This window comes from Rhinoderma darwinii, unplaced genomic scaffold (genome assembly GCF_050947455.1).
Source record: "Rhinoderma darwinii isolate aRhiDar2 unplaced genomic scaffold, aRhiDar2.hap1 Scaffold_69, whole genome shotgun sequence".
In the NCBI taxonomy this organism is placed as follows: Eukaryota; Metazoa; Chordata; class Amphibia; order Anura; family Rhinodermatidae; genus Rhinoderma; species Rhinoderma darwinii.
In genome coordinates, this window is record NW_027464249.1 from 3,279,531 (window position 1) to 3,351,619 (window position 72,089).

The 72,089-nt window shown below is 45.1% G+C and overlaps 1 pseudogene; it reads left to right on the forward strand.

The window, feature by feature from the left end:
• Positions 1-8,995: 8,995 nt before the first annotated feature.
• On the forward strand, positions 8,996-46,424 carry LOC142728770 (EGF domain-specific O-linked N-acetylglucosamine transferase-like; annotated as a pseudogene).
• The last annotated feature ends 25,665 nt before the right edge of the window (positions 46,425-72,089 follow it).

Below are 72,089 nucleotides of genomic sequence, written 5' to 3' on the forward strand. Positions count from 1 at the left end.
ATTGCACCCGGCAGCTTTGGCAGAAGGGGTGTCCCCCCCCTTCACTTATGGGCCCTGGTCGAGGACAACTTATGAGGCTGTTGAGGGGTTCGGTGGTACCGGCGACTTGGAAGAGTCATTGCAGAGCGTGGGATCGGTGGTTGGAGATTGCGGGGAATAACTTCCCATCACAGGATGGTTGTCACCTGGACGTCACGTTAGCAAGTTTGGTACAAATACGTCAGGAAGGGGGTAGTGCGGCCACAGCGAGCAAGTTTTTAGCAGGGGTGGCCTTTATGTTAAAATTGTGGGGATGCAGAGATGTTACAAAAGAATTTGTAGTTCGGCAGTCTTTAAAAGGGTGGAAAAAAGAGGCGTGTTCCAGGGACACGAGGCGGCCAGTATCTTTTTCGCTTTTGGGTCGGCTTCTAGCCGTTTTATGTTTTGTGTGTCGGGATGAATATGAAGTGTCCTTGTTCGGCGCGGCGTTTTCTTTGGCTTTCTTTGCCGCATTACGGGTTAGTGAGCTGGTTCCGCACAGCGTAAGTGCAAGCGGTGGTCTTCTCGGATCGGATGTAGTAACGTTGGGAGATTCTCTCAGGGTCTGTGTGCGGCGGTCAAAGACTGATATGGTAGGGAGGGGGGCTTGGCTGTCGATTGGGAGGATTGGGGGGCAGTATTGCCCGGTAAAATGGGTCCAGGAATTCGTGTTGGTCCGAGTGCCCGGGGCTCAATTCTTGATCCATCAGGATGGATCCGCAATGTCGCGTTTTCAATTTGAGGCGATTTTTAAGGCCGGTTTGAAGTACCTAGGTTTGCCACCGGGCGAGTTTGGTACACATTCGTTTAGGATAGGGGCGGCAACTGAGGCGGATGCCTTGGGCTTGGATTCAGCGGCTATCATGAGTCTGGGTAGATGGCGTTCTAATAGCTATAGGTCATATGTGCGACCTGATTTGGTTTTAAAGAGTGTGTAAGCTGGAAGTTTTCATAGTAAAAAAAAAAAAAGTCGCCCCCTTCCCCCCCTCCCCCTCCCCCCCCCCCCCCATCCCTGTTTTCCTTCCTTGTTTTATATGGAGTGTTATGTTAATCCTGCCTGTATCTTCATTTGACCGGAATGTAGCTTAATTTCTTTGTTAGGGTCGCGGCGCCCCCAAGTGTGGATCTTGGGGCATTCGTATGTGCATTGGGCAGCGGTTCGAGCGGGTCGAAGGCCATTAGGTCCGAATTTGGGCCTCTCACAGGCCGACGTCCATTGGAGAGGTGTCCGGGGATTACGGTGGGTGCAGTTACTGCCAGAAGTAGTGGCAGTTACAAGGCACACGTATGGACCTGTTGTCCTGATCATACATGCGGGTGGAAATGACATCGGCCAAGTGAAAATGGCTGAGTTATTGTCATTTATACGGACTGATTTGGCGCGTTTTCAGGATCTGTTCGCCCGTTGCGTGGTAGTTTGGTCCGAAATAGTGGCGCGCACGGTGTGGCGAGGAGCGAGGAACATGGCAGCGTTGGAGAGAGTGCGCAGGCTAATTAATGTGCGGGTGTCGCGGTTCATTCGCTCTATAGGGGGGATCGGGTTGCGACACCAATCCCTGGAGGGGGATAATGCAGATTTGCTGGCGCCTGATGGAGTGCATCTGAATGATATCGGGCTCGATATCTTTTTATTGGATCTCTTGGATGGTGCCGAGAGAGGGTTGGCGTTGCTTGGTGGGGGTGGTCGGGGGACTGAGTAGGTTTCTCAGTTCCCCCTTCTTGGCGGAAAGTACGGCAGATGAAGACGGAGGTAGCACCCTACATGCCTGATGGAGACAGGGAGCATCGGCATTTCAGGAGGAGAGAAAAATAAATATATATATATGTCTTCAGGCCGATGTTTGTAAATAAGAATAAAGCTGTGGCCACTTCCACATTTCCATAAAGAAGGTGTTGGTGTGTTAATTCAAAGAAGGATGGTTAAGGTCCTGGGCAGGTAAAGTGGATAATGGGTCCTTGCAGTCTTGCAGACACTGAAGCGCCTAGGGAGAGTGTCAGGGACTGCAAGGGGTTAAGAAAGGATGGAACGGTTTAAAATAATGCCCAGGACCAGGATTGGTCAACAAGGGGTAAGAGGGGCGTGGTTAAGAAGATATAAGGCAGGGGTTTTGGATCAGGAAGCCCTCTTACCTTCAAGCTGCAGTGGAAGAAACACCCGCCCTCCCTCCCCTGGTGGTTTTGGTTTTGTTTTGGAGAATTTTTCTACGGTTATATATTCTTGTTCTGGCGTTTTTCTGGTTTTTTCGTAGATGTCACAGCTGGCGGAAAGTACGGCAGATGAAGACGGAGGTAGCACCCTACATGCCTGATGGAGACAGGGAGCATCGGCATTTCAGGAGGAGAGAAAAATAAATCTATATATATGTCTTCAGGCCGATGTTTGTAAATAAGAATAAAGCTGTGGCCACTTCCACATTTCCATAAAGAAGGTGTTGGTGTGTTAATTCAAAGAAGGATGGTTAAGGTCCTGGGCAGGTAAAGTGGATAATGGGTCCTTGCAGTCTCAGTTATCCGGTCTGTGACCAGGTCGACGCTGGTTGGTATGTGCTTGTTTTACATCCTAAGGCTCCATGCACACGACCGTACATTTCATCCGTAATTACGGACCCATTCATTTCTATGGCCGACGGACACCTTCCCATATATTTACGGGACAATGTCCGTGCCGTAGAAACCTTCCATAAAACATGTCCTATTTTTTTATTTTACGTACCGTGCTCCCATACTTTATAATGGACCACGGCCTGCAAATTTCAGACCGTGATAACGGGCACGGTCATGTACATGGGGCCCGAGACACTATTTTATAACTTTTGTTTCATGACTCAAATAAGTCGAGTCGCTTCTCCCCTTATGTAAATCTACCCTCCCAAAGCAGACACTGAAACAGAGTTGGATTTTAAAGGCCACAGCAGCCGTTTATTATTTAAATAACAATAAATTTAAATACCATAACTTTTGAATCCCCAAAAAAGGGGATTCATCATAACATTAAATAACCCACTGCGACCCTATCAGGGTCATAACATTATAAACCAACCAGAATGACAGGGGTAAGTCCTTGAAGCCACCGATACTTAATTTTGGCCATCTGCCCACAAATACCTTACCCCCAGCCGAAACCCGGCCCGGGGGCACCAATTACCTTTTGCAGATGACCACCATATATATATAACCCAGCTTTCAAAAGGGGTAACACCCTAAGAAGCCGACAAATTGGGGGTGCATCCCGTGATGCATTCCCCCCCACCACTTTTTACGACCTACTTCAAGGACTCCCCCCCGCAGCTGCAATGACAAAATTAACCACCCCCAAAGATAAATGTTAATAGGCAAATAAACTTTGACGAGAAAAACCACCACCCGCAGCAACCTCTTGCCGCCTCAACCGATCCACATCAGGGCGGGCGGGCGGGAACATGTTCCTGCTTCTGTGTCCTGGCGAAGAGAGGGAGAGCACAAACAGGAAACAGGTACATCCCCTTCAATCCCCACCCCTCCTCCCCCAAGCCCTCCTGCTGTCCCCATCCTTGGTCTCTCATAGGCCAGCTAACTCTGTGTCCCTCCCATCTATTTTAGTCATGGAGGCCTCCCCTTATTCCTTTCTTTTCTCTTCAGTACGGCCTCTTCTTGACTCAAATAAGTCGAGTCGCTTCTCCCCTTATGTAAATCTACCCTCCCAAAGCAGACACTGAAACAGAGTTGGATTTTAATGGCCACAGCAGCCGTTTATTATTTAAATAACAATAAATTTAAATACCATAACTTTTGAATCCCCAAAAAAGGGGATTCATCATAACATTAAATAACCCACTGCGACCCTATCAGGGTCATAACATTATAAACCAACCAGAATGACAGGGGCAAGTCCTTGAAGCCACCGATACTTAATTTTGGCCATCTGCCCACAAATACCTTACCCCCAGCCGTAACCCGGCCCGGGGGCACCAAATTACCTTTTTGCAGATGACCACCATATATATAACCCAGCTTTCAAAAGGGGTAACACCCTAAGAAGCCGACAAATTGGGGGTGCATCCCGTGATGCATTCCCCCCCACCACTTTTTACGACCTACTTCAAGGACTCCCCCCCCCGCCAAAGCGAAACAGGCCTTGACCACCTCACGCCTGCGAGCTCCTCCACACTCCCACCGCTCGCTCAATTCCATCAGTCAACGCCAGACTCTACATGTCCATCCCCACATCATTGAGATGCACACCATCCTCTCTCCAATACCTGCCTGTCCCAGCCTCCAGGTCCCAGTGGCGCACCGCAACTCCACCATTACCCGCCACAAAACTCGATATAGCCCTGTTAGCCTTAATGCGAGCCTTATTAATCTTTGCCATCGAACGAGCCATCCGCCAGCTCTTCCTAGGGACCATCTCAGACCACACCGTCACCAACTTCGGATAAGTTGCCCATAAACAAAGAAAATCATGCTTGACATCCCTTACTAACTCCCTGAAAGGGCGCAGGCCCAAATCGTTGCCTCCCACATGCAACACCAGCACCTCAGGTGCCCTATCAAGCAATACAAAATTATGAAACTCCGGCAACACCCTGTTCCATGTCATTCCCAGTATACCCATCCACCGCAAGACCGCCGCCTCCCGCGGAATCTTGAGCTGTCGACCGTCCGGCCGTACATCCGCGCGAAGGGCACCCCAGTACACAAAGGAGTGTCCCATAATCCACACCATACATGAGTCACGGCCTGCAAAACAAATGGAGAACATACACGCACCACCACTTGTTGCTGCGCAAAATTATTACTCAGGCGGAACGCACACACCCGGAACATGTTACACAATACCATATCACAACATGTGCAAGCGAACATAAGAACGGAAACGCGCAGACTCCCAGCGCCCTATCCGCCGCACGCCTGCCTCATCCAAACCCCATCTCACCGCCTCCGTCGCTGCCCCAATCCGGAAAGAATGAGACGAATACTGCTCCGCCTGCACCCCGCTAGCCACCAGACATTTTCTGAAAACCGAGATGAACTGATACCGCGACAAAAACTTGCCATCCACATGCCGCAGCAACGGCGCATCCGAGAGATCTAAGCCCTCTAAGTACTCCTTGAGACACAACACTGGACAAACCGGATTTTCGGTGACCGCAAACAAAACCACCCGACGTCCTACCCCCCCTCTGATCGGTTTTCGACCGTCGCAGCACTATCTCCACCCTGTCTTCATACAAATCGACATTATCCTGCAGCAACCCCCCCCCCCCCCGCTTTTACCGAACTAGGCGAAACCAATTCCCCCACCCGAAAAGCTCCGAAGAAGGCTAACGCGAAAGCCAACCGAAAAAGCTTGCTCTCGTACTCTGAATGAACCACCACCACCTCCAATGAGCACAACAATTGAAAAGACACGGGACGCCTCCTATCCCTCACCACTACACCCCGTCTCAACCCCCTCAATGCCTGGCCCACCAAAAAACGCTTCATGATGTCCACAAATCCCCGTAATTTACAACCGAAAGCAATGGCCGCCACGAAGCGATTAACCTTAGCGACCGTGCAACCCCGGGCAAACGCGTCTCCCAACCAAAACAACAAAGCCACCACCCTATCCTCATCAGAGCACACATCACCCAACGATCTCACCCACTCTTCCCATTGCCTCCATCCAGCAGAATAAGATGACCACGTAGCGCTGGCCAACGACCTCTTTATCAATGCACCTGCCGCCCGGATACCAGCTCCCACTGATGACTGGGACATTCCACCCCCGTTAACTCCGCGTCCGGGACCAGCTGACGGACACGATCCCACTGCGAGCGAGAAAGCGCATCAGCAATACAATTCTCCGCCCCAGGAACATGCACCACCACCACCCACGCATTTAAACTCCAAAAAGCAAGCACCAACTGACGCAACAAGCGAACCACTGGAGGGGACGACGTCGACGTATTATTTATAGCCATCACCACCCCCAGATTATCGCAATGAAAACGCACTTTCTTATCCCGGAACCTGTCTCCCCAAATGGTGACTGCCACCACGATGGGAAACAGTTCGAGTAGGGCCAAGTTACGTGTCAAACCCGTCTCTACCCACTCAACCGGCCATTTTCCTGCGCACCACTGCCCTTTGAAGAATGCTCCGAACCCCACCGCCCCGGACGCATCAGTGAACAATTTCAAATCGAAGCTATCCAGCGCCCGTGACATCCACAGCGAGCGACTGTTATACTGTGCCAGAAAATGGAGCCAGACCCGCAAATCCTCCCTGTGCTCCGCCGTCATACGAATGAAATGGTGGGGTTCCCCCACCCCCGCCGCTGCCAACCGCCGACAAAACACCCTCCCCATTGGCATGATGCGGCAAGCAAAATTAAACTTCCCCAATAAGGACTGCAATTCCCGTAGTGTAATTTTCTTAATCCGACACGCTCGCTCCACTACTAACCGCAGATCCCCCAACTTATCCTCAGGCAATCTGCACTCCATTGCCACAGAATCTATTGTAATTCCCAAAAAACAAATGGTCGTCACTGGACCTTCAGTTTTTTCCACAGCCAAGCGGACCCCGAACTCCCGCGACACCCAGTTGACCGCCTCAAGTAAATTCGCGCAAACCCCCGAATGCGCCGGGCGAACACACAAGAAATTGTCGAGGTAGTGAATAACCGATTCCACCCCAGCGACCTCCCTAACTACCCATTCCAAAAAAGAACTAAAAACCTCAAAGTACGCGCACGACAACGAGCAACCCATGGGAAGGCACCGATCGATGTAGTAACCTCCTTCCCAGTAACACCCCAGCAACCGCTGGCTGTCCGGGTGGACCGGCAATAAACGGAACGCCGTTTGAATATCGTTTTTTGCCATCAGAGCTCATCTTCCGTAACCTCGTACTAACGCTACCGCCGCATCAAACGACGTGTATACCACGGAACAGAGATCTGGGTCAATGCCATCATTAACCGACGCCCCTTTTGGGAAGGACAAATGCTGAATGAGCCTAAATTTGTAACCTTCCCGTTTCGGAACCACTCCTAACGGTGACACCACCAAACCCGGAACTGGGATCATGCTAAAAGGGCCCGCCATTCTGCCCAGATCAATCTCCTTCCTAAGTTTCTCCGAGACTACGGCCGCCTGCTGATATGCCAACTTAAGGTTGCGCTGAGTGAACGGGACCTCGTACGAAGGGGGCGGAATAACAAAACCAGAACTAAAACCTAAACTAATCAACCGTGCCCCCTCCTTGTTAGTGTATCTACTTAGAAAGGGGGTCATCTTTATGAGCTTCACCGGAGTCTCCCCCATGACCAGCCGCACCGCTAACTCCCCCCTGTCGTTTCCCCTTTTTAAAACATTTTGACGCTCCATGCGACTGCCCGCTGCAGTGTGAACACACATGCTTGAATTTACACGCTGCTCCAAATTTACACTGCCCCTCGTTGAACTGCCAACACGTTCCAAATTTGGAACCTGAGGCCGGACTATTCCCGCCGGAAGTTCCTGCTGCGTTCCCGCTCCCAGGAAAGGACTGCCCTTGCTTATAAAGTGCCGTCACCTTCAGCCATAAGGCTATGTCCTTATGATCCCACCGTATATTCGGCCGCACCGCCTTCCGCTGCCGAAACTGTTCGTCGTAACGAAGCCAAGCCTGTCCCCCATAAACCCGATGCACCTCCCCCACCGCGTCCAAGTAACAGAATAAGCCGGAACAATTTTCTGGCGCCTTTTCTCCAATAACACTCGCCAAAATTGCAGAAGCCTGCATTCAATTGACAAATGTTTTTGGAATCAACCTGTACCGTCTCATTTCCTCCTCATCCTTTTTGGTTTCATCCCGCTTCACCTTATCCAAATTAAACTTCTCCAGCGAAAGCAACGAAAAAATCTCCACGTACTCATCTTTCCAAATCTTTTCTTTAACTTCCTGCTTCAAATGCGCGCCTAACGGGCCCTCATAACATACGTACACCTCCCCGCGCGCGCGATCATCCAGCCGCACCCTATCTACCTCTTTTGGCGAGTCTGTTTGAACCGCCGCCGCCACTGCCACCGCTGCCCCCGTGGCTAGCCCCCCTCCGGATTGCATAACCGGGGCACTACCAACACTGCCCCCCCACACCGCGGCCGACGCCACGCCTGCCTGTTCCTGGGAAGGGAAACCTCCTAGCCGCCCCACCAACGCCTTTAAACAACCCACTAACTCCGTCAAACTATCCCCCCCTGCACCCGCCTGTAACCCCGGGGCCCTTGACTCCGCCGCGACGTTAGCCGACGTTACACCCTCTACACCGATACCCGACATCAATAAAGCTGGAAAAGGTAACGTAGGTGTCAACTCACCAGGCTGCCCAGGGGCTGTGAACCCGTCAGCCGGACCCCCATGTCCACGTGCAGAGGCCCGCCGCTCACCGTCCTCCAATGCTCCGGACTCCCTCTGGCGCTGTCCGCATTTGGCAGTGTGTGCACGGGGAATTCCAAGTTCCGTCCGAGAAAAGGGGGGGGGCGACATCGCATCATCCGTCTGGCCGAGCTCCAGCTCCTGCCGCAGCCGTCCTGCTGAACCAGCCTCCCGCTGTTCCGTCCCTGGCACTCTCACCACCGACCTCATCCTGCACCCTCCGCTCCTGTCCACATCCACCGCCCGCTCGTTGCTGCCATGAGCCGACCCTCCGGCTGGCACATCGCCGTGCAGGGTCGCCGTTGCCCTTCCGCCACGTACCGAAGAAGGAGGTGGTGTGGCCGGAAGTGAAGGCCTCGTCTTCCTCATCGCTGCCGCTGGGCGCTGCCGCGTTTTGGGATTTCTCCCAGGACCAGATGGGAGGGCAGCGGCAGGCCGCCCTGGTGTCTGGCCTGAAGGGTCCACCGAGGGGCTCCTCTTGCACCGCCGCACCCGCGGGATGTCCTCCGGACTCAGCCGTGCGGGCGGGCGCGAGCGCCTCGTGCTGCGTGACACTCCGGAAGTGCCGGCCCTGGCCTGAGTCACGGGGGAGATGGGGGCTCCTCTTCTCCTGCCCGTCCCTCTGGAACGCCGGTCCTGGACCTCTGCCTGCTCCAGTGGCCCCGAGACCGCCGGCATGGTGGACCGCGCCACGCCCGCTCCGGACGATTCTGCCCGATCCTGGTCCGGAGCGCCCGCTTGTCCCTGCAGCAGCGTCGCCACTCGTGCTCCGAGCCATCCCGGACCTTGAGAGGCCGCCGCGGCCCGCAGCAACTCCATCGCCTCCTCGTCAGACACAGCAGGGATGGTGAACATGTTCCTGCTTCTGTGTCCTGGCGAAGAGAGGGAGAGCACAAACAGGAAACAGGTACATCCCCTTCAATCCCCACCCCTCCTCCCCCAAGCCCTCCTGCTGTCCCCATCCTTGGTCTCTCATAGGCCAGCCAACTCTGTGTCCCTCCCATCTATTTTAGTCATGGAGGCCTCCCCTTATTCCTTTCTTTTCTCTTCAGTATGGCCTCTTCTTTAGTAACATGTAATAAAAATGATCTCTAGAATCTCTTCATTTTCAACTAAAGGTCTGGATACTGGAATCTTAAAGGGCAATACTACCCCAGTTCTACATGGATACAGTCAGCCTAAATATCTGTATCGGGGGTGTACACATGATTTTGTAAAGGAGGGGGGATTTTTACATGTTACGCGGAGCGCACAGACACTTGATAGACACAAGAAAATCCCAGTCACATGGTGCAGGATATATTTATCATATGACTCTATAATGATTGCCCCAAAGCCATAGGAAAACTGCATTTTGGCGACAGACGCACTTTAGAAATATATAATCTCGCTATACAGCACACAAATAAATCAGTAAGAGCTAGAGTGCCCATGATGGTAGCGCCATCAATGCCAGATTAGTGCCACCTGTACAATGTAGTACCATGCAGAGTGCCACTCATACACAATAGGGTCTGCAGAATATAGCCGTATAATCTGTGGTGGTCTTGGGCAGTAATGGCTACATTCCGGGTGATCTACGGTGGTGACGTAACTGTGTCACTACCATTTTGTGTTACATTTTACCCATGCACAGTAAGACCAAGTTCACATGGAGTTTTTTGGCGCGGTTTTTGACGCAGAAACCGCTTCGGAAAACGCCTCCCATTGATTTTAATGGGAGGAGAGCAGAAAAAAGCGCTCTCGGGAAAAAGAACCGTCATGCCCTTTCTTTAGGCGTTTCCATCTCTGACCTCCCATTGACATCATGGCGCTTAATGGCCGCGGCCGAAAAACGCAGCAAAAACTGCGGCAAGTGTTATGCCGGCACGTCAAAATCTGCCTCAAATTTTCAGTAGGAATTTTGAGGCAGATTTTTCCACCTGCAAAAAAAACTCTGTGTGAACAGGGCCTTCTAGGTAGAAATCTGTCAATCAGGCGCGAGTGGGCGGAGGTAGTGCAGCTCGTAAATAATGGTGTCTTTTCTATAGCGGTGGTGAAGTTCTTCAAAACAGCTTCACTTTAGCAAATAAGTGACAGACAGCAGAAATCAGTGTGTCTGTCAGTACATTATGATGCCCTAAGTGAGCAGCATAATGTAGATGACAGGTTCCCTTTAAATGATAACATTCTGGCTGCTTTCAGCTGCCACTAGAGGGAGCTCACGGTGTACAAATTTATAAAGCTCCTATTGAAGTCATTGGGAACTGTATGATTACAACTGCATCCAGCTCCCCCTGGTGGCAACTTCTGTAATCATTCAGGAGAGACTGAGACAGTGAAAGGTCTATATGGCAAGTTATTCTCCAGCCCTCTGGCCATCTTGTGGGCATTATTGCAGCCATTAGTACAGTGTTTATAGGGTCGCTAGAAGATGCTCAGTAGAGATGTTGGTGCAGATATCTTGGCATGTAAGAAATATGTATAACAAGTAATGACTCCAGTCGTTATTCCATGATTGATGTGATCTTGTTCCCCTAGGGCAAAGAACTTGGAAGGCGCTCAAGAAGTATTTTGGAGGCAGGCAGACTTTGGTTACGTTATGGAGCGTTTGGCTGAAGCACAAGTCTTCTGTCATCCACGTGAGCAGGTCGGTCTGTCTTGTGCGTTGCTTCTTCTGACTGGTAATCCAGATTGTCTGACATGTCTCTTTATTACAGGGAGACTCTCTCTTGGCCTGTTCCCGCCACCTCCTGCACTGCCGAGCCACCAACCTTTATTTGGACTTACGAAATCCTAGACGACCACAAGACAGGTCTGTAGTGCTTCATATTGAACTATTGGTCCAGTTGACAATAATATTAAAAATAATATTTAAACACATTGAAGGGGATGTCTGTTTTAAAAAATATATATATATATATTTTTAATTACTTTATTAGGGAATTCTGAGTTATTGGTGTAGTCCCTCATTCAGGATCCTAGTCTATTAGCCAGAGTGTTAAGCGGCTTCAAAGAGCGTCCCTCACTGGAGGACCCAGCACAACAACGCATTTCACGGACAGACCATTTATTTAATTGGGAACTGTGTAATGCTTCATTTCTCCTGTAGTGGCGCTGCAGGGAAATTGAACACTTTCCTCCAGGTTCCCTCTCGGATTACAGCTGATATCTGGGGGTGCTGCCACTGGACGCCCCGTAATCCGCTTATTCACTTTGGCCCTTGGCGTTCTCCAAAGCAACCCCTTTCTAAATAGGGTTTCCAGTTTTCTATAAAAATCTCATTCACTGTATAATTAAAAGTTATGTAACCTAACAATGTGTTCAGTGCCTCAATGTCTTACCATTTTTAAGATCTGTGATTGCTGTCACTGAATGGCAAACAAAGATACATAGCCCGTTAATGGTTTATTCACACACGGCAGATTTTTTGCAAGCCCCATTCAGATGAACGGGACATTGTCAGAAATTTCTACAACAAATCTGCCATGTGTGAATATATCCCCTCAGCCTATCCGTGCCCCCTCTATTAATGATCCATGAATGTGTGTGCAGGGCGTGATCAAGACAGATTCAGCCTCTGATTATAAGCAATATTTCCAATTACTTTAAGCAAGCAGAGATCTTAAATGGTAGGTGGTTAAAACATAAAGTATAATAGATTGTTTTTAACTTTTCATTATAAATGTAATTGCCCAATGATCTCTGTAGTATGGAGACTAAACATGCCGATCCTCTGTTCTCCTGGGGGATAAGCCGCTGTTAGAGAGATCTTGCCGCGGTTTCTTACCCCTCTCCCCATTTAAATAAACCGGCACAAAAAACATTTTATAGTGGGATCAGGTGAAATAGCTGTTGGCCAAACAAACACTCTGCCAACATCTATTGCATATGTATGGCCAGCTTTATGCCTCCATAACAGGTCAAGCTTCAGTTCCCCCATAACTGTTCCCGCAGCAGCGCCCATACACTTGCATTATTCACAAGTCTGAGCTGCTCTGTCTTCACATGACAATTAGCGATTACCACTGACGGATTAGGAACTGGTCCGCGCAACAGGATCGATTCTTCATCAGTTGTTTCTACCGGGACAGCAGTGTGGTATCTGGGAATGAAGGGCAGGGCCGATTCTAGCTTTTCTGCTGCCTGAGGCGAAAATGGAAATGGCGCCCCCTCCACAAAAAAAAAAAAAAAAATTGTAAGTAAGAAACAACTTGTAAAACGAAACAAGAAAATGAAAGCTGTGTGAACAAAAAAATACATTAGGGCCTGTTCACATCACCGTTCGCTTCTGTTCCGAGGTTCTGTCGGGTGAACCCCGCAACGGAAAGTGAAAGTGACAGCACAGCTTCCGTTTCAGTCACCATTGATCTCAATGTTGATGGAAACATCGCTAATGGCTTCCGTTCGTCACCAATCCGGCTGGTTTCCGGTTTTCCGACAGAATCAATAGCAGAGTCGACTACGGAATGGAATCGAACGGTGATGTGAACAGGCCCTTATTGAACATCATTGTTATAAACTGCAAGGTCTCATAATGCTACAGGCAATTGTGTAGTAAATATCCCTATATTGCCCCAGCTATAAATACTAGTAAAATGACCAGGGCAACGTGTATCCAAAATTCAAACACAAAAATGAAAGAACAATGTCAGTGTTCAAACTTGTGTCAGGGCTCCTTTAATGGCTCTTTACAGTCAGTATAGTAACACATACGGCACTTTACAGTCAGTATAGTAACGCACGCTGCACTTTACAGTCAGTATAGTAACACATGCGGCACTTTACAGTCAGTATAGTAACACATGCGGCACTTTACAGTCAGTATAGTAACACATGCGGCACTTTACAGTCAGTATAGTAACACATGCGGCACTTTACAGTCAGTATAGTAACACATGCGGCACTTTACAGTCAGTATAGTAACACATGCTGCTCTTTACAGTCAGTACAGTAACACATGCTGCACTTTACAGTCAGTATAGTAACACATGCGGCACTTTACAGTCAGTATAGTAACACATGCGGCACTTTACAGTCAGTATAGTAACACATGCTGCACTTTACAGTTAGTATAGTAACACATGCGGCACTTTACAGTCAGTATAGTAACACATGCGGCACTTTACAGTCAGTATAGTAACACATGTTGCACTTTACAGTCAGTATAGTAATGCACGCTGCACTTTACAGTCAGTATAGTAACACATGCGGCACTTTACAGTCAGTATAGTAACACACGCGGCACTTTACAGTCAGTATAGGAACACATGCGGCACTTTACAGTCAGTATAGTAACACACGCTGCACTTTACAGTCAGTATAGTAACACACGCGGCACTTTACAGTCAGTATAGTAACACACGCGGCACTTTACAGTCAGTATAGTAACACACGCGGCACTTTACAGTCAGTATAGGAACACATGCGGCACTTTACAGTCAGTATAGTAACACATGCTGCTCTTTACAGTCACTATAGTAATGCACGCTGCACTTTACAGTCAGTATAGTAACACACGCGGCACTTTACAGTCAGTATAGGAACACATGCGGCACTTTACAGTCAGTATAGTAACACATGCTGCTCTTTACAGTCACTATAGTAATGCACGCTGCACTTTACAGTCAGTATAGTAACACATGCGGCACTTTACAGTCAGTATAGTAACACATGCGGCACTTTACAGTCAGTATAGTAACACATGCGGCACTTTACAGTCAGTATAGTAACACATGCTGCACTTTACAGTCAGTATAGTAACACATGCTGCACTTTACAGTCAGTATAGTAACACATGCTGCACTTTACAGTCAGTATAGTAACACATGCGGCACTTTACAGTCAGTATAGTAACACATGCGGCACTTTACAGTCAGTATAGTAACACATGCGGCACTTTACAGTCAGTATAGTAACACATGCGGCACTTTACAGTCAGTATAATAACACATGCGGCACTTTACAGTCAGTATAGTAACACATGCGGCACTTTACAGTCAGTATAGTAACACACGCGGCACTTTACAGTCAGTATAGTAACGCACGCTGCACTTTACAGTCAGTATAGTAACGCACGCTGCACTTTACAGTCAGTATAGTAACGCATGCGGCGCTTTACAGTCAGTATAGGAACACATGCGGCACTTTACAGTCAGTATAGTAACACATGCTGCACTTTACAGTCAGTATAGTAACACACGCTGCTCTTTACAGTCAGTATAGTAACGCATGCGGCACTTTACAGTCAGTATAGTAATGCATGCAGCACTTTACAGTCAGTATAGTAACGCACGCTGCACTTTACAGTCAGTATAGTAACACATGCAGCACTTTACAGTCAGTATAGTAACACATGCGGCACTTTACAGTCAGTATAGTAACACATGCGGCACTTTACAGTCAGTATAGTAACACATGCGGCACTTTACAGTCAGTATAGTAACGCACGCTGCACTTTACAGTCAGTATAGTAACACATGCAGCACTTTACAGTCAGTATAGTAACACATGCGGCACTTTACAGTCAGTATAGTAACACATGCGGCACTTTACAGTCAGTATAGTAACACATGCGGCACTTTACAGTCAGTATAGTAACACATGCTGCTCTTTACAGTCACTATAGTAATGCACGCTGCACTTTACAGTCAGTATAGTAACACATGCGGCACTTTACAGTCAGTATAGTAACACATGCGGCACTTTACAGTCAGTATAGTAACACATGCGGCACTTTACAGTCAGTATAGTAACACATGCGGCACTTTACAGTCAGTATAGTAACACATGCTGCACTTTACAGTCAGTATAGTAACACATGCGGCACTTTACAGTCAGTATAGTAACACATGCGGCACTTTACAGTCAGTATAGTAACACATGCGGCACTTTACAGTCAGTATAGTAACACATGCGGCACTTTACAGTCAGTATAGTAACACATGCGGCACTTTACAGTCAGTATAGTAACGCACGCTGCACTTTACAGTCAGTATAGTAACGCACGCTGCACTTTACAGTCAGTATAGTAACACACGCTGCTCTTTACAGTCAGTATAGTAACACATGCTGCTCTTTACAGTCAGTATAGTAACACATGCTGCACTTTACAGTCAGTATAGTAACACATGCGGCACTTTACAGTCAGTATAGTAACACATGCTGCACTTTACAGTCAGTATAGTAACGCACGCTGCACTTTACAGTCAGTATAGTAACACATGCGGCACTTTACAGTCAGTATAGTAACACATGCTGCACTTTACAGTCAGTATAGTAACACATGCTGCACTTTACAGTCAGTATAGTAACACACGCTGCTCTTTACAGTCACTATAGTAACGCACGCTGCACTTTACAGTCAGTATAGTAACACATGCGGCACTTTACAGTCAGTATAGTAACACATGCTGCACTTTACAGTCAGTATAGTAACGCACGCTGCACTTTACAGTCAGTATAGTAACACATGCTGCTCTTTACAGTCAGTATAGTAACACATGCAGCACTTTACAGTCAGTATAGTAACACATGCGGCACTTTACAGTCAGTATAGTAACACATGCTGCACTTTACAGTCAGTATAGTAACACATGCTGCTCTTTACAGTCAGTATAGTAACACATGCTGCTCTTTACAGTCAGTATAGTAACACACACTGCACTTTACAGTCAGTATAGTAACACATGCAGCACTTTACAGTCAGTATAGTAGCGCACACTGCACTTTCTAGTCAGTATAGTAACACATGCGGCACTTTACAGTCAGTATAGTAACACATGCGGCACTTTACAGTCAGTATAGTAACACATGCTGCTCTTTACAGTCAGTATAGTAACGCACACTGCACTTTACAGTCAGTATAGTAACACATGCAGCACTTTACAGTCAGTATAGTAGCGCACGCTGCACTTTACAGTCAGTATAGTAACACATGCGGCACTTTACAGTCAGTATAGTAACACATGCGGCACTTTACAGTCAGTATAGTAACACATGCTGCACTTTACAGTCAGTATAGTAACACATGCTGCTCTTTACAGTCAGTATAGTAACACATGCGGCACTTTACAGTCAGTATAGTAACACATGCGGCACTTTACAGTCAGTATAGTAACACATGCGGCACTTTACAGTCAGTATAGTAACACATGCGGCGCTTTACAGTCAGTATAGTAACGCACGCTGCACTTTACAGTCAGTATAGTAACACATGCGGCACTTTACAGTCAGTATAGTAACACATGCGGCACTTTACAGTCAGTATAGTAACGCACGCTGCACTTTACAGTCAGTATAGTAACACACGCTGCACTTTACAGTCAGTATAGTAACACATGCTGCACTTTACAGTCAGTATAGTAACACATGCGGCACTTTACAGTCAGTATAGTAACACATGCTGCACTTTACAGTCAGTATAGTAACACATGCGGCGCTTTACAGTCAGTATAGTAACACATGCGGCACTTTACAGTCAGTATAGTAACGCACGCTGCACTTTACAGTCAGTATAGTAACACATGCGGCACTTTACAGTCAGTATAGTAACACATGCGGCACTTTACAGTCAGTATAGTAACGCACGCTGCACTTTACAGTCAGTATAGTAACACATGCGGCACTTTACAGTCAGTATAGGAACACATGCGGCACTTTACAGTCAGTATAGTAACACATGCGGCACTTTACAGTCAGTATAGTAACACATGCGGCACTTTACAGTCAGTATAGGAACACATGCGGCACTTTACAGTCAGTATAGTAACACATGCGGCACTTTACAGTCAGTATAGTAACACATGCGGCACTTTACAGTCAGTATAGTAACGCACGCTGCACTTTACAGTCAGTATAGTAACACATGCGGCACTTTACAGTCAGTATAGTAACACATGCGGCACTTTACAGTCAGTATAGTAACGCACGCTGCACTTTACAGTCAGTATAGTAACACATGCGGCACTTTACAGTCAGTATAGGAACACATGCGGCACTTTACAGTCAGTATAGTAACACATGCGGCACTTTACAGTCAGTATAGTAACACATGCGGCACTTTACAGTCAGTATAGTAGCGCACGCTGCACTTTACAGTCAGTATAGTAACACATGCGGCACTTTACAGTCAGTATAGTAACACATGCTGCACTTTACAGTCAGTATAGTAACACATGCTGCACTTTACAGTCAGTATAGTAACACACGCTGCTCTTTACAGTCACTATAGTAACGCACGCTGCACTTTACAGTCAGTATAGTAACACATGCGGCACTTTACAGTCAGTATAGTAACACATGCTGCACTTTACAGTCAGTATAGTAACGCACGCTGCACTTTACAGTCAGTATAGTAACACATGCTGCTCTTTACAGTCAGTATAGTAACACATGCAGCACTTTACAGTCAGTATAGTAACACATGCGGCACTTTACAGTCAGTATAGTAACACATGCTGCACTTTACAGTCAGTATAGTAACACATGCTGCTCTTTACAGTCAGTATAGTAACACATGCTGCTCTTTACAGTCAGTATAGTAACACACACTGCACTTTACAGTCAGTATAGTAACACATGCAGCACTTTACAGTCAGTATAGTAGCGCACACTGCACTTTCTAGTCAGTATAGTAACACATGCGGCACTTTACAGTCAGTATAGTAACACATGCGGCACTTTACAGTCAGTATAGTAACACATGCTGCTCTTTACAGTCAGTATAGTAACGCACACTGCACTTTACAGTCAGTATAGTAACACATGCAGCACTTTACAGTCAGTATAGTAGCGCACGCTGCACTTTACAGTCAGTATAGTAACACATGCGGCACTTTACAGTCAGTATAGTAACACATGCGGCACTTTACAGTCAGTATAGTAACACATGCTGCACTTTACAGTCAGTATAGTAACACATGCTGCTCTTTACAGTCAGTATAGTAACACATGCGGCACTTTACAGTCAGTATAGTAACACATGCGGCACTTTACAGTCAGTATAGTAACACATGCGGCACTTTACAGTCAGTATAGTAACACATGCGGCGCTTTACAGTCAGTATAGTAACGCACGCTGCACTTTACAGTCAGTATAGTAACACATGCGGCACTTTACAGTCAGTATAGTAACACATGCGGCACTTTACAGTCAGTATAGTAACGCACGCTGCACTTTACAGTCAGTATAGTAACACACGCTGCACTTTACAGTCAGTATAGTAACACATGCTGCACTTTACAGTCAGTATAGTAACACATGCGGCACTTTACAGTCAGTATAGTAACACATGCTGCACTTTACAGTCAGTATAGTAACACATGCGGCGCTTTACAGTCAGTATAGTAACACATGCGGCACTTTACAGTCAGTATAGTAACGCACGCTGCACTTTACAGTCAGTATAGTAACACATGCGGCACTTTACAGTCAGTATAGTAACACATGCGGCACTTTACAGTCAGTATAGTAACGCACGCTGCACTTTACAGTCAGTATAGTAACACATGCGGCACTTTACAGTCAGTATAGGAACACATGCGGCACTTTACAGTCAGTATAGTAACACATGCGGCACTTTACAGTCAGTATAGTAACACATGCGGCACTTTACAGTCAGTATAGGAACACATGCGGCACTTTACAGTCAGTATAGTAACACATGCGGCACTTTACAGTCAGTATAGTAACACATGCGGCACTTTACAGTCAGTATAGTAACGCACGCTGCACTTTACAGTCAGTATAGTAACACATGCGGCACTTTACAGTCAGTATAGTAACACATGCGGCACTTTACAGTCAGTATAGTAACGCACGCTGCACTTTACAGTCAGTATAGTAACACATGCGGCACTTTACAGTCAGTATAGGAACACATGCGGCACTTTACAGTCAGTATAGTAACACATGCGGCACTTTACAGTCAGTATAGTAACACATGCGGCACTTTACAGTCAGTATAGTAACGCATGTTGAACTTTCTTTCTGTCCACGTCTGTTGGATCTGCACTACCAATCCGTAATATTTGTAAACCGAAACTGCACAGACCAGACTAGGAATGAATGTGATCATCGAGCCAGTAATATAATCTGAAAACTATTCACTGCATTTTCAGGTCTTAAAGAGGCTCTGTCACCAGATTTTGCAACCCCTAGCTCCTATTGCAGCAGATCGGCGCTGCAATGTAGACAAGAGTAACGTTTTTGTTTTTTTTTAAACGAGCATTTTTGGCCAAGTTATGACCGTTTTTATATTTATGCAAATGAGGCTTTCTAAAGTACAACTGGGCGTGTTTAAAGTAAAAGTCCAACTGGGCGTGTATTGTGTGTGTAACATCTGGGCGTTTTTACTTCTTTTACTAGCTGGGCGTTGTGAATGGGAGTGTATGATGCTGACGAATCAGCATCATCCACCCGTATTAGAACGGAATAGGCAGCATAGAGGGAGCCGCACGGCAAGTACACCGGCGGTCAGATTGGAGCGGCGGCTGGAGGAACCACAACCAGCCGCTCATGTAGTGACAGCAGGGTGCGCTGTGCTAACAGCACAGTCGCGCTGCAGACTATCAGCTGTCAGCCGGATAAATAGAGAGCAATTGCAAAATTCAATCGATTAGCCTGAGGAGGCAACTTGAGCCATATATTACACAAGGACAGTTAAAAGGATTAAACACCCTACGCGCGTTTCGCCAGCATTCTGGCTTCTTCTTCTTCTTCAGGCTAATCGATTGAATTTTGCAATTGCTCTCTATTTATCCGGCTGACAGCTGATAGTCTGCAGCGCGACTGTGCTGTTAGCACAGCGCACCCTGCTGTCACTACATGAGCGGCTGGTTGTGGTTCCTCCAGCCGCCGCTCCAATCTGACCGCCGGTGTACTTGCCATGCGGCTCCCTCTATGCTGCCTATTCCGTTCTAATACGGGAATAGGGCTACATGCTCAATTCAGGTCCGCTTACAGTGGACCTGCACTTTGGTATAGAACTTGTGCCGCGTCTCAGCTGACAACTGGGCGCGGGCACATTCAGGGAACCACAGCTGATCTCCACGCTACCGCTCTGACACACAGGGACGGCGGCGTGAGAGTGCAGCTGTATGCTGACCATTCACACGGAACACGGCAGACATGCACGGTGGTGCGTTGGTACATTCATTCTGACTAACAGCACTGTCATGTCCTGCAGGAGACTGCAGGCACGAGTGGTTCTCATTTACTCAACCCGTGCATCCTAATACATGCTACTGTTACTTCACACTGTCACCTCACAATTAAACTGTTGCTCTTCAGTTTGCTACACCATAGCAATTTTGTTATGGTTTCCGTGCAACCTGACTAACAGCACTGTCATGCCCTGCAAGAAACTGCAAGCACGAGTGGCTCTCATGTACTCAACCCGTGCATTCTAAACATTTGCTACCGTTACTTACACTGTAACCACAGTTTGTTTACAATTAAACTGTTGCTCTTCAGTTGTTACAGCATAGCAATTCTGTCAAGGTTTCCAGCACATCACAGCAGTGCAGCCTCGGGCTGCCATTTGTGCTCTTGATTAGCACAATAGATTACATCTATAAAGCGCTGCTTGTAGGCTCCTGTTCACATTATACAGCAGTGAAGCAGGTTATTATTGCCTAATCCTGCGGTACTGCCACTTTACAATGTATTACTGCTTTGCAAACTCAGCAATTTTGACACCATACTTTATATAGCCAAGGTATGTGAGTTTGGGGGTCACTCACACATACCTCTTACACCAAGGATTGTTACAATTATCTCTATTTTAATGCATACAAATAAAAGTTACATATTAATTCAGATCATATACTTTCTCCCTCTTCCCTTCCCTCATACATATAGCTATACTGGGTGGTGTACACCAATGTGATCTGACTACGATATTGTGTGATAGGTGGTCTTCCACACTTTGCTATGTATTTTCAGACGTAAAACGAGGCATAATACGCCTCGTTTACGCCTGAAAATAGGTCGTGTGAACCCAGCCTTAGTCATGGATTAGTTGGACTACTTCGATATTGTACGTTTTTTTTTTTTAATAAAATGATGAAAGAGAGTTGTGCGGGGGAGTTTTTATTTCAATAAAAAATGTTTTCTTATGTCTGTTTTTTTTAAATTATATTACCGGCCAGCCTTAGGTTGGATGGCGCACTGTGCGGGGGACTCTATTGCTGCCCTCTAAAAATACAGGCAAATATACACACATATATATACACACAAACACACACACACACACACACACACACACATACACATAAAACATGTTAACATATACAGACACATATATATATATACACACACACACACACACACACACACACACACACACACACACACACACAGACAGACACAAGGCATGTATGCATATACAGACACATATATATACACACACACACACACACACACACACACACACACACACACACACACACACACAGACAGACACAAGGCATGTATGCATATACAGACACATATATATACACACACACCATGTATGCATATAGAGACACATATATACACACACACACACACACACACAGTCAGACAGACACAAGGCATGTATACATATAGAGACACATATACACACACACACACACACAGATATAAAGCATGTTAACATATACAGACACATATATATATATACACACACACACACACACACACACAAGGCATGTATGCATATACAGACACATATATATACACACACACACCATGTATACATATAGAGACACATATATACACACACACACACACACACACACACACACACACACACACACACACACACACAGTCAGACACAAGGCATGTATACATATATATATACACACACACACACACACACAGGAACTTACCATCTCTCCAGCTGCACAGGTTTCTTGCAGGTCGGACTGTGGGCGGAGCTTCCTCCTCGGCTCTGCACTTGCTTCCTCTGCTTCCTCAGTGTGTGTAACGAGGAGCAGAGAATATAGAGTCCAAAGCACGGCCTGCACAGTTGCGCCCCCTACATGGTGGGAGGATGCAGCACCATGTCGCACACCTCTAAGGCTGCCCAATGCAGTCAGTCAGATGCCCCCCTCTTGTCAGTATGGTAGCAGCCCATCACTTTTAAATTAGTGAGGGCAGGAGGCTGAGCGCAGTAATTGGCACTCTGTCGCTCTAGTCTTTATCAACGACTCAGCCTCCTGTCCTCCACTCGTTACTTACCAGCTGCTCTTCTTCAGGAGCGAGCGTTCGGCCGCACCTCCCGCAGTCCTCCAGGTTCCATATGCTCCTCTCTCCAGCGTCACAGAGGGGGAGTGTACTAGCAGACGTGCGCCTATCGTGCTGCACGTCTACTAGGTAAAGTACTCTCCCCTGCCTTCCCCACGCATCCCCCCTGGCCCTGCCACAATATGCCGCCTCCCGTTTTTAGCTCGGTGGCGCCGCCTGAGGCCGCTGCCTCGCCTCGCCTCATGGCAGATTGTGCCCTGATGAAGGGCAGTGGCAGCAATCCAGTGAAGTCCTGCGGAGTCCGCAACATTTTAAATACCGCATAATTAAGCAATGAAACCAACATTCCGCTGATCATGTGACTGGTGTCTGCCGAGACCTGGTACTACCAGCGCTGTATATGTCAAACAGAGGAGAGATCAGATGAGCAGCAGAAAGACCTTGCAGAGGAGCTAAAGTGAGAGGAGGAGAACAAGCAGGGGGTGAGAGCAGCGAGAAGGAGGAGCAGCCAAGGTGTGTGCAGGAGAGGAAGGAAGATGAACCTTAAAACAAGGAGCTAACTGGAGATGTTATTGCTAAATATTATTACTCAAAAATGCGTGATCAAATAATGTTCTGCGCTCGAGAAAGAAAAACGTTGCCTGTTCCATTTAAAAATGTGCCGTTTTTTGGTGGATATTTCCCAGATCTCACTTGCGTCAGGAAAAAGAAAGAGAAAATTAGTAAATTTGGACCTAGTGATAAAATTGCATAACCTGGACAAGATTAGGATATTCCGTCCCTTCCGTACGGGTCTGACCTCTGGGACCCAAACAGTCCTGAGAATGAAGGGGCTGCAATGATGATTTAGCTCCTCTGTCCCCTTCACTGTTTCTCCCCTCCTTTGAGCGGGACGGAGAGCTAAATTAGCGCTGCAGCCCTTTCGTTCCTGGGATCTGTGGGGGTCCCATAGGTCCAACCCCCACCAATCATAAAGTGATGGCTTATCCCATCATTATCCTATCTCAATTTATAAGCTGGGAATGGCCCTTTAATAGAGATTTTTACATAATATATATATATATTTATTTTTTTGTTTTATGCACAAATTGCAACTTTTCTATTCCAACTGGTGAAGATCATGAGATTATTTACCCCCTTACGAGTCCTACGATTCATTTTTTTAAACCGCCGTACATTGAGAAGCACAACTTGAAATCTGTTTTTAAGCATTCTGGAGGCTGGAAGATCCTTTTTTATTGTTTGTTTTCCTCTTGCGTTTGAGCTTAATTTGTTTCTTCTGGGATATTGTCCTCATCGAGATTTTGTTACTTATTTAAAAAAAAAAAAAAAAAATCGACAATAAAAGGAGGAGAAGGAATATTTACATTTCTTTTTCTCTCTCTTACAGATTTAAAGAAGACTTTATACAGGAAGGGGAAATGGGAGGACATTGTGACCTTGACTCACAGAAGCTGCTCTCTCAAGGTGATCGCAAGAGCCCCCTGCAGTCTTGGTATGTGTTCTCTTCCCAGTCTTCATAAGTGATGGCATATGTTTAGTAATGACTTGCTGACTGTCAAGGATCTGACCACATGGCCCCACCGATCATGAAAACAAAGGGGCTGAGTAGCAGAACCTCCACGGCGCCTGGAAGGCAGCGCCGCTGTGCAGGGGAAAATCACAACAATCTCCACAAAGAACCGGGGCCGCTTCAATCGAGTAATCGTTGGGGGTTGAAGTGGTCAGATCCCCCTACATCCGCTAATGACCGCATATCCTAGTACTATGCATCTCCTGGTAACATTGCAAAACTCTTTTAGGCCTCACATTTAATAAGAGTTTTACAGCTCTTGGGTCATGACACAGCGGGGCTTTAAATGTGCCCATAAAGGGCAAAAACAGCGGGCATCCTGTGCCAATCCGGGTAGCCCAGTGCTCTCAAGCCCTCTTTATGGGCATTTTAGAGAAGAGGTAGAGAACCTCTAGGTACACGGTGCATGTGATCATCAAATATGCCACCATTCCCTTGATTTTTATATAGGGGAGTCTCGTCATTGCTCGTCTATGCTGGGCTATTGGACGTCCGATTAAAGGAATTTTCTCTTCTCACTTTATAACATATAACAGAGTCTTGTAATTAAACTCCAGCAATATAAATCACAGTCAGACAACAGAGGCCGTTATTATTGTATTCACACGTCCTACGGACCGAATCGATGGGAGTGTTTGGCGTCTCGCTTTAGCGGGCATTGATTGTGGAAATTGCCAACTGCTACATTACCGGCTGCAAACAAATATTTAGGAAACTAAGAATTACTTTCCATGCGCTCAAAGCATAAAATACCGGAGTCGTACCGATCTTTGCAAACTGCTTTATTACAGGATTCCCAGCAGAAAAATAATCCTATAAAGTATCACCGCTGGGGTCATGTCGTAGGAAGTTCTTCATTCAGCCTTGGATGACATTTGGGTTTCCTATTGGTCTGTTGATGCCGGTATTGGCTGGCAGCCATGATGGTTTCTAGGACTAATGGCGCTTAAGGGACATGTTTTATAAAGTTGATGATTCCAAGTTAAGACGTATGAAAATCTAATGAATGCGATTCTGGGAATCTCTGAATCTTTTCTGGTTATTTTTCCTTTGTTTATATAAAATAATACATTAGGACGTGGAGTCATGCAAGTTATTTAAGAGACTAAAATATTAACTATACAGGGGACCAGCGACATGATTGTCAATACAATTTTACGGCCTTCAAGATCCCAGCGCACATAACTCCTATAAGGGCCTGTTCACATCACCATTCGCTTTCCATTCCGGGGTTCCGTCGGAGGTTTCCGTCGGGTGAACCCCACAACGGAAAGTGAAAATGAAACCACAGCTTCCGTTTCAGTCACCATTGATATCAATGGTGACGGAAACATCGCTAATGGTCTCCGTTCGTCACCATTCCGGCAGGTTTCCGGTTTTCCGACAGAATCAATAGCAGAGTCGACTGCATATGGCAGTGAGAAATAACTGTTGGCAGCGCCATCACGTCTCTCCCATCCCCCTCAACAGAAAAAATCAAACTGATTTTTTTTTTAAAATGACCTGTGCTGTTGACCAGTTCAATGTGCACTACAGATCCCAGCATGCTCTACTGCCAGAAGGAAATTAATTACATGGGTGTATTTAGACTTTTGAAACCATAACATCTCTATTGGCTCCTCATCAAACAGAGAAGGTGGGAGAAACACACATTGGGTACAATCTGTCCATGCCAATCTATGTACATTTTTATTTTCTAACCTACAACTTGTACAGTGAGAGCTAGAATCTGATTGGATGCCATGGGCAGCACCACTTAGGACCTTGTTTCCATGGACTGCATCACAGAAGCGTCGTCATCCAGTCACGGAATTCTCAGCAGGAACGGTCAGTGCGAGGCAGATATCGAGGAGAGAGGAGCGGCTAAGCACTACTGCGATTATCCCGGCTGGGTTCTTGTTTCTTTTGTTTCTATTTGAATTTTTTTGTTTGTTTGTTTTTTGGATCTACCTTCCAGACCCACACTTCCGAGTGTGTGGAGGAAGAGGCAGCCAGATGGCTGCATCGGGGGCTGGTGGAAAGTTCCAGCCCCGGAGATATCTCCATCGTCCCGGGAAGACCCCGTACAGCCGGGAGCCTGAGAGACATCAGAGGCAGACTGGCTTTTTTGGACGTCTAACGGCAGCATTGAGGATCGTGCCATTTCTTAAAAATCTGTGGAGAACACCAGATAAAGAATCGGGCCGATACCTCAAGCTGAAGACTCCACCACCACCACCACCAACATCTGCAGCCCCCACCTGCTCAGCAATGGAGGAACATCAGGTGCCAAAACCCACCATAACATCAGGTGAGGTCCCGGCCCCTGCCCCTGCCCCATTGCCCAGGAGACCATCTGCCTGGGAGCTGCCACCAACAGCTGCAGTCCCTACCCGTGCAGCAAGGGAGGAACATCCGGTGCCCATACCCACAATACCATCAGGTGAGGACCAGACCACTGCCCCATCTCCCAAGAGACCAACTGCCTGGGAGAAGTTTCTGGCAAGAAAGCCACTAGTCTCTGCCACAAACAGGGGGTCACCAGTAGTGGCTCGAAAATCCAGGGTCCGCAGTGCACCTTATGTGTTACCACCGCGCATTAAAGTGACTGCCAGACAGGTGCATGAGACCCCACTATGGGACACTATGGGTGGTGCATCACGCAGGATGCTGAGAGCCATGCTGAACACGCCATTGGCAGATGATTGCAGGTGCTATGTCAGCGATGAGGGAGACTATGTGCGGTACACCTTCTCCAGAGACACCATCTATCCGGAGAAGGAGTTCCACGGGGAAATTTCATTTCGCTGCAAAAAGATCTAGTGGTGGAGTCTCCTGCAGCGTGCCGGTAACATCAGGGCACTCGCTGCGATTTCATATGATTGATTTTCTGGTTTTGACATTTGGCTTGTTTATTGGACTACTCTTTCTGACTGCCGCCTGCCCTGACCTATGCCTGTTTATTTGACTACGCTTGTTTGCTGCCTGCCCTGACCCCGGCCTGTCCATCGACTACGCTTGTTTGCTGCCTGCCCTGACCTTTGCTTGACCAGCGACTATTCTTCTGCCTGACGATTTGGTACCTTGTGGTCTGTAGATGTGGGTCATTGCCGTGCTACTTTTCAGGGTGATCCCCGCTACATACCTTTAGTGCCCCCCGGCTTTTAAGGCAGGCCTGCACTGATGATCCCCCATTCTCACAGAGTGCTAACCATTACACTATGGAACATGCTTCAGGTCGTAACCCTTAAACCAGACTCCAAGTCTCCCACTAGAACTCCCCACCACTGCCTGGTGTCCCCTTTGTATGTTCCCAAGGGTCCTCCTAGCACACGGGTACTTTCAGTGTCCCCTGATTTTCAAGGTTGGCCCGCCCTGATTATCCTTGGTTCCCTCCTGCTGATGCTGCTGATGGACAGTCTGGCCGAGATTCAGAGTGCTAACCATTACACTATGGAACCTGCTTCAGGTCATAATCCCTAAACCAGACTCCAAGTCCCACACCAGAACTCCCCACTACTCCCTGGTGTCCTGCTTAATTGGAGCCGCCATGTCTTGCTGATAAGGGGTGAAGGGATAAATCAATCCCCAGGACAATGGGAAGTTATTTGATTAAAGGGGTATTCCTAATGTAAAGGACCTTAAAAATAATATAATAATAATTAATAATGCTCCCCATGTGCAGGGTGATGTCAAAACCAATGTTGAGAGTGGTACCTGGCGGTTTTAAAAGAATTATGCAGATTTTACCTTTTGCTCCAACTGGGGTCTTGGTCAGAGACCTCCTCTCCCTCTGACAGTCTGTTATCTGATGTAGGAGACTCCCTCATCCCTGCTTGCCTATCACAAACTGTCTTCTGATCCTCACCCATCTGCCAAGTATCATCTGCCAGTGCTTGTACCCTCGGTGTGCTTCACCGTTGTATTCTGGTCCGCTGGGCCAGCCACTACTCACACCGGGACCACCTCAAGAGGTAGCGACCTGGTAGTTTCCCCGCAGCGAAGTCCAGATCCCCGTACGGGGGTTAAAGGGTGAAGACTGGGGAGGCTACTTAGACAACGCCCTTAGAGGTGGCCCTAAGCCAAACCGGTGGAGTAGCACAGTGGGTCCACAACCCGCTGGTCCTAACACTCGCTGCCTCTTCCTCTGATCAATGAGAGATGGAAATGTCCTATATTGGTGTTCTGACTCTTGAAGGGCCCATGCCTATCCCTGGGACAACTTACTCTGGTAATTGACTCTACTCTGGGCCTCAGTACTGGGATAACTACATCTAATAAGATAGAAGAGGCATCCTTTCCCTCTCACAGTATTCCAGCTGATGGAGTAGACTTGTTTATCCCGGAATCCTCTGCTGACTGAGGAGTTCATGAAGCATCTGTTAAGGACGCAACTAGGACAATGTAATAGAAATTGTCGACTCTCTAAAAAAGGAATTGCTCCAATCAGAGACCATTGCCAAATCACAGAATGAACTGATTAATAAAAATGAGGAAATGGAGAAAAACAATTCCGGACATAGGAGACCGATCCATTCTCAACCACAATTGACTTTGAGGAATCCTGGATTTGGTCTCTAAGTCACCGACTTCATGAGATTTCTGCCTCCACATGTCTCCACCGTAGAGAAAACACTGGCCCCAAAGCTGAAAAATCTTCCCCCAGAGTTGGACGACTTTACACAATCTCATCATCACATCGAGATCATTGCCTACAAATGGAGATTCCCATCAAACTAGTAATGTCCAAAAACATCCATCATTATGTCTTCACAACACGGCCTGCAGCTCTGAAAGTCTGAGAGAAATGGAAACTCCTGTCCCATCACCACCGAGAACCTCCGTCACCACCAACATAAAAGAAGAATCCCGGAAACTCAATCATGAATGGACTATAGCTGGACGGGGATGGTAAGTCTAAATACTCACTGCTTTCCCTGATGATAATTTAGGATGTGCTAATACTCGTTTCCAAGACTCCATGGCAAAAATGCTTTTTTTTTTTTTTTTTTTTTGCAAAACCCCTGTTGTTCTTGCTGTCACGTAGTGCAAACTGCAGAAAAAAATCTGTGATATGTCCGCAATGTATGACATCCCCTTTAAGACTATCAAACATTCCTCCTTGGTACTGCCGCTGATCTGCAGATGTCTGTATTCTTTGGCTATGTATTTATTATATTTCAATATTAATCTTCAGATTGTCGCTGGTAGAAGATGGCGGCAAGTACAGATAAATAAATGCTAGTCTTATACGCAGCCTCTAGTTAGTTAGTTAGTTAGTTAGCTAGTTATACCTGTTTCTTGGAAAGCTGAGTGACTACTAATATTACCAGTATTAAAATTCCCATAACAGTTGGGTCCCAAACGGCAAATGTGTCTCATCATCGAGCATTACAGGGGAAGAAGTGTAGAACATGGCAGATTTACCTTTCAGGAGTTTGGGAAAGCTGGGTGACATGCCAGTTAAGATTTGTAATGGAGATCTTATTGGTTATGGCCGAGCTTTCTGTTTTATAATAATAATCTACAGAATGTTGGTTTTGGTCTCCTCCGCTCAGAGTTTATAAGATTCCTGATTGAACTTGCTCTGAAATGTTGTGAATATTTCTGGTTTCTTGTAATTCCAGGTTTGCGGAGCTGCAGACATTCGGCTCCCTGACGTTCAGACCCATAGAAGATGGACATTGTGACGTCGTCGTCGAGAGGCCGACGTATATCATGAAGTTAGATGCAGGTAATGTGTACATCTGATTAGGATTGTCACGACTCGCGATACCAGAATTTGGACTTTGATACCGATACTTTGTGTAGTGTTGCGACTCTTGATACCAAAACGATACTTTGCCAACTGTAATATAAAAAAAAAAAGTTCCATTCACTGATGTGAGGCACGGGGTGTGAAGAATCTTGAACCTCCATGTGCCGCACATTAAGTATTTCACATTACTTCATTTTTTTACTTTTTTAAACTTTAATGTACTGGCATATATCTATCTATATACCAGTACATTAGCCTGTGTACTGATGGGTATGACCTAACAACTGCCTGTTTACTAAGTATGCCCTAACAACAGGAATATACGGTCAGACAGCCTTGGTGTCCTTTAATGGACCCTGGATTGTCTGCCCATATATGGTATGTCCCTCAAGCATCACAGGGATTCCCTGTGACGCAATCCACGGGGCATCCCCCTTCTCGTTTTCCCCTTCAATGCTGCGGTCAGCTTCGATCACAGCATTCAAGGGAATAGCATCGCAGATCAGAAATGTCTCTGATCTCTGGCAATAGAGCGGGGCTGCGGCTGTGTAATACAGAAATTGCACCGCTCCTGACATCAAGTGTACGCACAATCAGCATGAGGCGATGCGACCAGCTAATGAGCGGCGGCGCCGGGACTGAAGACGGGTGTTTTGCAGTGCGCCCGCCATGTTCTCTGTATTCAGTGCCGGCGCTCATTAGTGCAGCTCTGGCCACATGCTGACCCCACGTGCACACTTGTCAGGAGCGGGGCAATGGCTGTATTACACGTGTATTACACAGCCGCAGCCCTGCTCTGACTACATTTATGTGAAATAACGTGTAGCACACTGACCCATTGATTTCAATGGGGCTATTCAGACATGCCTGAATTTTCACACCGCGAGTGTCCGTTGCGTGGAACTCCCTGCTTGTCCTATATTGGTCCGTGTTTGCAGAACTTGTCGCCTATTAATGTCTATGAGTGCATGAAAACCACGAACAGCACACGGACGACATCCGTGTTCTGTCTATGTTTCACAAATCAATTACATAGAAATACTGATGCCAATACGCAACGCACACAGACATGAAATGTAGAAAAAACGCTGCGTTTTTAACGTGCACAAATCGGACACGCTCATCTGAATGTAGCCTTAGGCTCATTCACATATCCTTGTCCTTTTATATGGCTGCAATAAACTGACTGCATACAGATGGCTTCCATGGGCAGTCCGTTTTTTTCATTTTTTTTTCACGGACTCCTAGACCAGAATGGGTGAGACCGATCTGCAAATACTGACCGGGATAGGACCTGCCCTGAGTTTTTCAGATTGAGAACGCGGATCCCTGAAAAAAACAGATAGCACACTGAAGAAATGAACTGATGTGTGCATGAGCCCTAAGGCCCTGTTCACACAAAGATTTTTGGCGCTGATTTTGATGAGGAAACCGCATAGTAATCAGCGCCAAAAAACTGCAGAAATCGCCCCCGATGATTTCAATGGAAGGCAGAGCGTTTTTTTCCCGAGCAGCTTTTGGCCGCTCATGGGTTAAAAAAGAGCAGCATGTCCTTTCTTGCCACGGTTCCGCCTCTGACCTCCCATTGAAATCAAAGGGAGGCAGAAAAATCCTGCAGCGTTAGATTCCGAGAAAACCGCGTCAAAAAAGCGCAGGCAGGTCAAGATCTGCCTCAAAAACACAGATTTTTTTTCTGCCTGCAAAAAACTGTGTGAACAGGGCCTACGGTTTCTTCCATGTAGCATCTCAACAATCTCCGGGTACTTGCTGTTCTCGGTAGGGGGGAAATGGGATGCGCCAAATGTTTACTGCACTCCAATCCCTTTATTTATATTCTGGGAAGGATTTTTAGAAGTGTAGTTCACAAGTCTTATGTAGCCTGGGAGGCGGCTGGCAGGGCATGTGCCAGGGGGTGCTAACCATTTACGAGGCTAGGGCAGAAAACTAAATGTTTGCCCCAGATGAAGAACAGCCGAGGTTATGTATAGTGACAACGCAGTCACGGCCTGTGAATAAATCTGTCTAAAACATAATACAGTCAAATTCCTGTAATCCGCCATCTGATAATCTAGAAAGTCTGATGATCCTGCCCTTGTTTCCGGCACAGAGCTGCAGAATAACCAGGAATATAACAAGACTGGACTGGTTAAAAGACATGGACACGGCTGCTAGGATTTCATTGTTTCCTTTATTCAGCCCTGGAATGAGTTTTTTACATTATTGTGTGACTGTCCAATAATCCAGAATGTCTGATAATCCGGTTTTGTTGATTTTTATATGTTCACAGGAAGAGATGGTAGATTTTAGGAAGCAAATGTGAGTTTATTGTTACTAATATTGTAATTATTTTATTTTTCGTTGTTCCCAGGTGTAAATCTCTATCACCACGTCTGGGATTTTGTCAATCTCTATATTACACAACATATTAACAACTCCTTCAGCACCGACGCGACGTCCATATTGTCATGTGGGACACAGTAAGTATTTTTTTTTTCTTTCTTAAAGGGGTATGTGTTATAAAAATGGAGGCGGTGGGGTCCCTTTGTTGACCCTCCCCCTCCTCTGTTGGTCTGAATGTAGCAGTACTGTAACCTGTCATACGTGGATATCCATAGCTTGGCATTGCCAGCATGGAAACTTATCCTCTTTGGACAATTCCTTTTTGTTACAGGACCCTCCAGCAATCATCTGTGAACCTGATGCCAAGTGTTCATTTCCCCTGCAGCGCCACCACAGGGGAAATGAAGCATTACACGCTGCCTATTGAAATCAGTGGGCTCTCTCTGTAATGCCAGGACACTCTTTGTAGTAGTTCTGGCTTGTGCTCTGAAAAGGAGCCCTGCCCGAATAAAACCGAATTCCCTCTTTGGGGATTTGAGATTGGGTTTTCTCCAGACTACCCCTTTAACTTCATAACATTGCTGGTTGCACATGCCCTAGTACAGGGGTCAGCACTCCAGCTATTGTGAAACTACAACTCCCAACATGCACTGGCAGCCAAAGACTTTATTATCTATTATTCTATCCACATGCTGTCAGGCCATGCTGGGAATTGTAGTTCTACAACAGCTGGAGTTCAGAAGGATGATGACCCCCATTTTCTATGCCTATCCCGCTGTGTTCATCACGCTGTCCTCTGTGATGCTATGGCTACGCTCGGTACTCCGAGACAATCTGATGTCTCACAGACACCGAGAATGTGCAGCTGCATCCCCCTCCTCTTCCACTAATTCTTCCACTAATAAGATGTATTACATTCTTATCCCGATCGTGTCTCGCTGACCCAGGTGCACGGTTTGGTTTCCATTACTGTCGGCCGAGACGTGGCCTCTCTATAGAGACTTTTGAAGCTGGAGTTTTCTGTTACCACCTGCAGCACTGACCCAGTCATACACAACCTCGGGGACAGATCTGCTTATTCTTGGGCGTGAGAACAGGCAGCAAATTCTTCTATATTTTTACGGCGCTGGGAACACAGGCTGGTGAATTGCCAAGTGTACATTGTGCCAGTATGAGACAAGATTTTCTGTAGTAGGAGGGAGAATTTTACTGGAGGCTCTATTAAATGGAGACTTTTATACAGTATTTTGTATTAACCTTGTGCATGCTGGGCAGATCTGATATTCTCAAATTAATTCACCTGCACCAAATTCCTAATTCCCCCAAAAAATATCAAAATAATACCCGGTTTTCCATAGACCCTAAGTGGTATCTAAGGCCTGATTTACACGAGCGTGTGCATTTTGCGTGCGCAAAAAACGCTGCATTTTGCGTGCGCAAAAGGCACATAACAGCTCCGTGTGTCATCAGTGTATGATGCGTGGCTGCGTGATTTTCTCGCAGCCGCCATCATTATGACACTCTGTTTGGATGTTTGTAAACAGTAAAGCACGTGGTGCTTTTCTGTTTACATTCAGAGAATGACAGCTCTTGCGCGAATCACGCAGTTCGCATGGAAGTGGTTCCGTGCGGCATGCGTGGTTTTCACGCACCCATTGACTTCAATGGGTGCGTGATGCGCGAACAGCGCACAAAGAAAGGACATGTCGTGAGTTTTACGCAGCGGACTCACGCTGCGCAAAATTCACGCACTGTATGCACTGCCCCATAGCCTAATATAGGTGCGTACGACACGCGTGAAAAGCACGCGCATCGCACGTGCGTATATTACGCTCGTGTACATAATAGACTTGAGTTCAATTTAACCTTTTGAAGCCTTTCCTTTTTCATTTTTACATTTTTCTAATACACTGTCAGTGCGTCAGTCTTCACTGTTGTTTTGGCATTCTATTCATAAATATGAAAATTATTGACACTGTTCATGGCATGAAAAAGAATCAGAAAACCTGCTGTCTGTTTGTAGGGAACTCCTTAGTTTAAGAGAAGTGCAAAAATCGATGCTGATTTCATAATCTTTATAGGGTATGAAGCTCCATTTTTCCTGTTGCAGAGCAAAAAATCTCAGATTTCTGTTCACACAGCTATGGGGTTATATATGATACATTTCGGTCTTCTGCAGCCACCACTAGGGTGAGTTTGTTAAAGATCTATTTATTATGCAATTTAATAGTAGGTGTATGTAGGGAGCGCCCCCTAGTGGTGGCTGCAGGCACACATAATTTTACTATTTAAACGATAACTACACGTTCAACAAACTTCTGACATGTAAGAAGTTTTGATTGGTAGGGGACTCAGCACTGAGAACCCCACCAATCACTAAAACGAAGCAGCTGAAGCGCTCATGTGAGCGCTGTGTCACTTGGTTTCTGTTCGGCTCTTTCTGGAAAGCTGTTGTATCTGAGTACGGGCTCATAGACTTCCGGAAAAAGCTGAACAGAAATGAATCGGCTGAGCGCTCACACGAGCCCTTCTGCCGCTCCGTTTTACCGATTTGGTGGGGGTCTCAGTGCATGTACCCCCACCAATCAAAACATGTGACATGTCAGAAGTTTATTGAACATTTAGTTACACTTTAACTCTATGGCTGTGTGAAGGTAAGTTAAAGGGGTTGTATTCAATTGAATTAGAGCAGAGTTGCAGTACTGCAGCACGGCCACTATAGCCACGGAGCCATCTGCTTCTGACACCGGCCACTGCACAACATCTGGCGCCCGGAGGCAGCCTGGACAGCTGATAGGTGCGGTGTCGGACCCCCACCGATCATATGATGATAACCTATCCTGTGGATAGGTCATCAGTATGAAAAAACACCCCGTTCCTGGACAACCCCTTTAACGATTTGGGGCTCTTTATAAGAAAAATAAAAAAATGTAGTCCTAAACCCTATAAAATAAATAACCAAATAAATCAGCACAGAATTATAGTCATATAAAATAAAAATACATCCTACACTTTAATCAGCGTCTTCCATTTTAAGAGCTGCTTGTATCTATTGTTCAATTTCTTGGCCCCTTGAGAAGTGATCAGAAAGTGATGACCAGTCCTGTTTATCTTTATTACTATCCTCCCTTCACAGCTCCCAAAATAAATGGTTCAGGGTGGAGATGACCTTCCAGAGCCAGCGATCTCTACACAAAGAGCGCTATTTTTCATTCCGCAATAGAATTGAAAAATGATTTACCAAAGCCAGAGATCGGCGCACCCCTTCCAGCGTTCACTTGTCGATCAGCAGTTGCACTTGGTCCCATAGGGTTTGGGTGCATTCATGGGCCGTCTAGCGGGATAGGTGATCGGCTTATCTTCCCTGGGCAGATGCTTTCTATAAGGAAATTGTCCCCGGAAACCTGTCGTGTTCTGGGCCAGACTGTGTCAAAGGAGAAAATCCTGATTTATAATCCACTGTAATCTCCTCAACCATTGAGATGTGAAGCTCCATGGAGACTGAACAATTCTCTGTGTCCGGGATCACAATGACCACATTATCATCTGCCCCTGACCATCTACTCCCTCTAATACGGTCTAGTTCAAGGCTGATAAGTGACGGTTCTGTGTTGCTTTTTTATTTGAATATCACAATCATTCTTCTGGTATTATAAAAATGTGCCCCCCCCCCCAGCTTGACCACCACTCTATTTAAAATCCTCAAGGGTTCGGACCACCGTTCTCTCAATCGGTTGGGAATCCCGGCGTTGGGGCCCCCAGTGATCTGACAATTCTCATCTATCCTATGGATAGGTAATAATTGTCAATTCTGGGAATACCACTTTAATTGAGATGCTCTGAATATTCTTATAGCTGGCATAGTGTCTTAGGGTATGTTCACACACAAACTCAAAAAACGTCTGAAAATACGGAGCTGTTTTCAAGGGAAAACAGCTCCTGATTTTCAGACGTTTTTTAAGCCACTCGCGATTTTCGCTGCGTTTTTCACGGCCGTTTTTGGAGCTGTTTTCAATAGAGTCAATGAAAAAACGCTCCAAAAACGTCCCAAGAAGTGTCCTGCACTTCTTTTGACGAGCCGTTATTTTACGCGCCGTGTTTTGACAGCAACGCATAAAATAAAGGCTCGTGGGAACAGAACATCGTAATTCCCATTGAAAGCAATGGGCAGATTTTTGTAGGCGTATTAGGGGCGGTTTTTCAGGTGTAATACGAGGCGTAAAACGCCCGAATTACATCTGAAACCACTGCTGGTGAACATACCCTTAGAAGTCCAACACACTGAAATGTAACGGGTTGTATGGACTGTATTAGGCTGGGTTCACACGTGGCGGAATCTCACTTAAATTCCGCTGCGGACACTCCGCAGCGTTAATCCGCAGCGGAGCCGTTTGTCCATTGACTTTCACTTTAATTTAGCAGTGTTCGTTTAGACGAGGCGTAAAATTCCGCTGCGGAGCATAGGCTGCGGAGCGGAATTTGGTGTCCGCAGCATGCTCTGTCTGTTGCGGAGCAGTGGCGGACTCATGGCGGAATTTCTCCATTGACTTCAATGGAGATTCTAATTTCCGCAATGAAGTCCGCAGCTGTCATGCACATGTTATGTGTGCTGCGGATCCGTCTTGCTTTTTTAACTTGACATTTCTTCATTCTGGCTGGACCTATGTATTTCTAGGTCTACAGCCAGACTGAGGAAGTCAATGGGGCTCCCGTAATGACGGGAGCGTTGCTAGGAGACGTCTGTAAATAGTCACTGTCCAGGGTGCTGAAAGAGTTAAGCGATCGGCAGTAACTGTTTCTGCACCCGGGACAGTGACTACCGATCCCAATATACAGCAACCTGTCAAAAAATAGAAGTTCATACTTCCCGAGAACTCCCTGCTTCTGTCTCCAGTCCGGCCTCCCAGGATGACGTTTCAGTGTAAGTGACGGCTGCAGCCAATCACAGGCCAAGCACAGGCTGCAGCGGTCACATGGACTGGCGCGTCATCCAGGGAGGTCGGGCTGGATGCCGAAAGAGGGACGCGTCACCAAGACAACGGGCGGTAAGTATGAATTTCTTTGACTTTCACAAGGGAAAGGGCTGTCCCTTCTCTCTATCCTGCACTGATAGGGAGAAGGGAAGTACTTTTCCCGCAGTCCGCAGCAGCTAGTCCGCATCAATTTACTGCATATTTTGTGCAGATCCGCAGCAGAATCTGCAACGCAGATTCTGTGTGGCATTGATGCGGACAGTTGCGGACGAAATCCGCCACGTGTGGTCATGCCCTTATAGTCCAGAGCTGCATTCACGATTCTGCTAATTGTCAATGGAATGAGTCAACAAGCTTGTCGACAGACCCACCCCTGAGGGTAATTGACGGACGTATTTCGGCCGCAAGTACCGGACCAAACACATTGCAGGGAGCCGGGCTCCTAGCATCATAGTTATGTACGACGCTAGGAGTTCCTGCCTCGCTGCCGGACAACTGTCCCGTACTGAAAACATGATTACAGTACGGGACAGTTGTCCTACAGCGAGGCAGGGACTCCTAGCATCGTACATAAGTATGATGCTAGGAGCCCGGCTCCCTGCACTGTGTTCGGTCCGGTACTTGCAGCCGAAATACGTCCGTCAATTACGGACGTAATTAGTGTGTGTGCATATACCCTGACAGTTTAGCTCCTATAATACAATGGAGCAGTTAGTCTTCTCTACATCAGATCCTGGTATAAGATGACCCTTCCCAGAGTGTAAATCACTATAGGCTCTACAGCAATCTCTGTGCAGACACTGAGCTGACAAGTGGTAGTCTGCAGAATTATGAATGCAGCTCTGGACTATAATACAGGTTGTAATTCAGATTGGCTGGACTTCAGAATTTAGCATATCCTATTTTCCTGAAAAGTTTAGGGATTTGGATTAGGATCTTTGCCAATGTGCCTTCTGAGAGGCTTCTGACAGAGATCAGCATTGACTCCGCTGGTTATTCTATATAGTACAGAGGTGCCTCTTACTTCCTGAGTGAAATTGCGTCCCCTACTTTCCAAATTGAAGATGAGAAGATTCAGGGATGTCTGCCAAGTCCCCTGCAGTCAGAGAAGGGTCCTGTCTGAGGTGAACTTCTCATCTTGCCGCATGGATGGTGCACCCCTGTCTGCACAGTAATTATTCAGCAGAGGTTTTGGTGCAATGTAGAGAATTTGGGATTAGATGCCTTTGTACTAAACACTAAATATGTTTTTTTCTGCAGAGCTTCTATGGCTATGGCGATTTGTTCAGCGAGACGTGGAAAGCTTTTACAGATTACGAAGTTACACACTTGAAAGCGTACGATTCTAAACGGGTAAGATGTTCCAAATGTATTTCTCTTTGTTGTTTTATCATTTTTAAAGTTTTATTTGTTTTATAGTTTATTGTTGTTTTAATGAAAAGTTTGGTAACTTTATAATATACTTGCTGCTTCAGTTCTTCCCCATCTTTTTTAAGATCCCTGCTTACTGTCAGTGAATAGGAATATTCTCGTTTACATCCAAAAGCTGAAACCTCATCGTATGTAACTGACACAGGTGCAGGGCTATTTCATTGTACCAGAGCTTTCTCTTGTAATAAGCCATCCTGCTATGCCATCTAGATGTGATCATAACAGGTTTTCAGCCTCTGGATGTTTACTGTTTTCATTCACTGAAAGCAAGGAAAGACCATAAAAATGAAGAAGAATTGAAATACAAAGTACTGTAGAAAGTTGCTGATTTTCAGCAGGAAGACAGCAGAGAACGTTAAAAAATGCCACAGTGATCAAGCCATGGAGGGTCCGGACAAAACAGAAATGTTAAATTACCATTCCAAGGATATCCTACTATTTTTAGTTTACAGCTCCTATTCAGTCCTATGTGTCTCCATGGTTACAGGCTACAAGTAAATGCTCTGTAGTTGGATCCTGCAGTCATATTGCAATCCATCTGTCCCCTACTTGCTTGCATATACTTGGCAGGAACAGCAAGAAGTAGGGGACAGTTATTTGCAGGATCTGACAGCACATTGTTTGTTTGTAGTCTGTAACCATGGAAACACAATTCTTCATTGGAGCTCTAGATCCAAAACATTAGGAGATTTTTAATCAAGACTATTTGAAATGTTAATTCATTTTTTATTTTGCATGCAATGGGGGAAATTAATATTAATGGTTACAAAGGTGGACAAGTGACTGTTTTTAATTTAAAGGGGAAGTGCTCTATAATCACGAGCATGCGTGACTGCCAGTGATGTGTGTTATCTGTATTTTGCACAAAAAAATTGCAACTGCTCCAATTGGGAATGGTGATGTATAAAACAAAGTTAGACTTGGGGGTCATTAGTCATGTTTTTCTGGACATATTTGGTAATATCCCCTTTTGTATTTATGTTCCTTTAAGGACGCTGTGTTTGCGCTACTGCCCAGAATGAGATACGGGTTATTTTACAACACGCCGCTGGTAAGCTCGTTATCCGGAGATGTGACGGGTGACAGAAGAAGTATTGTTTGATGACAGGAGATGCGTGCTTTATTAGTGCAGTCAATTTCAGCGCTTTTTCTTTCTCTAGATCTCAAATTGCCGCAGCACGGGATTGTTCAGAGCGTTTTCACAACATGTGCTTTTCCGGCTGAATATTTCCCAGGAAACTTTAAAGGTGCGCTATAAATCAACATGAGGGTTTGTTCCCGGGCACAGTTCATTACAGTCATATATATATATTTTTTCTTTTTTAAAGCCTTCTGTAGGATAAAGTAGAGCGCCACCATTCTCGTAAATTATATATGTATACAATTATTCATAGCCTGCCAACAATATATGGAGTACTTTTTCTTTTGTCAGACTGTTCAGGAACATATAACGTTAGATGGGAGGCCGGAGACTATAAAAGAGGTGCTGTCCCTATTGCTGCATTCCTCTATTGAAGCGAATGGGCCATCAGGCCTTGTACCCACTTTTATGCCCTTATTTGCATAGCCCTCGGTGCAATAAAAATGGAATAAGAGTCGGTAACCTCTAAACTGATGCAACATGAAAGCCAGTCTGGTTACAAGCTGATCCAATGATTTCTTCCAGTGCAGTCTTCGGCATACCTGACCCCTACTGGTGGGTATTGAGGAAGGCACTTGAAGTGGGGAAAAGCATAAAGATTACATATACAAGATTAGAAAATAATGGCTGCTATTAAAACAGCGCCATCTTGTCCACAGGCTGTGTCTGGTATTGCAGCTCATTCAAGTTCATGGAGCTGAAGTGCAATACCAGGCACAGCACATAGACGAGTGGTGTTTTTTTTTTTTGTCTTGCAAAAAATTTCATTTGACCACAACGTGTGAATAGATCCATTATTAACTGATTTACTTTAATTTTGGCTCTAGGAGGAGAACATTCGAGTCACCATTCTTATACGCAGCACAGAGTTTCCAAAAATACTGAACTAAGATGAGGTAATCATTACCTTTCTGTGGGTGGCGATGCCCTGGGGTCATTTCTAACCACAGACGCTTCGTCTTTGCTCTGTGATCATCGGAAATAACATTGTGGCAACGAGTCTCCCAGGAAATCCGTAAAATAAAAATACAAATTAGACAAATGGATAATAACGCTAAACATATTTCTTACTGATGTTCTCCCTCAGCTGGTCCATGCCTTGAAGTCACTGTGGTGGATTACAAATATAGGTACGTAATATTATGTTTATAATATCCGAGAACGAGCTGATAAAGCTTATCCAAGGTGAAATACACTGCGGGACGAATCCTAAATGAGGCCACGTGATCTGGAACCCCATATGTGAATAATAGATGGTCGGTCCGTTGATGAAAGGTGACGTTTCATGAGGACATTAGGGCATCTAGACTTCATAGGGGGGGCACTTTGGACCCCTTCTATGAGCCAGAGCCGGCCCGTCTATGTATTACGTGGTCGGCCACTCATTTTAATGGCGGCCATGTAATACTACATTTTCCCGGCAGAGACCTCTGTAGGGGAAATATCTGTCCGGATGCCGATAACCGCAGATCACTGGGGGTTTCTAAATCTGTTGCCGTACAGCAGGTTTTTCACCAGGATTTTTATATATTTTGTTGCATTAAAGGGATATTTCTACAGAACACATTTATAGCATATCCATAGGACAACATATAATTGGCCGCTTACAGACCTGCGACCGACTACAATGTGGAAATCCGTGCACATTCACAGCCCCATTCTCCCTGCAGTGGCCAGTTCGCTCCTACACGTAAACTGAGACCATGGGATCCCATTCTCCTAACAGCTGGGGCTCCAAGAAGTGGGGTGTAGTCCTATGGATATGCCATAAATGTATCTTATTGAAATACCCATTGAATTTTATATTTTGCCTCTACACACCTTCAAGGGCCTGCTGTAGGGATTGTCAGGGTCCCAGTGGTCAAACCTCCACCAATCAGTAAGTACTACTTTGCTGAGACTGCTATTTGCAAGAAAACACCTTACAGGATAGGTGATAATTTTCTCATCGCTGGGGGCTCCACCGAACACTCGTTCTTCCTCACTGCTGAACCGCAGGAGGACATTAAATGTAGCAGTGGTGGAACATGCGCTGCCGCTCTATTCAAAGTCTATGGGAATGACCGAAACAACCGAGTACAGCTGTTCCCATTATTCTTATAGACCGTGAATGAAGCGGCAGGCGCATGCTCGATCACTGATCCATTCAAGCTCATCCTCACTGAAGGGGGTGCGGTGAGGAGGATCTATGGGTCTGGGACCCCCGTTCTCATGATTGAAGGGGTTCCTAGCAGTAGTGCCCCCAGCGATCAGAAAATCGTCACCTGACCTGTGGATAGGTGATAATTTATGATTCTGGGTAAACACAATAAGACCGTAAAGGACAAGTTTTATTAATTACCGTTATCAGGACATTGGTTCCTTCAGTCATAACAGATTGAGCACTATACAGTGAATGTCCGCCCTTCAACCATTTTGTTATTGTAATCTAAACAGGTCCAAAATGATGCTGATTATTTCTTAAAGAGTAACTAAACGTTCAACAAACTTCTCACATGTCATAGTTTCACGTCAGAAGTTTTGATTGGTTGGGTGTCTGAGCATTGAGACCCCCACCAATCACTAAAATGAAGCGGCAGTAGCGCTAAGCAGGTTCATTTCTGTTTGGCTTTTTCCGGAAAGCCGATGTAGCGGTGTACGGGCTCATAGACGTTCTATTGAGTCTGTACACCGCTACATCGATTTCCAGAAAGAGCCGAACAGAAATGAAGGGGCTGAACGCTCACACGAGAACTTCTTCCGCTTCGTTTTAGCGATTGGTGGGGGTCTCAGTGCTCGGACCCCCACCAATCAAAACTTCTGACATGTCACTATGACATGTCAGAAGTTTGAACATTTACTTACCCTTTAATATATATTAATGGTGTTTTTTCTGATACAGAGCTCCAAATCCCCTGCAAAGACATAATATTTCTTTATTCTCACTTTCTTTTTCATTTTAAATTCTTTATTAAATATCAATAAACGAAAACAAACATTATCGTATCCAGTACTTACAGACACCATGACACTTTAACAAGTTGTGTAGACAACTCCTTCAGACAACATATCAATTCGACTGCGCTATTGATGCTGCCAAAAAAACGGAAACCTTAAGGAACGGAGACAAACGGAAACCATTAGCAACGGAAGCGTTACCATTGAAATCACTGGTAAGGCTAACGGAAAGCTATGGTTTCCGTCTGGTTTCCGTTTGTGGGTTCTCCTGACGGAAAGGTTTGACGGAACCACGAATGGAACCCCGAGGCAGATGTGAACGAAGCCTCACTTCAATGGAGGTTTACTGCAATACCAGACACAACCTATGGACAGGTGTGGTGCTATTTCTGGGAAAAAGCAGCCATGATTTTCTAATCCTGTATAACCCCTCTCTGTCTATGTAGCAATTTGAAGTTCTAAAAGGCAATGTATTGATAGTTCTCGCCATAACTGCAAACCCTTCATTGTATGTTTCTCTAGATCTCTTGGATTCCTTGAACAGCTGAAGATCACACATAACTCTGACATATTTATTGGGCTTCACGGGGCCGGACTGACTCATTTACTCTTTTTACCAAACTGGGCAGTTATATTTGAGCTGTAAGTCATTTTCTGTGTTCTCATGTGTAATATGGTTGCCTCTCCTAGAATGTCTTCTCCTTTTGCATTAGGAAATTGCATGACTAGCAATTCCTTCATATATTGTTATTGTCATCGTCTTCTATTCGGGTGAGGGGCCCTGTGCTGCAAATACAGGGAGTGTGAGTCCCTGAAGGGTCCTGATTGGATTGCACCAGTTTGTAAAGGGAGAGTTTTCCATAACAACATTATATTTAAGAATTACTATGTGTGTCTGACTGCAGAAAGTCGGCCTTCATTGCTATACTAGACAATCCTTAATGTCTATTGCGCAACAACTAGTGGCGTACCTACTGTAGAGGCAGACCCTATGACCACGCTAACGGGCCCATGGTAAAAGAGGGCCCGGAACTGAACAACTTCTACGGCTTCCTTTAAAACACTGTCTCAGTGTTTACTTGCAGCCACCACTAGGGGGAGCTCACTGCATATAGATTTATACAACTCCCATTGAGTTCAATACATATACAGTGAGCTCCCCCTAGTGGCGTTAGGGGAAGCAGGGAATTTGGAGTTTGTGAAAAGCAGAGCCCCAACCCCTATTTTCAAAAGAACAGTGAACATTAACGTAAAAAAATAAATAGTTTGAGCTTTCAGTAGGGGGAGGGAATTCTGAATTTAGATATGGGGCACTATGGTTTCTGTGTATGCCCCTGATGATGACATTATACTAATGGTCCTGTTGGTGCAAATGTTTCAGCAGTACAGCTTTTAGAGCTAGTTTTTTTTTTTTTTTAAGCAAGCGTGCTGATCTGTCCATATATTCACATTTCTAGAAATGGCCTACCATGACGACACAGAATGGAATTTTCAATAAATATTTATAGACTTTAAAAATAAAAGCTAAGTTCTTTTCCCACGAGTCATTTGTGCAAGGTCAGCTCAGCATTCACGCAGCCCATATCTGTATGTGGATTATCAGAATCTGCCTATACCAGCGTCCATTAATCACAATGACAATGTCCCAGATCCATTAGTACATGTGCACCTCTGACTTGGTGTATTAGTAATCTTACCCTATTAATCTTATTTTAAGGGCACTTCAGAACAGAAGGGTTATATCAAATATTTACAATAGGCATGATGAGAATTTGACATGTTGTATTGATACACATAGCATTTAATATACAAGACAAAACGTATAGAACCGCTAATTTTGAGAATTTTAGGAAGATTGCAGGACCAACCTTTGCCATTATGTATTTGTATCGAAATTCATGCACGGTAAACACATGGCATTGCAGTATAATAGCCATTTTTGTTTTTGCAAAACTCATTCAGTGGGTGCGTGGCATAACTAATGCACCTCCAGCATACGTTGCGCTGTGCGCCCTCTAGAGGTGTGAATGGGTAAAATGTTGCCTTTAGATTCAGGCATGTTAGTAGCGAATAATGCAGAGTACAAGTGTGAACAGGGCAGATAATAGTTTTGTCTTCTACCATATTATTGCATGTGTTTACCCTGCAGGGGGCGCCGTTGCGTAGAATACTGTACATGTGTGATCTTCTTTCCCTAGGTATAATTGTCAGGATGAGAGGTGTTACTTGGACTTGGCTCGACTTCGAGGAATTCACTACATCACATGGGAGAAAGCAGATAAAATTTTCCCCCAGGACAAGGTAAGTCCTGCTCACGATACCAGGGGTATTACCCGATCAGAGGGTTTACATTAAAAATGACTCATTTAGCCAGCTGAGGTCTTGTTAAGGGCTGATATACCATAGAGAGAGAGCCTAAGCAGCTGCTATGGGGCCCTAAGAGAAAGGGGGCCCTGGGTTGGTTGGTCCCATCTCTTCGCTACTGGGTGTCGAGAACCTGTGTAGGACTCCCCTCTCCAGAGGAACTGAATTTTCAGCAGCAGGAAAGTGGGCATTGGCCCAAGTGTCATGGAAAGGATGTGGAGGGGAAACAAACTGTTCTTTTTGTCCTGGGTGGCAAAACCAGCACCATATTAAGGGCCCATTTCGATCTTTGCTATGGGGTCTGCTTTCTTCTATGTTTCATTGACAACATTTTTGCTGCTCATGACCATGGACAAATATTTTTTTATCTCCTGCAAGTAAATGACGGTTTCTATTGTAGGACAGCATGCAGAGATCTTAAAACCGGGAGAAACTGATACATAAAGTATATTGGAAAATTATATAATTTTTCATTATACAAAGAATAAGGGTCAGTTCACACGTTGCGTAAATACTGTGGGTTTTCTGCAACGGAATTCGTTGCGGAAAATCCACAGCGTAATACGGTAGCGGCAAAGTGGATGAGATTTAAACAAATCTTTACGCTGTGTCACTTTACGCAGCGTATTCGCCCTGTGTGAACTCAGCCTAAAATTTATTTGCAGAAACCGAATACCCCTTTTTAATTTTTGAGTAGTGATTTTACGAGAATATTCGGACATAAAGCCCTCGCTGTTGTGTGTTACTCCCCGCACGTTCACATGGTGTCGCTCTTGACTCTTTCTATTCACACTTTTTTTTTTTTGTTAGATTATATTGTTCTCTCCCATTATTAGGCTTCTTCCATTGAGTTGTGACACATTTCAGGCTGTGGCAGGATCAAAAGTAAATGAATTGGTCATTAGTTCAACCTGTCAATAATTCTCCCCCGTGTCCCGTGTAGAAAAAAAAAAAAGATCAATATGTCCTGGGGGCTTTAAATGAAAGTTGTTTTCTGTAACCAGAATGACCTAATTAACTTGTCCTTCAATGGAGAGAATAACGTGCCCGAGAATGACAAAGCTTGTTATGCCGTCTAATTAAGGGACATCACCCGACTTTGGGAGAACACCCAAAATTCACCAATTACGCCTTTCGATGTTGCGGAATTTTTCCGGCTGGTCAGCACTTCGGCAGAGTACGTGTCTCGTCATCCTGAGTGGCCGCTCCGAAGAGGTCGTGATGAACTGTAATCGTAAAAAGAAGGAATTACCTCGAAGAATATGTCCTCGGTTCTATTTTATAACATAATAAATTATTTATTTATTATAAAAAAGTTTTTTTAATTATAATTGTTGGAATTTGGTGAGTTTGAAGTAAATGCATTAAACCCATTTTAGCTTCTATTTACCAGTTTTTATCATTTTCTTTTCTTTTTTTGCTCCCCTCACGTTCATTCATCCAGAACAGGCAGTATTGTACATGCGTTATTTTCTACACAAGCCGAAATCCAACATGCATCAGTAAAATTCATAACCATTTTCCTAAAGTACAGCAGATAGGTTAAAAAAATCCACTTACCTATAAGTTGTAACTAAAGGGATTGTTTCCTCTCGACAACCAATCCCCATTTTGCCTATTGGGCCCTATTGACGTCATAGAGGGATGGTACCCTGCTCGAGACCCCTTATATGATCTAGAACAGAGCGCTTCTGACAAGCTGACTGACCCAGTCATCCATGTATCACAAGGAAGGCCATTCATTTGATTGGCTAGATGTAATACTTAATTTCACCTGTAGTGGCCGCTGCCGGGGAAGTGAGCAGCCGACGGTAACCTCCCTTAGCAAAATCTGCTACGTGTCGGGGAGCCAGACCCACTCTCATAGTAATGAGACGACACAACCCCTTTAAATATTTTGTGCTAGATTTACCATTGCTCCTGTATCATCCAGTGGCTTTAGAACCATTGAGAGATATGGGCACATGACCACGACCGTTGTGTTTATCTGCCCCATAGGATTTAATAAGGGGGAGGGGTGCCTTTTTTTTATTTTTTTTTAAGGTTTCTATTCAGAAAAAAACTATATTAAAAAAAAAATCTTCCAATTTCATGTTTTTAACAAGTCCTGGATTCAGCTCTGTCCGATAATATATACGTATAGCTAAAAAAAAACACTTATGGGAGGCTGGTTATATGATTATTATTGGTCGATTTTGTAATAAAAAATAATAAATCATGTTTTTATTAAGTGGAAATCATTTTGTAAAATGAAAAAACTTCCTAAAAAAGTGATGGTTTTGTAAGACATCTTTGTGAATAAAGCATGATTAAATGGTAACACAAACGTCATAGTGACGTGTCAGAAGTTTTGATGGGTGGGGGTCTGAGCACAGAGCCCCCCACCGATTGCTAAAATGAAGCGGCAGAAGTGCTACGGTGAGTTCTGAGCTGCTTCGTTTCTGATTGGCTTTTCTCGGAAAGCCAAGCAGTTGGTGTACGGGCTCATAGACTTTCTATTGTGACCGTACACCAATTTCTCATCTTGCCGACAAAAGCCGATCAGAAACGAAGTGGCTCAGCGCTCACCCGAGCGCTTCTGCCGCTTCATTTAAGTGATCGGTGGGGGGCTCAGACCCCACTGATCAAAATGTCTGACTTGTCACTATGACATGTCGGAAGTTTTTTGAAAGTTTAGTTAGCTTTTGATATATCTCGTACTTTTGCTCAATGAACTGGTGTCACGTCAAGATCTGACTAAGTCCTCATGCACATGGCACTATCAAAAGTGTATAGCATACCCTTAAAGATCCCTTTTGCACCTCTCCTGCACTACAAGGCCACCGTCCACCCGCAAGCAGGGAACGGAAACATCTCCATTCAAGTGAAGTGGACTGTGCTCCACCGTTTAGGAAGTGATGGCCTATCCTATCCCTATTTTTAATGCTTTTTAACATAAAGTTTTTATTTTCTTTGTTTACACCTCAAATTTTTCCATCCATGTAAAAAAAATAAATGAAAAAAATTGCATAGAATGGAAGGATCCCAGACCATAAGGAGGGATCCACATGGGATTATAGTCATCCCTTATGTGGATTTCTTATGATTTTGGCGGGAATTTTCCTGCCAATTTTGCTGTTCTCTGGTCAGATATGCCCAGGGTAGCAACAGCTGGCTATTGGATGCTGCTGGGGTCTCATGTGACCCAGCAACAAGGGAAGATCTTCCCTGGTACCCAGTAACCGGTAGGTCATTGGGCTTCTTTTGCTCATGTGACCTACCTGTTTGGGTTTAAATTGTGGCTTGTATCAAACCCGCAGCCTAAAGAAGGCGATACTTGGAAGCACCACGCCTATCCTCCCTTATGTTATATATTTGTTATGTCACGGCTTTTTATTAGACTGGGGGTAAAATCAGTCTTTGAAGTAGATTGTTTTATGGATTGATTTTATGTCTGAGTTATATGATGTGTGTTTTATATTTATATATATATATGTAATTTTATAAAATGTTTTCCTTTTTATAACGTTTTAATTAATAAAGAAGGCCATGTTTTACCACCTACAGGTTGTCCATCTCTTTTATTTGATTTTGTTGCATGGTTGTAATTTATTGGGCAATGTATGATTTATATTCCCGTGTTTGTACTAGATAATGTCCTAAACGGGACTGCAAGGACCCATTGTCCACCTTACCTGCCCAGGACCTTATACCATCCTTCATTAAATAACACACCAACACCTTCTTTATGGAAATGTGGAAGTGGCCACAGCTTTATTATTATATTTACACCATCGGCATGAAGACATATATATATATATATATTTCTTTTTCTCCTTCTCCTGAAATGCCGATGCTCCCTGTCTCCATCAGGCATGTAGGGTGCTAACTCTGTCTTCTTCTGCCGTACTTTCCGCCAGCTGTGACATCTACGAAAAAACCAGAAAAAACGCCAGAACAAGAATATAACCGTAGAAAATGTTTTCAAAAAACAAAACCAACACCACCAGGGGAGGGAGGGCGGGTGTTTCTTCCACTGCAGCTTGAAGGTAAGAGGGCTTTCTGCCCCAAACCCCTGCCTTATATCTTCCTAACCACGCCCCTCTCAACCCCTTGTTCACCAATCCTGGTCCTGGGCATTATTGAAACGTTCCATCTTTCTTAACCCCTTGCAGTCCCTGACACTCTCCCTAGGCGCTTCAGTGTCTGCAAGTTCAGAGTGTGATGGATGCAATAGATGGAAAATGGAAGTAAGTAGATAGTCCGACAGCTAGAGATTGGATAGATATAAATATTAGGCCCTGTTCACACAGTTTTTTTGGTGCCGATTTTGACGAGAAAACTGCGTCGGAATCCGTGCCAAAAAATTTCCCAAATCTTCTCCCATTGCTTTCAATGGGAATGAGAGGTGGGGTTCGCTCACGGTAAAAAAAGCAACATGTCCTTTCTTGAGGTGTTTTCCGCCTCAAAACCCCCCTTAAAATCAATGGGAGACTGAAAAAACCGCCACAGCGGTTTCGATGAGATAAGTATGTGGGATACATATAGAGATCGATTTGGATAGACAGATTAGACCAATATAGATACATGAGATACATACATTGTGGATCATTAATGGATTAGTAACGTTATTCTTTCCAGGTCACTTTTCTTCTACTGTCAGAGATGTGTTCACAAACAATTTAAACAACCTAAAGAAAGTATATAAAATCCCAGCGATCTCCAAGGACATCATGAAATGAATTATGGAGTTCACTTTCACCAGGAAGACTAACCTTACCCCACAAAAATGTGGAGGAGCTTCTGGTTGCTGTAGATCAGATGAATGTGTTCGGGTATGTTCACATGTTCACACACCCTATTCACACCCATGTTCACACACCCTAGGCGTGTGTGAACTTTTTTTTTACGCGCCGCTGTTGGTGTTGCCGTGTGCACATACCCTTAGGCTGGAGTCACACGAGCATGTTCGGTCCGTAAAGAACGGAACGTATTTCGGCCGCAAGTCCCGAACCGAACACAGTGCAGGGAGCCGGGCTCCTAGCATCATAGTTCTATACGACGCTAGGAGTCCCTGCCTCTCTGCAGGACAACTGTCCCGTACTGTAATCATGTTTTCAGTACGGGACAGTAGTTCCACGGGGAGGCAGGGACTCCTAGCGTCGTACATAACTATGATGCTAGGAGCCCGGTCCCTGCAGTGTGTTCGGTCCGGGACTTGCGGCCGAAATACGTTCCGTCCTTTACGGACCGAACATGTTCGTGTGAATCCAGCCTTAGGCCGGATTCACACGAGCGTGTGCATTTTGCGCGCGCAAAAGGTCCATAAAAGCTCCATGTGTCAGCAGCATACGATGCGCGGCTGCGTGATTTTCTCTGTTTTTATGTTTGTAAACAGAAAAGCACGTGGTGCTTTTCTGTTTTCGTTCATAGTTTGGACTACTGTAGCGCGCATCACGAGCGGCACACGGAAGTGCATCCGTGTGCCGTGCGCGGTTTTCACACACCCATTGACTTCAATGGTTGCGTGATGCGCTAAAAACGGGCAAATATAGGACTTGTCTTGAGTTTTACGCAGCGGACATACTCTGCGTGAAAATCACTGACAATCTGAACGGCCCCATAGACTAACATAGGTCCGTGCGACGCGCGTGAAAATCACGCGCGTTGCACGGACGTATTATACGTTCGTCTGAATAAGCACTTAGAGATCATGGAGCTGTGCAGTAAAATGTTGAGACCTCGATCACTGTCCTGAACTTCACCACACAGCGTTATTGAACATCCGAGGAATAATTAGAACTATCAGCGATGGAACTTTAGAACTTTCTATAGAAAGATGTGCTAAATGTGAAAGAAAAGGAATCTGTGTTTTGAAGCCATAATACAAAAGAAAGGAAGCAGGACATCTCTTTACATCTTCCTGAAATATTGTATATAGATATATATAGATAAGGCAAAGTTCTTTATAATGATGGAGGTCATAATAAAGAAAATTCATTATGTCGTGTTGTCCATAACAACCAGATGATTTCCATTTCATTTAGTTATGATTCTGCTTTTTTGTTATCAGAAACAGCGCCACTGTTGTTTATAGGCTGTGCCTGGTATTGCAGTTCAACCCCTTTTCCTTTAATGGGCCTGAACTGAAATGCCAAAAAAAGCCCATGTGCACGCGTTGCGCTGTTTCTAGAAAAGAAGCATTTGGCTGTTATGTATTTAATGTTCGATTTCTTTCTAAGTTCGCTTGGCTTTAATAATTACAGAATACTTCATGACCAACGTCAAGAGCAGCGACTATGTGAAAGGAAGTAAAGAACGTAGTAGACCCATCATAATAAAAGTTCTCAAGGCTATCTAGGATCTCAACCGGAGTCAGACATCAGACTGTTCTCAAAATGACAAGGCCGCAAATAATATACAGGTTGGGAAGTAGACAAATAGTTTTTGGAAACCATATGGTAGGTTTATTAATGCAAATCTAATTCCCAGCTCAAAAAGAGGGACAGTTAAGGCTCAAAGAGGGACCTGGTTCAAAAGTAGGGAATGTCCGTCCAAAAGAGGGACACTGAGGAGGGATGCGTACAACTCGTATGATTGCTAGGCAACAGACTAGAAAGCCAAAAATGAAGTCAATAACATGCACAGTTTGAGAATGTAAAGCGACTGCGCTGCGTCTGTGAACCGGAGATGACGATGTCATGGATGGGATATAATACGGTGTCCCTAAAACATGGATAATACATAAGCGGATTCAATTTCTATGAGACAGACTAGAAAATCAGAAGTGGCATAGTACATATAGGCAGATAAAAATATCAAGAGACTGCCAATAATGGGGATGTTATTGGTGGAAAGGACGATGTCCCTGGAAGTAACGCTCACAATGGCGGCATATACTAAAACCATATTCACGGCTACTGACTGGACAAGGGGACAAACAACATGCAGTAGGAATATGGATCTCGGAAGTTATTATTGTTTTTGCATTGCAGATATCGTCAACTGCGCAATTTTATAACAATTCCATTTTATCGTATGGATTGCTACAGTTGTGGCGATACCAATTATGTATATATATGTTTTTGTTTTTTTATTTTTTCCCTTATAATATATATATTTATTGTTAGAGCAGGCGACTATCTTATATCTTCGTCCATGAGGAATACAGCTACACAGTGACACCAGGCGGCCATCTTATATCAATGACCAAGAGGAATAGTGCTGCACAGTCACAACAGGCGACCATCTTATATCAATGACCATGAAGATTAGAACTGCACAGTGATACTAGGCGGCCATGTTATATCAATGACCATGAAGACTAGAACTGCACAGTGATACTAGGCGGCCATGTTATATCAATGACCATGAAGAGTAGAACTGCACAGTGACACAGGCGGCCATGTTATATCAATGACCATGAAGATTAGAACTGCACAGTGATACTAGGCGGCCATGTTATATCAATGACCATGAAGACTCGAACTGCACAGTGATACTGGGTGGCCATGTTAGATCAATGACCATCAAGACTAGAACTGCACAGCGATACTAGGCGGCCATGTTATATCAATGACCATGAAGACTAGAACTGCACAGTGACACAGGCAGCTATGTTATATCAATGACCATGAAGACTAGAACTGCACAGTGACACAGGCAGCCATGTTATATCAATGACCATCAAGACTAGAACTGCACAGTGATACTAGGCGGCCATGTTATATCAATGACCATGAAGACTAGAACTGCACAGTGACACTAGGCGGCCATGTTATATCAATGACCATGAAGACTAGAACTGCACAGTGACACTAGGTGGCCATGTTATATCAATGACCATGAAGAGTAGAACTGTGCAGTGATACTAGGCGGCCATGTTATATCAATGACCATGAAGACTCGAACTGCGCAGTGATACTAGGTGGCCATGTTATATCAATGACCATGAAGAGTAGAACTGTGCAGTGATACTAGGCGGCCATGTTATATCAATGACCATGAAGACTCGAACTGCGCAGTGATACTAGACGGCCATGTTATATCAATGACCATGAAGACTAGAACTGCACAGTGACACAGGCAGCTGTGTTATATCAATGACCATGAAGACTAGAACTGCACAGTGACACAGGCAGCTATGTTATATCAATGACCATGAAGACTAGAACTGCACAGTGACACAGGCAGCCATGTTATATCAATGACCATGAAGAGTAGAACTGCACAGTGACACAGGCAGCTATGTTATATCAATGACCATGAAGAGTAGAACTGCACAGTGATACTAGGCGGCCATATAACACATAAAGGGCTCATGTATGAAAACTCGACCTGACAGAACAGTGGTGATGCTGATAGCAGCCAATCAAAACCTCATGCCCTGCCCGTTTATATACGATACTATTATTTCTATGTACGACACTGGTGCCATAGATTCGTTCTGCAGGAATATTGGCCCATGTGGATGGGAGAGCTTCTCACATTTGGCATTAGAGTGTCCTTCTGCCATATGGTAAACAGCTGCCATGAAGGGATGAACTGGGTCGGCCACAATGCTTAGGTAAGCCCTACTGTTGAAACATCCATTCACAGGTGTCAGGGGACCCAGGGTGTGCCAAAAAACCATTCCCCACACCATTACTCCACCTGCACCATCCTGAACTGTTCACACCTGACAGGAACTTATTATCTATCTATCTATCTATCTATCTATCTATCTATCTATCTATCTATCTATCTATCTATCTATCTATCTATCTATCTATCTATCTATCTATCTATCTATCTATCTATCTATCTATCTATCTATCTATCTATCTATCTCATATCTATCTATCCCATATCTATCTATCCCATATCTATCTATCTATCTATCTATCTATCTATCTATCTATCTATCTATCTATCTATCTATCTATCTATCTATCTATCTATCTATCTATCTATCTATCTATCTATCTAACATCTGCCCATTGATTTCAATGGAAAATACGGCGTTCTGTTCCGACGGGACGTTATTTTACGCCTCATTTTCAAATTTAAGGCGCGTAAAAAGACGCCCCGTAAAAAGGAGTGCATGTGACTTCTTGAACCGTTTTTCACTGACTCAAAAGAAAAACAGCTCCAAAAACGGCTTCAAAAAACGCTGGTTGCTTAAAAAACGGCAGAAAATCAGAGGCTGTTTTCCCTTGAAAACAGTTCCGTATATTCAGCCATTTTTTGTTAAGCGTGTGAACATAGCCTTAATACACACGTTGCGGAATTTAATGTGGAAAATCCACATGAGAACCACAGATAATTCTGCAGATAAAATTTTTCACCTAATACTATATTTTTGTTATGCGTTTTTAGGTGCGGATTTTACATTCTAATGCGTAAACTGGTGCAGATTTTATGCTGCGGATTTGGGTGCGTATTTTTAAACAAACTTGTCATCGGTGAGGTCAGATGACAGTTCAGGTGACTGGACTGGTCCACTCCTGTGAGGGCATCGATCCCAGTAAGATCACCACCGCAAGACTCCTGCCTTCTTTTGATCGCTGCTGCAGTCGTCTGGCATGTCGCCTGTCAGCAGCGATCAGCAGGACATTTTGCAGACCGCCAGGAACGGCGGGACATCGGTGAGAAACCGGGACTGTCCCGCCGGATCCGGGACGATTGGGAGGTATGCTAAACGCCCAAAAAATGGCCGAAAAATCAGAAGCAGAACGCCACCAAACATCTGCCCATTGATTTCAATGGAAGAAAACGGAGTTCTGTTCCGACGGGTCGTTTTTTTACACGGCTGTTTTGAAAAACGCCCATGTAAAAATACGGCCATGAAAAAGAAGTGCAGGTCACTTCTTGGGCCGTTTTTAGAGCCGCTTTTTATAGACGTTATTGTTTGCGTGTGAACATACCCTGACACATGACTGCAGGATCTGACTACACACAAAGTTTGTTTGTAGTCAGTAACTATGGAGACAAGTAGTTCTGCATAGGAGCTGTATGTACAAAACAGTAGGATATTTTTAATCAATATTATTTGCAAAGTTGCTTCATTCTTTATTTTAGATGCATTGAAGCAGCAATAAATAATATTGGTTGGAAAATTCTTTATACCCTTTAAAATGAGATCTGTACGCCCTGAAATACATGCCCCGTGGTTCATTGCAAACCTGCTGCTATGCCACTGACTGACCCTGTACGCTGCAGTGCATCCCTGTGATATATCCAGCTATAGCATTGCTCCTGCTATTAATTCTCTTGATCATTTTCTAGGAACCCAGGAATTACTTGCCCCAAATATGTATACTTTTGCATAATTTATGATTTTACACTCCAGATTCTGTAAACCTTACATAAATATTTTACCGAATACATGTTATTTTAGTGCGGCATCTTACACCTGTTTTTTTTTTGTTTTTATTGGGTTTTATTATTTTTTGCACATTTGCAAGCTCTGCATTGTCTGAGACCTTACCCAAGTGCAGCGCCATTAATCCTAAAAGCACATCCACCGCCTCTTCCATGTGGAGCTAACGGTGGCACAATTTTAATTCGGACCCATAAAAGAATATGACATCTCTCATACAACCACATTTAAAAAATAAATGGCTTCCACTAACATCTGCTGTAGCCGAGACCCGGTATATATCTCTCCGGTAGAGTCATAACCGGCGCCGAGTCATTTTATTTCTTTATACGGCACGTATTAAAGCAGATACCCATTAAAAAATGTCTAATTTAGCCTAAAAATGCTGACTCCTGTTGTCGTCCATATTAGATATTTGGGTTTAGTGAATTAGGATGGGATGATGAATGTCGATCCAATTGTTTTCTCTGCTGCTTCTGCTATGAAACGATGAAAAACAATATTATAATGATAAATTCAGAGAGCCCATAACTGTTCCATAACAGCTCCTGAAAATGCTTAATAACTGAAATCCTATTTGGTACGGTTTCAGTTGTCTAGTTCAGCTAATAAGACTTTTAGGCAAAATGCAATTAATAGCTTTGGAGTAGGCAGTGATTCGGCCGGCCTGCGTTGTACGCGGACAATCTACGCCTTGGTGTTGTTAAGAATGCCAACTATGTATGTCTGCGCTGATTACTTTCTGCACTTTGCATCTTCCAATTATGTTTCCAAATTTAGTATGGACTTTTGAAACCTCTAGGACAAATACATTCAGTCTATCAAATTACATTTGAAGGTCAGGACGCACAAAAGTTTCTAACTACGTATTGGTGGCGTGGGGGGGGGGGGGGTTGGAAAAATTTAGATTATTTATATAATGTTATTGAGATGCTGAACAGATACAAATGATAAATCTAGTCTCCCAGAAAGCTTTTTTTTCCAGGCTGTTGTTGCAGGTGTCGGACACTAGGTGGCAGTAGAAGCTTTCACATGACTGATTGCTGCGGATTTAGAAAACTTTTTAGATTTTTTTTTTAAGGTACTGTAATTGACACTGTTTAAGATCATGTGATACCAAACTGCGAAATACGAAAGGGTAAAGGTCATTTCGTTGAAACTTTGGCACTTGTAGTCCTTTGTATGGGTATTAAAAAAAAAATAAATATTCTGCATTAATCTATAAAACTGCATTAATTAATGCAAAAAAACAGTTAGGATGTATGTGAAATACAGAATACATTTATGGGTTTTTATGGGTGTTTTTATTGGTCAGAGGGTCCAATAATAAAGTTTGAGACCCTTTTCCCCAGATACCCACCACTCAACAGAATTGATGGAAGTAGCTGGATGAGTCCAGAAGGGGGCGCTGTGGTCACCTTAGCCTAGACGAATAGGACTCAGGGAGTGTTCATACTGCACCTTTTGCCACCCTGTTAAATCCCCGTTTCATGTTAAATTCACCGATATTAAATGGGACACGTTTTATTTGCTTTGTATTCAGTGTCATAATACCTAAATGTGAGAAAGTAGCAGGTACCGATCGAAGGTATGACTGCGGGATCAGACTGCACAGGATTTGTTTGCAGTCTGTAAGCATGGAGACAAATAGGTCTGCATAGGAGCTGTATACACAAAACGGTAGACTTTAAATGGAGACTGAAATAAAAATTGATTGCAAAGGTGCGCTTAGACTTCTCACAACGATGAGAATTCACCAGAGTTCTCTTTTAAACATACACTTATACATCTATTTTTGATCAGAGAAGCCCTACTCCTTGTGATCTTGCAAAAAAAACAAAAACAAACACATACCACACAGTATACTTTTTTATATTTTAACACAGGGTCTATGAGTGACACTGTATATGTCACAGGTATATGTTTAAAGTATACGCCATGGGCTTTTCAATAGCCTTTCATGACATATACGTTAAATGGATACCATTATAGTTTATGGGTGGCGTATGCATTAAACTGATACCTAACTGTTATCTGTCACCCATACGCTATAATGGCATCCATTTAATGTATACGTCATGAACAGGGTCGTGAGAGTTCATGACGTATACCTGTAACGTGTGCCATTATAGTCTATGTGGAAGGAAGGATACTGTTAGGCATTAGAGCTTTTCTCGGCGTATACATCAAGCATAGGCTAAAAAATGTAGCGTGAAAGGGGCCTTAGTGTTGCCCATAGCAACCAAATTCCAGCTTTCATTTTCCAGAGTGGATCTGAAAATGAAACAAGTGATCTGATTGGCTGTTATAGAAAACACTGACGCTTCTTATTAGTGTCAGGGATCATTACCATGTATATTGTTTGAAAAATATTATCCTTACATATATATATATATATATATATATATATATATATATATATATATATATATATATATATATATTCAGTATATTACACAAAGAGATTGGATTCATGGAGCACAAAGAGCCTGCATAACACGCCTCTGGAAGACACCGCCCCCTGGAATGCAAAGAGGAGTGTGCAGAAGAATGTACAGGAGAACATACAGCTGAGGAGCCAATGGGACTTAACCGGTTAAGGACTAGGCTGTTTTACAGCTAAATGACCAGAGCAAATTTCACAATTTTGTTATGCGCTTCTTTAGATGACTAGAACTCAGCTGGTGAATAAAGTTCATCTTTGAATTTTACACTATTTTTAAAGGACAGATAGGGCTTTGTTTTAGTGGCATTTGTCAGTATATATCATTTTTATTTTTTTCTCTAAAGAGGGCAAAATTGGAAAAAAATGCAAGAATTTAGCAATTGCGACAGTTTATGCTAGCATTTTTCACACACGGTATGGACAACGGACAAAATTAATCTCCTTTCACATTCTTCCACTTCTCCCGTGCATGGGGATACCAAATATGTGTGCCTTATTCACTGTGCGGGCATGTGCCAGGGCTTGGCATAAAAGGAGGCTTTTTGGCCTTTCGGTCCAGGAATTCTGCATTTGATTTTATAGCCGCATACTGTTTTCTTGGGGGTGTAATGCTGCTGAAACATTAGAAACACCCCATAAATGACTTCATTCACATAAGTAGACCCCACAAGGTTTCCTTCAAGGGGTTTATCATATTTTTAGCAAGTCCAGTTTTCTTCTGAAAGTTTATTGAATAAGATGGAACAAAATAAAATTACCTTTTTTTTTAACAAATTCGTCAGTTTATGCCAGCATTATTCACACACAAAATGGACCACAGACAAAATTCATCGCATTTCACATTTTTCCACTTCTCCTGTGCATGGGGATACCAAATATGTGTGCTTTATTCACGGCCATGTGCCAGGGCTTGGCATAAAAGGAGGCTTTTTGGCCTTTTCGGTCCAGGAATTCTGCACTTGATTTTATAGCCGCATACTGTTTTCTGGGGGGCGTAATGCTGCTGAAACATTAGAAACACCCCATAAATTACTTCATTCACGCAAGTAGACCCCACAAGGTTTCCTTCAAGGGGTTTATCATATTTTTAGACAGTCCAGTTTTCTTCTGAAAGTTTCTTGAATAAGATGGATCAAAATAAAATTAGCAATTTTTTAGCAAATGCGACGTTTATACCAGCATTTTTCACACACGGCATAGACCACAGCCAAAATTAATCTCCTTTCACATTCTTCCACTTCTCCTGAGCATGGGGATACCAAATATGTGTGCTTTATTCACTGTGCGGGCATGTGCCAGGGCTTGGCATAAAAGGAGGCTTTTTGGCCTTTTCGGTCCAGGAATTCTGCACTTGATTTTAGAGCCGCATACTGTTTTCTGGGGGGCGTAATGCTGCTGAAAGATTAGAATCACCCCATAAATGACTTCATTCACGCAAGTAGACCCCACAAGGTTTCCTTCAAGGGGTTTATCATATTTTTAGACAGTCCAGTTTTCTTCTGAAAGTTTCTTGAATAAGATGGATCAAAATAAAATTAGCAATTTTTTAGCAAATGCGACGTTTATACCAGCATTTTTCACACACGGCATAGACCACAGCCAAAATTAATCTCCTTTCACATTCTTCCACTTCTCCTGAGCATGGGGATACCAAATATGTGTGCTTTATTCACTGTGCGGGCATGTGCCAGGGCTTGGCATAAAAGGAGGCTTTTTGGCCTTTTCGGTCCAGGAATTCTGCACTTGATTTTAGAGCCGCATACTGTTTTCTGGGGGGCGTAATGCTGCTGAAACATTAGAATCACCCCATAAATTACTTCATTCACGCAAGTAGACCCCACAAGGTTTCCTTCAAGGGGTTTATCATATTTTTAGACAGTCCAGTTTTCTTCTGAAAGTTTCTTGAATAAGATGGATCAAAATAAAATTAGCAATTTTTTAGCAAATGCGTCAGTTTATACCAGCATTTTTCACACACGGCATAGACCACGGCCAAAATTCATCGCATTTCACATTCTTCCACTTCTCCTGAGCATGGGGATACCAAATATGTGTGTCTTATTTATCACATAGAGAAGTAGGAGGGCGGACGATAGAAGAAGCTTATTTCACAAATCGCTTTTTTTCAAAGCTGGTTTTACAAATCTCAACAGAGTTTCTATAACACTTCCAAAATATCTGCTCTTGAAGCAGAAATCCCAAAATATTCATCTAGGGGTATAATGGGAATTTATTTTTTTGGGTTTTCTAAAATAAGAAATTGCAGGTTTATGCAAATGGAGCTCTCCAGCAGATGAACTTTAGAGAATATGCAAACATGACATCCACCCCCCACCCATTCCCTCCCTCACCCTTGGAGTAAAATCAGGGGAAAAATAAAAACGTAATGTAGGGCAAATATATTTTCAACGAATTAACTGAAATCTAATAATTCAGAACAGTGTGGTATTTTTTAAAACATGGCTCAATGCACAGGCCTGGTTGTGAGGGACATGAGGGACAGAAATATCGGGAATCTTTGCGGTGCCCGTCTTTTCTGCAGACGCGGCACTTTTTCTGAGGGTTGCTTCTGGTTGGTGTTGGGGGAATCCGACTGATGAAGTGTCTTTCAGTCAGTCGCGTGACATCCTCAGACTGGGGGCATTCTCGGGTGTCCTGAACATCAAAAATGAGGCCTTCAATAATTTTTTCCTTGAAATCCAGGTATGTGTCTCTGCCTCTGTTTTTTTTGTAGAGCACAAATGAGTTGTGGATGGCCACCTGTAACAAATAAATGGCCACTTTTTTGTACCAGGTTTTAGTTTTGCGTTTTACTAAATAGGGCTGTAAAATCCACCCCCCCCCCATGTACTTGTTATATTCGGACACGCTCACTGGTTTGTGCTTGTCCGATGTTGCCCCTCTTTCCCTCACTGCCACTGTTCCTGCGGTATGAATCGTGCTTAGCACACACACGTCTTTGCGATCCCTGAACTTGACCGCCAGCAATTCTTCAGATGCATAAGCACAGGAGTCCCCCTTTACCATGCGCTTCCCCACTAATTGCTGTGGAAAACCAATTCTGTTTTTGTGCATGGTACCACATGCCCCAGTCCTTGCAGCATGCAAATGCCTAAACAGGGGCACACTCGAATAAAAATTATCACAGTACAGGTGGTACCCCTTGTGAAGTAGAGGCTGCATTATCTCCCACACGATATTACTGCTGGTGGAAAGATCAGGGGGGCATCCAGGAACATTTATTGTGCGGTCCCGCCCTTCATAAATCCTGAAGGCGGTGGTATATCCTGACCCGCTTTCACACAATTTGTAGAGCTTAACGCCATATCTTGCCCTTTTGGAAGGCAGATATTGGCGAAAGCTAAGTCTGCCATGAAAGTTGAGGAGGGATTCGTCCACACTTACATTCTGCTCAGGGGTGTAGAGTTGCAGAAATAAATTATTCAGGGAATTTATTAGCGGTCTTATTTTGAACAACCGATCCCGGTTTGCATCGGTACTTGGGGGGGGCCTGTGCGTTGTCATTGAAGTGGAGGAACCTCATTATTGTCTCATAACGAGACCTGGGCATTACTGCAGAATATACTGGGGTGGCTTGGGCGGGTCTTGTTGACCAGTAAGACCTAATGGAGGGCTTTTTGACAATACCCATATTTAGGGTGAGCCCCAAATTTTTTTTTAATTCCAGCAAATTGGTGGGCGTCCAATCTCTGGCATGGGTGGATGAAGGTTTCTGCCTTATATATTGAGTGGCATATAAATTTGTTTCGTGGACAATCTGATTTAGGATGTCGTCCGTTATAAACAAATGGAAGTAATCCATTTGGACAAAATTTGTATTGTCCACGGTTATGCCAGGAGTGGCAGTAAATCCGTGGATTCTAGGCCCAAAAGATGGGGCAGGTGCCCATACAAGAGCCTGGACTGAAGGGACCAGGCTGTCCCGTGCTACAGCGCTACTTGGCCCTGCTCTTTCAAGTTCTGCAGTTTCAACTGCATCAGGGACAACGTCCCCTGAAGATGAACCTGAAGTGACGCTGTCATCGTCACTACCTAAAACAGGTTCCATCTCGGACGCCATCTCTGATGCGGTCTCCGACTCAGACCACAGCATGGCGTATGCCTCCTCGGCGCTAAACAACTTCCTCGCCATAACGTAACTAACACTAACACTAACTAAACAAATTGTTTTTTTTTTTGTTTTTTTTTTATATAAAACACACAAACTAACTGCTATATATATCTACACTACCGCTAACAAAAAAATAAACCGCTATTGCTATATATATTATATATATGTGGATATATATATAATTATATACTCCCTACCTGCCTATTCTAATAGAATAAAAGAAAGAAAGGTAGATAGATAGAAAAAAAGATAGATGGATAGATAGATTGTATAGATAGATAGAAATCTATCTATACAGAGAATGTTTTAGAGTGTAACTGTATTTTTTTGTAACTGTAACTGTAATCTTCTGGCAGCAATTCTCCCGAGTCTCTTCTTCTCCTCAAACTGAAACAATGTTTGAGGAGAAGAAGAGGCAGGAGATTTACTGCCAGAAAAGTCAAAATAAAACAAATGTGGTCGCTGTGATAGGTTTTCACAGCGACCACATGTTCAGGGACCATCAGATTGGTCCCTGATACTCTGCCCAGTGCCTAGAGCTGTTGGTAACAGCGTGGGCACAGGGCTGTGTGCACGCGATCGCGTGCACACTGTTTTCTATGCAGAAATGCATGTGATCGCTGTGATTGGTTGTCACAGCGATCACATGTTCAGGGGCCAAAAGATTGACCCCTGACATTCTGCCCAGTGCCCATGGCTGTTAGCAACAGCCAGGGCACAGAGCTGTGTGCACGCGATCGCGCGTGCACAGTCTCTGAAGTGCCGCCGTAAATAGTCTATACGGCCAGCGGTCGGGAACCTGTTAATACTGGCGTTTCATACACCAGTCCTATTAAACAGTTTGCTGGAGTAAGATGCAACACATTTATTAACAGGCGAACGACTCTTAATAAATGTGTCGCATCTTTTAGCTGCAACGCGGCCTGTCATCAGTACTTTCTAGGTGCTGCGGCCTGCTGTAAGAGCCTGAGGGAATCCGGGAGGGAGTATCGGAGTGGTGAGGTAAGTACATTTTTAAAATGTATTTTATTGTCTGATTGGGGGGGCAAACAGTCTGATTGTGGGGAGGTATGGGTCTGGCACGGACCTTTGCCTTGTTACGCCCCCCAGAGATAAATCTGGGCCGCACTATACATATAAATTTCTGCTATAATTTACATCAGTTACTGGCGTAAATTACAGTTAAATTGTTGGCCAATTCTGCTAAGCCCTGCCCATTTTTTGCCCCCAAAATTTGGACATTTGCGCATTTTGTGAATTTTCTACGCTAGTAAACTGTTGTAGAAAGGTTAATATATTCCCCCAAAGGCTAAAGACCATAATACAATATCTTAATGTAAGGATATGTACACTTAATTGTGCTGCAACACTTGTTGTCTCCATTCTTTGTCAGTGTGGGAAGTAGATATCCGGCCTTATGATTTTGTGATATGTGATAGACCCAAAATCCCAATCACCAAACCAAAGAAAGCACAGGCCGGACGGACCCTGCCACAGTGGAGGGTAGGCCAGACATGACGGGGATAGGAGGGAGGATCGTGTCACAGCCAAAGGGGAGGGTTAGTGGAGGGGGTGGGTCTAGGAGAGGGAGGGGATCCGGTGAGGGTTAGCCGGAAGTACGCTGACTTCCCGGTCTTTTGGTCGGGAGCAGCGCACGGAGTAAGACATCCATCCACGCATCTCCCATCCGGCGGCCATCTTACCTCATGTCAGCGCAGCAGTTCATTGAGCATATGCGGGCGGCGGCTGCTGCATTCGGCCCCGCCTGTTTGGAGGAACAAGCTGCAGCGGTGGCCAACGCTCCGGTACCTTTGGCTGTCTCTCCCCCGCGCCGGGCCCGGCGCTCACGTACTCCAGAAAGTCTGAGCCCCGACGTGGCTCCTCGGACCCGGCGCCACAGAGGGAGCCCTGTGAGGGACCCTCCGGCTCGAGCGTCTGGCAACACTGATACTGCAGCCGGTGCCAGGGTCGGGAGGAATCCCGCTTCGCGGCGGAGTTCAGCGGAGGTGGGGGGGTGTGGCCCCTACTTCCGGTCACCCCTCCACTCGCCAGTTCTACGCCGGGTTCCATGGTTTGGACGGCTGCCCCTGGTGATGTGCCGGCTGGGGGTGGAGCTCCACGGCGATCTGGAGGAAGCAAGGGACATGCATTGGGCCGCAGGCCTAGGTCGTCCGTTTCGAGGGTGACTTCCGGGCGGCGAGAGAGAGCCTGGGAGCCCACCCCTCCCCCACCTCGGTTCCGCCCGTTGAGCATGCCTGTGCGTGCTGCCATGGATCGGGGACCAGATCTGCCGAAGACCTTGAGGATGAGCTTCGTGGACAGGACGGTCCAGCTGATGGGTCCACAGCGCCTGTGCATCTCAGTGAGTCGTTTTCACCGTCTTTACCTTTTCCTGCTATACTTATGTCTCCTGTGTCGGGGGAGGGTTCCACGGTTGGGGAGCGGGTATGTGATGTGGGGTCTAGGTTTGTGAATGTTGGGGGTGCGGGGGATAGTCTGTGAGAGTTGGTCGGTTGCATCAAGGAATTGTTAGGCCGGCTCGACGGGACGGGGATCGCCCCTTCACGGTCTCCTGTGGCGGCGTGGGTGGGGGCTAGTGGGGTAGGGTTTAATGCCCCGGCGGCGGTCGCTGCGAGTGTAGGAGCAAATACAGAATCGGTAGCGGTGTCTGTTCCGACCGACTCGGCGGCGGCGGTTGATGGTGTTCGATTGGACGATATAGCCAGGGGGGAGGTTTATGTGTGTTTTGAAGGACCTTTGGGGGCACACTTGAAGCAGGAAGTTCGGGAAAAAATTTGGAAGGACGAGTAAGTAGACATTTTTTCATTGTTGCCCCTGGAAAATTTAATCTGGAGAAGGGGAAGCGAGATGAGAGTAAGAAGGAGGAGGAGGAAAAGCGTCGTCACCGCCTTATCCTTAAGACATTTGTTAACTGGTTGCAAGCGTTCGCCATTTTGGCCAGTATTATTGGTGAAAAGGCTCCGGAACATTGCTCCCCCCTGTTTTGCTATATGGATGCCATCAGGGAAGCCCATAGGGTATATGGGGGGTAGCTTGTCTACGTTAAGCAGTTTAGACAACGGAAGGCAGTTCGGCCCAATATTAGGTGGGACCACAAGGATATTTCCCTCTGGTTATAGGTAACGGCTCCTGTTCGACCGGGCCAGTCCTTTCCCGGGAGCGGGGGGGGGGGCAGCAGGCCAATCTGGTCAATCCAGCTCAGGGGGCAACGCAAAGCTCGGGCTGTGCTGGCAATACAATGAGGGGCAGTGTAAATTCGGTGCAGGTTGCAAGTTCAAGCACCTTTGTTCTCAATGCAATGGTGCGTCCCACGGGGCATCTAAATGCTTGCGCAAGGGAAAACGAGGTGGGGGAGGGGGGTTTAATGCCAGTCATGGTGGTGATGCCAGTGAAGAAGGAAAGGATGGTCAGTTTTCTAAATAGTTATCCGGACAGGGCCAACGCGCAGTTGTTGTTGTTTGATGGTTTTAATGTGGGTTTTTGTATCCCCTCCCCTCCTCACAGGTTCCCCTTTTCCATAAAAAATCTGAAGTCAGCTTACCAGCATCCTGACGTGGTTAGGGAGAAATTGGCAAAAGACGTGGATTTTGGGCGCATGGCGGGGCCCTTTAGTTCTCTCCCCATCCCGGGTTTGGTCGTCTCCCCGCTGGGGGTTGTCCCGAAGAAGGAGGCGAACAAATACCATTTGATTCACCATTTGTCTTATCCTAAGGGCTTGTCGGTTAATGACGGGATAGATAGGGATCTTTGCTCGGTCGTGTATACGTCATTCGATGCGGCGGTGCAGTGGGTGCGTTTCCATGGTAGGGGGGCGTTAATGGCCAAGACGGATGTCGAGGCGGCTTTTCGACTGTTGCCGGTGCATGTGGATAATCAGCGTTTACTGGGGTGTTTTTGGGGGGCAGTTTTTATGTGGATCGGTGTCTCCCCATGGGTTGTTCCATTTCTTGTGCGTACTTTGAGGCGTTTAACTCATTTTTGGAATGGGTGGTCAAATCTGTGGTGGGGGTGGATTCGATCATTCATTATTTAGACGATTTCTTGTGCGCAACGATCTTGGGGCCCGCCCGTTCCGTGAATTGGTTCGGGACATAAAACACGATCTGTTGCACCTGTGGTCGTTTTACCCGAACTTGATCACGGTGTGGTCGGATATTGTGCCTAGAAAATCCTGGCGTTGGCACGGTCGGTGGAGCGGATCAACAAAGCCAGGATAAAAGTTAACAGGGCGGTGTCTGCATGTGTTGCGCGGAATGGTGGCATATGTGTTCGGCACTGGGACTTGGAAGCTGGAGTTGGAGCGTATTGGAGTGCAGATGGTGTTCACCTGAATGGTGTGGGAACAGATTTGTGGTGCTTGGGTTTGCAGGATGGCATTGAGAGGGCTATTTTGTTGGGGCGGAACTCTCAGGCTTGAGGGGGTCAAGGCCTGTACACTGTGGCTGGGGAGTCCTTGGAGTTAGACAAATAATTATGGGGGGGATGCATCATGGGTATGGATCCCCCTGGGTTTTAAAGATGAAAGGACACTGTCTGGTGGTTGGATATTGTGGTTTCCTTAGGGTGTTATCCCTTGGGAGAGGTGGCAGTTACCTTACGGCATCTGCCAGGAATATTGGTGCTTCTGAGCCGGGTTTTTATGGCTGGGGGTAAAATGGTGGGGCAGATAGCCGGTAACATAAAAAGTTAATGATAGCTCTAAGGACTTCTCCTAGTCTATGTGTTAATGTTTGTTTGTCAGTGGTGTCTGACGTGTTTGGGTTATAATTTATGGTTCGTGCATTATTGATTTATTATTGTTTTTGTTAATAAATAATATGGATATTATTTATTTATGGTTAATTGAGTTAACTAACTTTTATATTTATTTCTTAATAAAATGGCTGCTGTGGCCACTTTATCCAAACCCTCGGAGTCGAGTCTTCTTGAGAGAAAGGTGTGGGTTATGAATGGGGAACAGATATATAGGTAAGTGTAATTTGCATACACATACATCACTCGACTTACCCCAAGTCAAGCACAGGCCAGACGGACCATACCACAGTGGAGGTTAGGCCAGACATGACGAGGCTAGGAGGGAGGATCGTGTCACAGCCAAAGGGGAGGGTTAGTGGAGGGGGTGGGTCTAGGAGAGGGACGGGATCCGGTGAGGGTTAGCCGGAAGTGTGCTGACTTCTCGGTCTTTTGGTCGGGAGCAGCACACAGAGTAAGACATCCCCGCCCGCCCTCCCCCTTTTTTGTTAGTATTGGATCATATGGTCAGGGAAGTATGAGGACGGGTGGGGTCTTTCGGTGGGTATTTTCGTTTTGTCATGGCAGCTGCTGGGGAGTCCTTGGAGTTAGACAAATAATTATGTGGGGGGGGGGGATGCATCGTGGGTATGGATCCTCCCGGGTTTTAAAGATGAAAGGACACTGTCTGGCGGTTGGATAGTGTCGTTTCCTTAGGGTGTTATCCCTTGGGAGAGGTGGCAGTTATCTTACGGCATCTGCCAGGAATATTGGTGCCTCTGAGCCGGGTTTTTACGGCTGGGGGTAAAATGGTGGGGCAGATAGCAGGTAACATAAAAAGTTAATGATAGCTCCAAGGACTTTTCCTAGTCTATGTGTTAATGTTTATTTGTCAGTGGTGTCTGACGTGTTTGGGTTATAATTTATGGTTCGTGCATTATTGATTTATTATTGTTTTTGTTAATAAATAATATGGATATTATTTATTTATTGTTAATTGAGTTAACTAACTTTTATATTTATTTCTTAATAAAATGGCTGCTGTGGCCACTTTATCCAAACCCTCGGTGTCAAGTCTTCTTGAGAGAAAGGTGTGGGTTATGAATGGGGAACAGATATATAGGTAACTGTAATTTGCATACACATACATCACTCAATTTACCCCAAGTCATGCAAAATAAAGACACAAAACATTATAATTGGGTGTTAAATGGTCAAAACTTTTATTATATTATATGACCAAACCCAAAATGGCAAACCTCCGACTCACGAAGAGTCACCCTCCAGCACGCAGGAAAGGAAAAACCCCCTGTGGGGGAAACCTCTAGGGAAACCATGGCTGGAGGATTGCCCTTCCTCTGGGCTTAGAAGGTGCCAAAATAGAATTTGTAACAGAATTTGTACATTTTCTCAGATTTTCAAGGAAAGACAATACAATGAACGAACGAACGAACGAACGAACGAACGAACGAACGAACGAACGAACGAACGAACGAACGACAAAAAACACATAAATCGGCTGATCTGGTTGGCTAGGCAGAAGTCTCTCTTCCTGGGCACCCATTAAAATGAATGGGCGATGCTCGGTTGAGACGGGTCCTCCAGAGGGGTCCTCCAGATGCCTCCTTGTAGCACCTGTCTCCGCTCTGGCTAATAGGGGGGGGGTCTCCTGCTGGAAACCCCCCTCTATTACTCTATTACAGACAACCCGTATGAAGAGGATGGCATCACTGTGATGAAGAAGTGGTCTTGGGTGAAGGGTTTCCCTGCTAGAACCTCCAAATTACATCAGGTCGGCATTGGTGGGGAAGTCAAGCTCAAGGTCCTCAGTCCCATCCAATATGGCGCTGAATGTGGCAGTAAAACCTTCTAATATGGAATCTTCTTTATGTCATAAACATTTGTATTTATGACATCAGCGCATTCATCATCATTACTACAGGAGTTTCTTACCACTGCCGCCTCGTTCATTGTGACTTCACCCACAGTGGTCTGAAGTGTTAACCCTTTAATGACTGGCAGTGTACTTACCACAGAGGCCATAAAGCTGAATAGAACATATCAGCGGCCATAAAGGAAAAGGGATAATGCAGGGAGCATCTCCGCACAAGAACAATCCATGACAAAGGGTTGTCCAGGATAAGATAACTTGTCTGCTTTCTCCAAAAACCAGCACCACACCTGTCCATAGGTTGTGTGTGGTATTACAGCTCATTACCATTCACTTCAATGGAGCAAACCTGCAATACCAGAAACAACCTGTGGATAGGTGTGGTGCTGTTCTTGGAAGAAAGCAGCCATATTTTTCTAATCCTGCACAGCCCCTGTTAGAAATAGAAAAAAAAAAGGGGGAGAAAAGAAATTAAAAAAAGGTAAAAAGAGGAACTCTGAGGTAAAAGAAATCAAACTAGACTGAAAGGAGTCTGCTGGAGGTGCCAGATGGAAAGACATATTTCTGCCATGGGGACCAGATTAGTTGAAATGTATCTTGAAGGGGGGCTTCAGAGAGTGGGTTTTAACCCCTTCCCGCCCTATGAAGTGCTGTTGCATTGAAAAACTATGCAGTTCATCTTCGAATGCAGCGTCACAAAAACAAATTGTTTTGTAAAAAATAAAACTATATAAATTTGGTATCACCATAATCGTAACGAACCGCAGAATCAAGTTATCATGCAATTCATGCCACCCGATGAACATTGTAAAATCAAAACAGAAATGGCGGAATTACAGGTTTTTTTTCAATTCACCCCACAAAATGTAGGTTTTTAAAAAAAAAAATGTAAAACATTATATGGTACATTAGGCCGCAGGGTAAATTCCACATAAACATCGCCATTCATCGGTTAACTGTTTAAATGATACCAGTTCAAGTGACCTTTATCGAAAAACACCAAGAAATTTTTTCACAATTAACCTTCTAATTGGGCCTAGCATGTGTGATACTGTCTGCTAAGCCTTTGTGTCTAAGCATATTATATGTGATATTGTCTGCTAAGCCGCTGTCTCCTATCATGTAGCAGAGCTATCAGGTGCCATAGTGTAATGAAACGGGGTAGGGAGACGGACAGGTGAGCCCTAATCTACCCGAAACTCAGTCCCTGCCTACTTGCACGGCCCGTCCTAGGCGATGGCGTACATCTGGGCGACGGTCCCTAAGCTCAATATGTGCACAACAGACAAACAGACAAGGGTACACAGAAGCTAAGGGTAATGGGGCAGTTGCCCACGGCAACACCATGAGCAACAAGAGTAGTGAACGAGCCGAGTCAAACCAGGAGTGTACGTGGTGCCAAACGCAGAGCAGGAGAGTAGTCAGTAAAGCCAGGGTCAATATGAAGCAGAGGTCAATAGGAAAAGCAGGAACAGCAGAGCCAGGAAGGAAGAGAATCACAGGCAAAGGACAAGCAGCAAGTGAAGGTATAAATAGACAAAGGGCGGTAGCTAGGACCGTCTGGCAAGGCTGTGATAGGTTCTCCAACTCCTCAGCCTACCAGCCTGAGTGGTAGCAGAACGAGTCACTCTAGCAGACCTAGGCACAGATGCAGGATGATTACCCACGGGCATTGACACAAATGCTGTGTCTGGCAAATCCTTTACACTTAGACATTAAATGGGCCTTTGAAGAGTGGCGCCACTTCCTGGAGGGGGCTGGGCACCAGGTAACGGTCCTTACTGACCACAAGAATCTGGTTTTCCTAGAGTCTGCCCGGAGGCTAAACCCGAGACAAGCTCGATGGGCGTTGTTTTTTTACGAGATTCAACTTTGTGGTTACCTATAGGGCTGGGTCAAAAAATATTAAAGCTGATGCTCTGTCGCGTAGCCTCATGGCCAGCCCTCCTCCTGAGGAGGATCCCGCTTGTATTTTGCCCCCAGGTATAATCATATCCTCTGTGGATTCAGACTTAGTCGCCAAAATTGCGGCTGATCAAGCTTCTGCTCCCCAGAACCTTCCTGAGAACAAGCTATTTGTTCCCCTGCAATTTCGGCTAAGGTTGCTCAGGGAGAACCATGACTTCGCACTATCTGGCCATCCAGGCATCCTGGGTACCAATCACCTCATTTCTAGAACCTATTGGTGGTCTAGGTTGCTTAAAGACATTAAGGCCTACGTCGCCGCTTGTGAAATTTGTGCTAGGTCCAAGACTCCCAGGTCCCGACCAGCGGGCTTACTACGTTCTTTGCCCATTCCCCAGAGACCTTGGACCCATATCTCCATGGATTTTAGTCCCTGCCTACTTGCACGGCCCGTCCTAAGTGACAGCGTACAACTGGGCGACGTTTCCTACGCTCAATAAGTGCAAGACAGACAACACAAGACAAGGGCACACAGAAGAAAAAGGGGGAGGTAGGGGCAGTTGCCCATGGAAACACCGTGAGCAACAGGCAGTGGTAAACGAGCCGAGACAAACCAGGAGAGTACAAAGTAGCAAATCAGAGCAGGAGAATAGTCAGTTAAGCCAGGGTCAATAGGTAACAACGGTTAATAAGGTAAATAGCAAGAATCGCAGAGCCAGGAAACCAGACAATCACAGGCAAGGAATATGCTGCAAGTGAGGGTAAAAATAGACCAAGGGCGGGAGCTAGAACCATCAGGCCAGGCTGTGATAGGTTCTCCCTCTCCTCAGCCTGCCAGCCTGAGGAGGATCCCGCTTGTATTTTGCCCCCAGGTATAATCATATCCTCTGTGGATTCAGACAGTCTCCGAAATTGCGGCTGATCAAGGTTCAGCTCCCGAGAATCTTCCTGAGAACAAGCTGTTTGTTCCCCTGCAATTCCTGCTAAGGTTGCTCAGCGAGAATCATGACTCTGCACTATCTGGCCATCCAGGCATCCCGGGTACCAAGCACCTAATTTCTAGAACCTATTGGTGGCCTGGATTGCCTAAAGACGTTAAGGCCTACGTTGCCGCTTGTGAAATTTGTGCTAGGTCCAAGACTCCCAGGTCCCGACCAGCGGGCTTACTATGTTCCTTGCCCATTCCCCAGAGACATTGGACACATATCTCCATGGAATTTATCACTGATCTGCCTCCATCCGAAGGTAAGTCGGTGGTGTGGGTTGTACTAGACCGCTTCAGTAAGATGTGCCACTTTGTACCCCTCAAGAAACTACCCAATGCCAAGACGTTAGCTACCTTGCTTGTCAAACACATTCTGCGTCTCCATGGGGTTCCTGTCAATATTGTTTCTGACAGAGGGGTACAATTTGTTTCATTGTTTTGGAGAGCCTTCTGTAAGAGTCTGGAGATTGATCTGTCCTTCTCCTCGGCCTTCCATGCTGAAACTAATGGCCAAACTGAGAGGACTAATC